At 37.6% G+C, this 72,089-nt stretch overlaps 1 protein-coding gene across 1 annotated transcript; it reads right to left on the minus strand.

Annotated features, from left to right (window-relative positions):
* Window positions 1-10,494: 10,494 nt before the first annotated feature.
* LOC137253276 (myrosinase 1) lies at window positions 10,495-58,435 on the minus strand. Its single transcript, XM_067789910.1, has 6 exons — window positions 57,883-58,435; window positions 29,020-29,218; window positions 18,343-19,227; window positions 11,366-11,513; window positions 11,189-11,279; window positions 10,495-10,928 (listed from the first exon to the last, which is right to left on the minus strand). Exons 1-6 carry the CDS (start codon window positions 57,948-57,950, stop codon window positions 10,640-10,642), a joined length of 1,680 nt encoding a protein of 559 aa, XP_067646011.1. The 5' UTR covers window positions 57,951-58,435; the 3' UTR covers window positions 10,495-10,639.
* Window positions 58,436-72,089: the final 13,654 nt, after the last annotated feature.

Below are 72,089 nucleotides of genomic sequence, written 5' to 3' on the forward strand. Positions count from 1 at the left end.
GACTTCTACATATATATCAAAATAATCTGGGCGAAAAAATAAATTCATTTAGCCATGTCCTTCCGTCTGTCCGTCCATCCGTCTGTCCGTAAACAACTTGAATAACTTTTGAGGAAATTTGGTATGTAAGTTCCTGAGCACTCATCTCAGATCGCTACTTAAATTGATCGAAATCGGACTATACTCACACCCACTTTTTCGATATCGGATATTTCGAAAAACCGAAAAAGTGCTATAATTCATTACCAAAGACTGATAAAGCGATGAAACTTGGTAAATGGATTGAACTTATGACGCAGAATAGAAAATTAGTAAAATTTTGAACAATGGGCGTGGCCCCGCCCACTATTAAAAAGAGATTAATTTAAAAGTTTTGCAAGCTGAGTGTGTAATGTTTGGTTACACCCGAACTTAGCCTTCCTTACTTGTTTTATATTTATCTTAAAAATCGCTTAGGTGTATTCACTATATATGTCATATCTTATACAACCGATTTTTAAGATATTATGAATGGGATAAGATTATTGTTCATCCCCATTCATGAAAGGTATGAACACTAGGGTGGAGTGAATTTATTTTTTTCGAAATCGGTTTTTGTTGACTTCCAGAAAGTTGCCTTTCTAGACCAGAAATAAGGTAGAAAATTTTTATTTCACTCATCGTATATTTTGAGGTGCCCCACCGCAACTAAACTTTGAAAAAGGCGGTAGGTACAAAATTTTTTTTTTTTTTTTTGTTATTGATTTACTTTCGCTTGTTGTTATTGTGCTCATTGATTTCAAAGCCTACTGATTTTCATGGCCTAGTATGTGTCAGTAAGGCTTTTACTTATACACTTGATTAGAAACATACTATTATCAACAAAAAACTGTAAAATACCATTTAAAATTTGTCGTTTTTAGTCATAATATGTAATTTTACTAAAGTTATGTATATTAAAAAAGAAATAAAATAAATATGTAAATAATGAGCTTTGTAAAATCGTGATTATTTTGCCTAACTTCTTGGAGCTGGGGGCACCTCAAAACGCCATCCTACGAAAACTATATTTGGTGGTTTTAGTTAACTCTTATTAAGACAACTTCATTGCTAGGCCATTACCAGGAAAGAAACAAAAAAAATCCATAGGGTTTCACTCCACCCTAATGAACACACAGCCGAAGACAGTCCCATCCTTACTTGTTATTTATTGTAATACGCAAAACATGCTGAGAAAATCGATTTATCAAACTTTTGGAACTATCACAAAATAAACAAGTAAGGAAGGCTAAGTTCGGGTGTAACCGAACATTACATACTCAGTTGAGAGCTATGGAGACAAAATAAGTGAAAATCACCATGTAGGAAAATGAGCCTTGGGTAACCCTGGAATGTGTTTGTATGACATGTGTATCAAATGAAAGGTGTTAATGAGTATTTTAAGAGGGAGTGGGTCATAGTTCTATAGGTGGACGCATTTTCGAGATATCGCCATAAAGGTGGAGCAGGGGTGACTGTAGAATGTGTTTGTACGATATGGGTATCAAATGAAAGGTGCAAATGAGTATTTTAAAAGGGAGTGGCCTTTAGTTCTATGGGTGGACGCCTTTTTGAGATATCGCCATAAAGGTGGAACAGGGGTGACTCTAGAATTTGTTTGTACGGTATGGGTATCAAATGAAAGGTGTTAATGAGTATTTTAAAATGGAGTGGGCCTTACTTCTATAGGTGGACGCCTTTTCGAGATATCGCCATAAAGCTGGACCAGAGGCGACTCTAGAATTTGTTTGTACGATATGGGTATTAAATGAAAGGTGTTAATGAGTATTTTAAAAGGGAGTGGGCCTTAGTTCTATAGGTGGACGCCTTTTCAAGATATCGCCATAAAGGTGGACCAGGGGTGACTCTATAATGTGTTTGTACGATATGGGTATCAAATTAAAGGTATTAATGAGGGTTTAAAAAAGGAGTGGTGGTAGTTTTATATGTGAAGACGTTTTCGAAATATTGACCAAAATGTGGACCAGGGTGACCCACACCATCATCTGCCGGGTACCGCTAATTTATTTATATATGTAATACCACGAACACTATTCCTGCCAAGATTCCAAGGGCTTTTGATTTCGCCATGCAGAACTTTTTCATTTTCTTCTACTTAATATGGTAGGTGTCACACCCATTTTCAAAGTTTTTTTCTAAAGTTATATTTTGCGTCAATAAACCAATCCAATTACCATGTTTCATCCCTTTTTTCGTATTTGGTATAGAATTATGGTTTATGTATTATTTATGTATTGCCAATAGATGCTACTTTGGACTAGGTAGGCAATTGAAAAGTAAAGTCCTCTCTCGGCGAACGAAAATCATACTCTACAAGTCACTAATCGTACCCGTCCTGCTATATGGGGCAGAAGCATGGACCATGACAACAGCAGATGAAGCGGATTTGGGAGTGTTCGAGAGAAAAGTTCTTCGAAAGATTTATGGACCTCTACGCGTTGGCGATGACGAATACCGAAGAAGATTTAATGGTGAGCTGTACGAGCTATACGCAGACATCAACATATTCCAGCGAATTAAAACGCAGCGGCTGCGCTGGCTAGGCCATGTTATGCGAATGAAAGATGATGCTCCGGCCAAGAAAGTGTTTCTATCGGAACCCGCCTATGGAAGCAGAGGTAGAGGGCGGCCCCCACTCCGTTGGAAGGACCAGGTGGAAAACGATTTAAGCTCCCTTGGTGTGACCAATTTGCGCCGGTTGACGGAGCGAAGGAGCGACTGGCGCGCCTTGTTGGACGGCCATAACCGTTTAGACGGTTAAGCGCCAATTAAGTAAGTAAGTAAGTATAGAATTATGACATTTTTTTAATTTTTCGTAATTTTCGATGTAGAAAAATTGGGCGTGGTCACAGTCGGATTTCGGCCATTTTTTATACCAATACAAATTGAGTCCAGATAAGAACGTGGACTGAGTTTAGTAAAGATATATCAATTTATGCTCAACTTATCGTGTTAACGGCCGAGCAGAAGGACAGACGGTCGACTGTGTATAAAAACTGAGCGTGGCTTCAACCTATTTCGCCCTTTTTCACAGAAAACCGTTATCGTCCTAGAATCTAAGCCCCTACAAAATTTCACAAGGATTGGTAAATTTTTTTTCGACTTATGGCATTAAAAGTATCCTAGACAAATTAAATGAAAAAGGCGGAGCCACACCAATTTTGAAATTTTCTTTTATTTTTGTATTTTGTTGCACCATATCATTACTGGAGTTGAGTGTTGAATAATTTACTTATATACTGTAAAGATATAAAATTTTTTGTTAAAATTTGACTTAAAAAACAAATTTTTTTTAAAAGTGGGCGTGGTCGTTCTCCGATTTTGCTAATTTTTATTAGGCATACATATAGTAACAGGAGTAACGTTCCTGCCAAATTTCATCATGATATCTTCAACGACTCCCAAATTACAGCTTGCAAAACTTCTAAATTACCTTCTTTTAAAAGTGGGCGGTGCCACACCCATTGTCCAAAATTTTACTAATTTTCTATTCTGCGTTATAAGTCCAAATTTTTTATTTTTATTCACTAAATGTTGTAATGGATGGAATCGTTCTTGCGAAATTTTACAGGCCGCTTAGTAATACGAAAATTATGACCCTGTAGGCAAAAGGACTGGTAAGTGATTGATCACATACTAATCACAAATTACCCCACCACCCACAGTACTCGTAGCGCTAGACGTATGTATCAAAAGCCTTTGGCACAGTCAATCACAGAACGTTACTGCAAGACTTAAAAGGGTTTAGTCTAGTCCAGTTCAGGAACGTTACATCAAAACGCAGAAGAGTTACACAAGTGGTGCCACGTGGTGTTGTCCTATTCCCACTTTTGGTAAATGTTTACAAATCGAAACTCCCTCTGCTACCAGAATGAGGCTCCTCAATTGATGAGCATTGCTATAAAATTAACGACTATATCTCTAGTTTTTCCAGTTTAATCACCTGCCGAAATTTGCACTGTAATCGACCAAATCCTCACCGACCTTATTTACAACATATACAAAGCAAATTTCGACCATATTATATTTCCACGTCGATGACTGTCTTACATCCAAAAATACTGTTTCTGACGTTCGATCAGGATCTATATTTTGGCGAACATGCAGCCGCAATTGTACCTAAAGTTCAAAGTCATAACAAAATCGTGGAAAACCTCGCTATAAAGCTTGAGCCAAATACAAAGAAACGCTTATAGCTACTTATAAAGCTTATGGCTACTTCAAAAGAAACATACAGGAGAAAACTGCAGGTCTGCCAAAACACCGCGCTCAAAACTGTCACGGGATGTCTTCTTCTGTCACCTGAGCTCCATCTACACTGTGAGACCGGGAATATTCCCCATAAGGGAGAGACATTAAATGCCAAACAAACAGTTTTTGTTAAATATCCAGATCCAGACATCTGGTTGAAGAGTCCCCCTCCTCACATGACCTTAGGGGTCATCGCCGTAAGCATTGTGAAAAAATCGACACAGAACAATTCTGCCGTTCGAGCAAACGAAGCATAACAATTCGCTAATTACTATGCCTATACATGACCGATGAGCCCCGTTCTCAATGACAATTACCTGAAACTCGCAGAAGTGGATAGCAATCCCCCCAGGGAGAGGCTCGTCACTCTGGCTCAACATCAACCTGCCTGCTTAAACTCTTACTCATCCAAAAACAACCCCGCCATACCCAATATAGGTTCCACATGAAACGTGCCCCCAAATGACATCCAACCATCGTTTCAATTGCAATGTGGAACCAACGCCTCTAACACCGATATCTCTTTGGTCCAACCCTGTTGGAATCGCAAGTTTTCTCGGACTCCTGTTAAAGGATATTGATAAGAATTTGTGAATGATCGCACCTTTTGGATTAGACGAAGCACTACTACAACAGCAAAAAATAAAAGATACCCATCACCAGTCCGGGTCTATGATATGAAAAAGACCGGCAAATTTATAGAATACGGTAGTAGACCTGTAACGGGTTGAATGAGTTAGTACCCTAACAAGACTATGACCATTTCGGAGTTGTTGTCGGCATAATTTTGTGATTCGGTCTGGACTGTTTAGGAACTATTTCCCCTAAAGTCAGAATCACTTCAGGACTATTTCAGGTAAATGTATAATTTATGAGGATTGGAAAATCCTGCCTCTTGCGTTTCTTACGTGGGGTATATGGATGTTGACCAATTATCTGCGTGGAATCCTTTTCCCAATACTAACTTTACTGATGCCTTGATTGCGCACGAGCCTGCACCCTTGCAGCATTTTGGACACCTGTAGTCCCTTGGGTTTGATGGTGAATGGGGCAAAACGAAGTACCTGCTGTCATCGAGCAAAGAGTCAGCGCATTTGGGCCTTGGCAGCTATAATTTGGAAATAGTTAAAGACTTCGTTTATTTTGGAGCCAGCATTGACACAAACAACAACATCAGCACTGAAAACCAGCGAAGAATCACTCTTGCCAATAAGTGCTACTTTGGATTAGGTAGGCAATTGAGAGGTAAAATCCTCTTCTCGGCAAACGAAAACCACTGCAAGCCACTTATCGCACCCGTCCTGCTATATGGAGCAGAAGCATGGACCACGACAACATCAGATGAACTGGCTCTGTGTGGGTTCAACAGAAAAGTTCTACGGAAGATTTATGGACCTCTACGCATTGGCGACGGTGAGTACCGAAGGAGATTTAATGGTGAGCTGTACGAGCTTTACGCAGACATAAACATTGTCCGGCGAATTAAAACGCAGCGACTACACTGGCTTGGCCATTTTATGCGAATGAAAGACGACGTTCCGGTTAAGAAAGTGTTTTTTATCGGAACCCACCCATAGAAGCAGAGGAGCAGAGCGACCCCTCTGTGGTAGAATTACCAGGAGGAAAACGATTTAAATTCAATCGGTGTGACCACTTGGCGACAGGTAACCCTGAGAAGGAGCGCAGAAGAAGCGACTGGCGCGCCTTGTGGGATGGCCATAACCGTTTAAACGGCTAAACGCCAATTAAGTATGTAAGTAAGCAGTTCCTCGGGGAAAATAATAATGCTTCGGACTATTACCTATTTTAAGCCCTACAAGTATCCAGGCCCGATGGCACAATCACAATAAAGAAGATGCTAAAAGTCGCCCTCATTCAATGGTATGCTCTCATGTATATACATGTATATTTCAAAGACTACACCAAAACCTCTTAACAAGTTTGAGTTCCTTATAGATTTATAAATACTTACATATAATTTCGCGTTTTTCTTCTTTACTAACGGCTGCTTAAAATCAGAGTTCGTATTTTGATATTTTATCATGAAAGTTTAGATCTCTTGATCTCCACCTCCTTATTGGTTCATAGATACCTACATACGATCCCTCGTTTATTTGCCAACGCTCCTATTCTATGGAGTTTGGTCAGGTAAAGACATAGGTTAGCAGTGATGTACTCCGTCACGAGCTTGGAGTCAACCAGAAATTTTGCGGCGGCGTACGCCACAGCTCTCAATGACGCTTGAAGTGTTGACGGACCACTACCTAGTCGTTTTTTGATATTTCATCATTATCTATGCCTGTATGTCCAGATATTTGCCTTTGTTACTCAATCATTTCAGGATGCTTGTTTGGCACACATATAGGGTTTATTTAAGGAATAATTTCGGTATCGTTTTCGGAATGATAAAGGAATTTTTTTTGAGACCGATTCGGGGTTCCAAATTATTTCGGGACTATTTCGTTATAATTTCGGAATTGTTTCCGAATCATTTCGAAACTGTTTTCAACAGGGATGGCAAATAAATATTATTATTTTTTACGGATTAGAAAAGTCTTGGTCAAAAAATTGTCCTAGGTGAAAATGTTTGAGTTCCCAGGTATCCCTATAGCAATATCATGTCGAATCATGCATCCTTTTTATTTTTCGAACTTTTTCCATAAAAGTCTACTTATAAAAGTTAAATGTGTATTTTTATTTTTTGAGTCCGATAGAACCAGTTAAACTCGGACTTTTAAAAATAAAATTCCGGAAATAAAAGTTAAATCCGGACTTTTATTTTTTAAGGTCAAAATAAAAGTCCGCCTTGATAACAAAGAAACGGCTTATCCGAATCAAACAAATTTGTTTAGTTCGTATAAGCCGTTTCCTTGTTATCAAGGCGGACTTTTATTTTGGCCTTAACAAATAAAAGTCTGGATTTAACTTTTATTTCCGGACTTTTATTTTTAAAAGTCCGAGTTTAACTAGTTCAATCGGACTCAAAAAATAAAAATCCGAAAATAATTTTTTTCTTGATCCAAATATATTAAAAGTCCAAAATTAATAGTTTTGCAAGGAATAATATTATAAAAGGAATAACAGTTTCCGCCCCTGGTTTTCAAGATCATTTTAGGACTATCTAAGGATCATTTAGAGACTGTTTTCGCGATAATTTCGAATCTATCTCAGGACAGTTTCGGGATGAACTCCGAAATTGTTGCGGAACTATTTCATGACCATTTCTATATAACTTCGGGACTGCCTCATGCCATTATTTCGAGAAAATTTTTTTTGTTTTTGCTCAAATCGTTGTGAGGGTTATTTCGAAATTATTTCATTTTGGGATTATTTCCAAACTCTTTTAAACAGGGACGGAAACTATTATTCCTTTTATAATATAATTCCTTGTAAAACTATTAATTTTGGACTTTTAATATATTTGGATCAAGATAAAAATTATTTTCCAATTTTTATTACCTGAGCCCGATAGAATTAATTACATCGGACTTTTAGATATAAAAGTCGGGAAATAAAAGTTAACTGCGGACTTTTATTTTTAAGGCCAAAATTTAAAAAAAAAATTATTTCGGATAAGCCGTTTCTTTGTTATCAAGCCGGACTTTTATTTTGGCCTTAAAAAATAAAAGTCCGGATTTAACTTTTATTTCCGGACTTTTATTTTTAAAAGTTCGAGTTTAACTAGTTTTATCGTACTCAGAAAATAAAAATACAGATTTTACTTTTATATGTGGACTTTTATGGAAAAAGTTGGAAATATAAGAAGGATGCATGATTCGACATGATATTGCTATAGGGATACCTGAGAACTCAAACATTTTTACCTAGGACAATTTTTTGACCCGGACTTTTTCAACTCCGAAAAAAAAAATAATTATTATTTTCCGTCGCTGGTTTTAAGGGATGATTATGGCATATTTAGAGATCGTTTTTGGAATAATTTGGAGCATGGAGTTGTTATAGAGTGAATTAGTTTCATGACTATTGCAAGGATCATAAAGGAAACATTTCGGAACCATTTGACATTGTTCGCAAATTTATTTAGGAACTCTTTTGCCGATCATTCAGGGTCATTTTGCGCCTGATGTCTGCCGAAAAAAGTTGTGGTGTTTTCTTTAGTATCTATTGCAGATCTTACTGGAAGTAAGTTCGGAGGTTTTCGATGAAGTTATTCATAGACCTCTCCACATATACAATAGATACTTCGTACTTACCTGATGTTTTTTTCCATTAGAAACATATAAGTACTTAACTCTTTCATCTAATTCCTGCACCCGGCCTGAGTCATCCAACTACATTTTTATGAGAACAGCAAACAATTCTTAAAAAATTATAACCCAACAAAATTTAAAACTTAATATACAAACTTTATTTATATTAATTAAATCATATAATACTTTAGTCCTCTGTTATTTAATTTAAATATTACATACAAAACATATTTACAAAACACATAAAGTGGCAAACACGAATAACAACAATGATAATAACTTAAATTCGTAATAAATAATTAACAAATAAAAACAATAATGTTGTTGTTAAGCAATGCCAACTGTGACTAGTCAATATGCTGTTTAAGGAATTCCCACTCGATTTAGAATTATCATCAAATTCGGGCAATTGTGCTAACGCTTTGATTTGAGTATCATCCAAAATTGGTCTATGACTCCAATCGATGGTATTTGTTTGGCAAATTTTCGCATAAACTCGAGCAGCAATTTTTGGTGTACGCGTGCGCTAATTTGTTTAGTTCGGATAAGCCGTTTCTTTGTTATCAAGGCGGACTTTTATTTTGGCCTTAAAAAGTAAAAGCCTGGATTTAACTTTTATTTCCGGACTTTTATTTTTAAAAGTCCGAGTTTAACTAGTTCTATCGGACTCAAAAAATAAAAATCCGAAAATAATTTTTATCTTGATTCAAATATATTAAAATTCCAAAATTAATAGTTTTGCAAGGAGTTATATTATAAAAGGAATAACAGTTTCCTCCCCTGGTCTTCAAGATCATTTTAGAACTATCTAAGGATCTCAGGACAGTTTCGGGATGAACTCCGAAATTGTTGCGGAACTATTTCATGACCATTTCTATATAACTTCGGGACTGCCTCATGCCATTATTTCGAGAATTTTTTTTTTGTTTCTGCTCAAATCGTTGTGAGGGTTATTTCGAAATTATTTCATTTCGGGATTATTTCCAAACTCTTTTAAGCAGGGACGGAAACTATTATTCCTTTTATAATATAATTCCTTGCAAAACTATTAATTGTGGACTTTTAATATATTTGGATCAAGATAAAAATTATTTTCCAATTTTTATTACCTGAGTCCGATATAATTAATTACATCGGACTTTTAGATATAAAAGTGCGGAAATAAAAGTTAAGTGCGGACTTTTATTTTTTAAGGCCAAAATTTAAAAAAAATTTTTATTTCTGATAAGCCATTTCTTTGTTATCAAGCCGGACTTTTATTTTGGCCTTAAAAAATAAAAGTCCGGATTTGACTTTTATTTCCGGACTTTTATTTTTAAAAGTCCGAGTTTAACTAGTTCTATCGGGCTCAAAAAATAAAAATACAAATTTTACTTTTATATGTGGACTTTTATGGAAAAAGTTGGAAATATAAGAAGGATGCATGACTCGACATGATATTACTATAGGGATACCTGAGAACTCAAACATTTTCACCTAGAACAATTTTTTGACCCGGACTTTTTCGACTCCAAAAAAAAAAATTATTACGTTCCGTCCCTGGTTTTAAGGGATGATTCTGGTATGATTTAGAGATTGTTTTTGGAATAATTTGGAGCATGGAGTTGTTATAGAGTGAATTAGTTTCAGGACTATTGCAAGGATCATAAAGGAAATATTTCGGAACCATTTGAAATTGTTCGCAAGTTTATTTAGGAACTCTTTTGCCGACCATTCAGGGTCATTTTGCGCTTGATGTCTGCCAAAAAAAGTGTGTGGCATTTTCCTTAGTATCTATTGCAGATCTTACTGGAAGCAAGTTCGGAGGATTTCGATGAAGTTATTCATAGACCTCTCCACATATACAACAGATACTTCGCACTTACCTGATATTTTTTTCCATTAGTGACAAATAAGTATCATCTAAATCATCCACCCGGCCAATTACATTTTTATGAGAACAGCAAACAATTCTTAAAAAATTAAAACCCAACAAAATTAAAACCCAACAAAATTTAAAACTTAATATACAAACTTTATTTATATTAATTAAATCATATAATACTTTAGTCCTCTGTTATTTAATTTAAATATTACATACAAAACATATTTACAAAACACATAAAGTGGCAAACACTAACAACTACAATGATAATAACTTAAATTCGTAATAAATAATTAACAAATAAAAACAATAATGTTGTTGTTAAGGAATGCCAACTGTGACTAGTCAATATGCTGTTTAAGGAATTCCCACTCGATTTAGAATTATCATCAAATTCGGGCAATTGTGCTAACGCTTTGATTTGACTATCATCCAAAATTGGTCTATGACTCCAATCGATGGTATTTGTTTGGCAAATTTTCGCATAAACTCGAGCAGCAATTTTTGGTGTACGCGTGCGATTCGGATGATTGAAATCGACGTGATATAGGCCGAATTTTTCACTATAAAATTGTAGAAAAAAAAAGAAGACGAAAATATTTAAATTAATTTCGAACTAATATTTAAAACAATTAGGCAATTCACAAAAATGTCGTATTCGTTTTAAAGTCTTATTGTTAAGTTGTTTCCATAAAATTTGATTAAAACATAGCACATAAGACGAATAGGAGACCTTGTGAAAATATCCTAAATATTTTTTCTTTAATAGTTAATGTAAATTTGTATTGATTATTATTTTTTTTTTTTTCAAATGAGAACTTACGCATAGCCAGCTTTCCATTCAAAGCTGTCCATCAAACTCCAATAAGTATACCCCTGTACATTGGCTCCATCTTCGATGGCGTCCAATACAGCTGCAAAAAAAAAGCAATGGACTTAAATTAAAAGTATGTTCCAATATGTGAGTCTAACTTTCGACATTTTCAAACTTTCTACTCACCAGATAAGTAGGAGTTGATATAGTCCACTCGTCCATAATCGGCAAGGCCGCCCTTATCACTCACGCCATTTTCTGTCACAATTATTGGCGGATTGTCATATTCTCTCATGATCCACATGAGTAAATTGTACATGCCTTTAGGAACGACCTGAAATTTGAGGAAAAATAAAAACATTTTATCTAAGTTTCACCAAATAACACTGACACACAGATAAATAAAGAATAGCCAAGGTCAGGTTAGATTGACAAGGCATGTATGGAACTTCCCACTCTCTCACTCGTAGACATTTTTATCCATTGTGGATGCCCTCGCTGATATAGAAATAGTGGAACATTCCTCTAGCCAAATACTTTTACTTGATTTTTTATATAAAATTAAGTATGAGTAAAAGATCCACATACCTTACCTATTCCAAACTTTTAAAAAACCATTCTTGTACTGTATATTTCTTTTCATTGGGAGAATGCATCTTGCTCTTTTCCTATACAGGGCCAGCATAAGTTCCTTAAAACCTTACCATAATCCCGGTTGGTCCACACAGCAAGCTCTTTGCCCTTACATTATATACTTCGATCCTTCCCAGATGATGACCCTTGGCTGGTCGGGCGCAGCTTTCCCCTACTTTTATATATATTTCGCTATCTGCCCGGACTTTCTAACCACCAAATTTAGTCTTTTCAATATTGCTGCTCACGGAGACTTGGAAAAGGGAGACATTCGGATGTCTGGTTTCCAACAACTATTAAATGGCTCTTTAAGATTTCTGTAGCGAAATATTTCAGCTGCTCTCACTTTAGCATAGCATAGACCTCCGGCAGTCCCTGTTTCCATTTAAAGTCTGTAAGACTAGAATTCTCTACCACTGTCTAAGTTCTCCTTTCGGTCCTTTCTCGCTGTATACCTAATATTCTGCATCATGAAGTCACAAACTTTTTATTCATGTACTACGTCCAGTATAATGTTTTACGAAGTTGAGACAAACGCCTAAAGTCCTCCTTGCCCTTCCCACTCCTTTGCTAATTTTCCTTTTTCATCTTCTGTCCTTTTTTTCTCTACCTCTTTTTGTTTTATCTTCTAGTTCTCCGTGAAGAACTCCCCTTCTTATTCTTATACCTGGACTTTTCCGTCTCGTCATCCTCCTCCTCTCCTTCACGGTTTTGTTCACTGTATCCTTCTGTTACTCTTTGTTTCTCGTATTACTGTTCTGTTTCTTACTTTTCAAGTTATTATTACTCTTCTCGCCTTTATTCTTTTTACTATTTTTGTTCTCCTACTTCTCATACTCATATAATTCTCCTGCTTATACTCCTATCCTCGTTCTTGCTCTCTTTCTTCCCCTACCTTTAAATTCTCTCCTACTACGTATTTTTGCGCATCCTGTTTTTCTTATTTTATTCTCAATTCGCTCCTCATTTCTCATCTTCTTCTTCATCTCATTATTCTTCTTCTTGTAGCGGTGCTTCTTCTTCTACTTGTAGAATTGCTTCTTCTGCTCCCCTTCCTTCTAAGTATCCTTCTTTTACTCCTTATAATTATCGTTCTTGTTCTAGTTCCCTATTATCCCCTCCTTACGTTTATACTTCTCCTACTCCTTATACTGCTGCGCCTGTCCCGTCTCACTTGCCTCACGTGCATTTATAACTTTCAGGCTTTGCAAACGCGGTCTTCCTCCACAATTTTGGGTTTATAATAAGTAGTTACTACCAGACCGGATAGAAACTTTTCAGCCCAAACATTGGCTTGATTCTATACCAAGAAGTCTCCTTTCTCCGTCTTTCTAGCAATTTCACTACCTTCATTTCTTCCACTACTTTTTTCCTTTTCTTTATTCCATTCCTCTCATAGTTCTTGCTACTTAACTATTAAACGTGGTCTTTTTTGACATCTTCAGATGGTCGCTCGTTTTTAATTTCCTACAAATCGGCCATTTCACTTGATAGTAGATCTACTGCCATTTTCCGAGATGAAACAAGGATCGCGTCGTCGGAAACCGTCCACTAAGCACTTTGCTATATGTTAGCAGGTAGGCTGCTAGTATATCTTTTTCGTCGGTCAGTTTCGATCGGTGGCACGCTGATGCTGCGTATAATATTATCGAGCTTTTTACATTGGCTTACGGGTAGCTTCGCTTGGATGGCCGACGTTAGACATTATTCGCATAAGGGTTCCGCTAATGTCAGAAATTTTCCTTCCCACCGCCCTGAAGTGCTCTTTAAAAGCCAGTTTTGGGTCAATATTTACTCCTAAATATTTCAAATAAGGCTTTGAATTTATTTGATAATATCGGCTGGTTAGAAAAACTCAACCAAAGGCTGCTTTGAGCTCACCAACACGACTATTTTCTTATTGCGAGCCATCTTCAGCCTTATATTCGTAAGCCATTCCTTTTTTTTAGGCGGCATTGCATAATACTTGGAGCAAATTAAATATCTTGACAAATGCTACGACGACATTATCATCCACGTAGCCGACAAATTTGCGTGCCTCCGAAATGTAGCACACCGTCATACATCGCACTATACAGCGTTGGTCCTAGAACAGGTCCCCGAGCGACGTCGCCAGTGATAATATGCTTTCTTTGTCCCTCATTCTTATGAAACAGGAGTACTATGTCGCTAAAGCAGCTACCAATCAGGTAGGTAAAGCTACCTCTACTTCTCTAGCACAACTTATTTTACTCCTACCTCTTCCTCAACTCTACTTCTTCGTCTATCTCTACCTCTATCTCTTCCTCTACCTCTGCCTCTACCTCTATATCTATCTCTACTTCCAAATTTACATCTACTTATACTTCTCTATAACCCTCTTCAATCCAACCCGTCATTCTTTCTCTTGAGCAGCTTCAAACCTACTTTACTCAAAGTTCGTTAACCTCTCGAAAGCATCCCTGTTTGCTTTTTATCTTTTATGCAAAAAATACTTTGGCCAAACAAAGAAAATAAACTGCCTGCATAAGGAGCTCCCTTTGGAGAGTTTCCACATTATACCACATACCAGTCAACTTTCCATTAATCAAAATAAGGAAGCAAATGATTATCAACAAACAACCCTGCGCCCTGCGCTGTGTAGCAAATATTTGAAGGCAATAAAAAAAGCACTAAATTTATACCCCAAGGTGTGTTGTAACACAAATTGAATGACTTGTTTGCCTTTTTACATACATATAAATGCATTTATTTTTATTCCTCTTTTGTCCGCCCATTCTCGACCGAATCGGTACGAATTTAGAAAACAAGTTCTGGTACGCATAAAATCTGCAAAAAAAAAAAAAAAACGGACAAGAATGTTACACCTTTTTGGGTGAAAACTGTGATTAGCTGGTATTTCACTCCTTAAGTGGCTTTAATTGCTAACGGTAAATACTAAACGTGCGCACTTCACGTTGAGACTTAGCCATACTTAGTGCTACCACAAGAACTTTTCCGTTTTTGATTAATTTGGTGTTAACCTTGAACATTAACACATTGCCCGCCATTGTGTTATACAAGATTCTCCCAGAAATGGCTAATACTGTTAGCTCAATTGAATTTATAAAGATTGGCTTGCTCAGTTGTACATTTTTATTGGAAAAACTCATTTTGGTTTGGCGCCTGACGGATTGGCCAGTTTTGGCCAAGCTCCAAAAAGTGCGTCATTGATTTTCCGTTCTTGTTGTAAGATAGATAGTCAAGAGCAATGAAGGGTGTGTTCAAGGCGCCAAATAATAACAGCAGTATTGCTAAAGTGCTATTTAATAGATAGATACTCAAGCTAATAACGTGATGCAATAGCGCAGTGAACATTTTTTGTTGCGTTTGATTTGCTAGAGATGATCAATAGATTGTCAAAATTTTGTGCAACGACCGCGTGACGTTGAAATAGCTGATTAAACTTTGCCGAAGAACGTTATGCTCTGTCATAAAAAGTAACACTGCTGCAACAACTGCAGATCGAACACACCCAAATTCTTATATGAACTTTGATAATAGACACCCCGTTTTAAGAAGTTGCCGCCAACAGAAGAAAACATTACTATGCGCTCAAACTTCCAGAAAGAGTTAGGTTTAAATTTTCGGAGAACATTCTTTAATCCATTTTGAAAAGCGGACGGAACAACTTACTTCAAATAGATTTTGTGGCTTTGCAAACCCTTCGATTGTGTTTCTGCCACGAAATGGATACAATTAGTCTCTACATAGGACATGCTCAAACAAAAAGGAACAGTTCAACTCATACAAAGAGCTCAGAATTGGCATTGGTCGCATACTCCTTTGCCACTAGACTATCCTAGACTAATCGCATTTTTTGCAGGCTATCTCACACACCCACACATGTAGTCAGCAGCCGAAGTAGTTACTCACACATAAACGCATATGGCTATGAACTGCAAATATACACGTAAATAGCTGGTAACCAAGCATGAGCTACAACTGTTCGTGAAATTACAATAACATAGGACAAATGGGTGAACCAGGAAACCGAGAGTATAAAAGCAGCGCAAGCTGAGTAATAACTAATTATCCCAAAGTAATCTAAATAAAGACCAGTTTGCAATACTGAATATTGGAGTGATTTATTTAACAATTTAACGATTCGAAAGTTAGCAGAAGGTGCAAAAAAATCAGAAATCCCCAGAATTCGTTACAGTATTTAATAACGCCTGGGTAAGTTGTTGTGGGATTCCTCCAACCCTAATGCAATAGTAACCCAAGATTCCCAAACAAAATTTTTTTGACATTTCGTCTAGTCCGTTAGTAGGATGTTGGTCTAAGAGTGATGGCCTCGGAACTTAATGTGATATAAAGCACATTAATTGATGTTGGCACAATATATGTATATATGTAAGATAATTGCCTCTATTGGCTATTTGGAAACTACTTTGAAGTATGTAACCTAAAAGGGACCCGCCTGCATCCAAGAGAGCCTTGGATTCTGGAGCTCGATTCCACCGTGTTAAAAGTTTTATTTGTAGGACCAGCAGCATCATTGAGCTTTTTGTCCTCCTGCAACACCTTCTTAGTTCTCCTCTTGCCCCCTCCCCCCCTTGATTTAAGGCATTCGTGGTCCCTATCTACGTCGCACACTTCTATGGTTTTATAACTGTTGTCCTTGGAATTTATATTTCTCGCTATGACCCTGGACAGTTTCCAAAGTAAATTGTAAAATAAGGGATAAGAGGGAAAATAACGTAAAATTAAAGACAAATGATTAAAAAAAGAAGAATAGAAAGCGTATCTAAAGGAAATTGTGAGGGTGAAAATCAAAAATAAAGAGAGTAATGTAAAGGATTGGTGGTATTGGAAGAGGAAGATAAGAAGACCGAAAGCAAAATGAGGTAAAGGAAGACGGAGATGGAATGAGCAGAAGGGCAATAAAAAATTATGGTGGAAGTTAAAGAGATAGGGAAAGGAGAAAGAGAGGGAATGAAAGAAAATGGATGGCGAATAAGCAGAAGACCGAAAGGGAGAAATACTGAATATTTATAAAAAAATATGAAGACAAGTTTAGGCGATCCCGCTGCGTAATATTGTTTCTAAATTGACAAAAAAAACACGTTTTCTAAATATTTTAATGTTGTTTTTCCTGGGCCTTCAACGCGGGACCTTCGGTTTGGTAGGCGTGGTACGTTTCCACCACATCACAGCGGCTGCCCGGAACTGCTTTATTCGTTATCACAATCTCACTACAAAGTGGAGTTGGCGACTATTCATAAACCAGTTTTTTATGAGTCGTAGCGACAGCTTCAAAGAAATCGCCATGACGGACTGACTACGTCTCGTTCGCTATCATGCTGACGAGCATGATTGAGTTTGTAATTGCTATTTTCGAAGAGGGTGAGTGAGAACTACGATTTGAGCCTTATTTCTATGACTGTTCAGTCATGAGAGGCGCTCTCACTGAGACGAAGCCTGTCGCTGCTCACGTTGTTCCTTAGAAATATCTGGAGTGAACGGTTATTTCAAACTTCGGAAAAGTTATGCCGCACTGACATATGATAAAACTGGCCTAAGTGTTCTTGCATTGAGCGTATCATCAAGCTGTCCGATACTTGAAGAAGTTCAGTTCAGCCGCTAGTTTGACGTACATGTGCCTCGTAATTCAGTGGAATGGAATATGCCTTTCACCTTTTAACATCACATGTTAACACAATTTTTATACCACAAGTACTATGATGAAACTCTAAAAGAAATCAGGTTTTCTTTAACCAGTTTCGAAAGCATCGGGCAGGGCAGTAAAGCTGAAAGGTATTAGCTAGTCGAATCCAGCATTTGCATGCAAACACATAATTGGGATGGTGCTAAAAAAACTCCGCATAATTTGCTTCCATTCATAATTTATTCAAAATAGAAAAATTCGATTAAAAAACCTTTACTTTTAGGTAATTAACTAAATCGGCGTAAAAAACGAGTTTTGAAAAATGTGGCATAATCTAGAAATGATCAGTCATTCCTTTTTCGAACAAGCTAATTAAGTGATATTTTTAGCCAGCAAACTTCAATACTGGTGCGCTTTTATTATTTTTTCTGTATGCCTTTAATTTTTGCATATTTTAAATTAAATTTGTTGTATATTAAATTAAGATAAGAAAAAAAAATGCAAACAAATTTTTATTAATTCCAGCACCCACCGCCCAGCCCCAATATTGTCACGTTCGTTTAATACACGAGCCGCAACGTAAACACATTTGCATGCCGTCATAAAACGCAATACCAATCTGTTATTTAAATTCTATTAATAAATTTTAGTTTAGTAAAAAAATTTAACGTGTGTTACTTCGGAGCGAATAAACCCATTAACTCTTTTTAATGTTGAGGACCTATGATCTTTTAAGTGTCCCTGCTCGGGCGCTACTTGAAGGCTACTACATCTGTTAACAAATGAGTTGATGTTGCAAACATGGAAAGGGTTTGACAGAACCCTGGCTGAATTTGAAGTTTGTGTTATAAATGTATCGTTTAAATATTAAAAATTTATTTCAAAAATTTTTTTCACTCACCTTTAACCACACGGAACCCGATCCCGTCCAGTTAGGATCCATATCCTCAATAACGCCCATATCGTGACTAAACGATGGTACCGGGAAATTACCACTATTATTATGATCATTACGTGTTACACGCTTCGTAGTATACGAGTTAATACCAAAGAAATCGGACGAACCGCGTATCATACGAATTTCCTCCGGTGTAAACTCCGGCAAGCGTGTACGCGTAAAACCTTGCTCTTTACTCAAATTACGTATGCGATCAATCATAATTGGTGGATAATTGCCACTTTTCGAGAAAATCGGATGGGCATACCAACCCAAATAGAATTGCATAGCACGTTCTGATGCAGCACGATCTTCTTCCGAATCGGTTTTAGGTTCCATCCATGACGAATCCATTGTAATACCAATTTTACCACCTTGCAATGATTGATATTTTTCACGATACAATTGCACAGCTTCAGCATGAGCTTTCAACAAATTATGAGCACACATATAACTAGGAATACCAGGATAAGCGTAAGCGGGTGCCATATAATCAACACCATAACCAAATTCGCATATATGCCACGGTTCATTGATGGTAGTCCAAATTTTGACACGATCACCATATAAATCGAAGAGTAATTTAGCATAATCGAGGAATATGGGTATAATTTCTGGATTTGTCCAACCGCCTAATTCTTGTATGCGTTGTGGTAAATCCCAATGATAGATGGTGACCATTGGTGTTATATTATAGTGTAACAATTCGTTGATGATGTCGCTGTAATGACGTATACCTTCGCTATTCACCTCATTCATATGGCCGCTGGGCATGATGCGCGTCCAGGAGATCGAGAAGCGATAGACGTGTACGTTTAGATCGCGCACCATTTGTATGTCACGACGCCACTGTAAAGGTGGAGAAAAAAAGAGGGAGAGTGAAATAATGGCATTAGATACATATTCATTAAAAACTTTGTATATCAGTAGAAAAATCTAATAATTAAAAATAGTAGAAAGAAAATGCAACCGTGCTCTAAATTCGCATAAACAAAATCTTCTTAATTTATTATACTTAGGGCTTAATTCTGTATTGCGAACTATAGCTCAGACCATTGTGAATTCACACAAGTGGCGAATGTTTGAAAAAAACGTTCACAATAGTAAACAGCCCCGATCACCTGTTCAATCTCTGTTCGATTACTTACATTATTTTCCAAAAGTGTTTTTCAAACATTTTTGTAAACGACTGGTATATTACATTATTTACATATTTTAAAATTCTTGCTGCTCATATCTTATTTAATAGCTAGATTTTAGAAATTAAAGTCAATAATTAGTCTGACTTTCTGTATACAGAATTAAAAGAAAAGCTGATTTGAAACACAAATGGGCGATGCATGGCACTTCAATTTAATAACGGCGAGCAAAAAACAAACCTTACTTCCATTCTCTGACCATTCGCGACAACCATTCTCCCTGTCAGCTATTATTTGACAGGTAGGTATGGCAATGGAGGAATAGAGATTTTTCACTTGTTCACTCACGATTCGCCTCCAAAGGATTTCGTCTAGCAATGGTATTCTCGTTCGTCCTTTACGTTTCTTACTTTATTTCAAGGCGAATCCATACCAACTAACAGAATTCAACCAATTCGCCGTGCAGAAGAGTGTTAAGTCAAAAGAAAATTTGCATTGATTTCGATTAACTGACATATTAAAGTACAAGGCGCTGTATGGAAAATAATCAAGAAGAAGCAATCAGCTATTGGTATTATTACAACACCTGGTACTGAATTCGCCTTGCTTTATTTCAAACAGGAAGGCGAAAGTAATTGTAAAATGAAATGTTGGCATCGCTTAACATAGTGCCAAGGCGAATTCATTACAGGTGGTGTTATTCCATCAGCTGATTGCTTCTTCTTGATAATTTTCCGTACAACGCCTTGTACTGCAACATGTCAGTTAATCGAAATCAATGAAAATTTTCTTTGGACTTGACATTCTACTTTACGGCGAATTGATTGAATTCGCTTTGCCACCACCTAGTATAGATTCGCCTTGCATAGTGCAATAACACTAGCTTGTCATCTCTGAGGCGACACGAACGTTCGTTTCGTAATAGAGAATGAGGCCCTTAGAACCGATCTTTCAGTGCGAGTTTAAACTCCATTTAAAGTTGACAAGAGTATAACTTTGAAACTTTGTTCGATTACATAAAATTTTACTGCCCATTTCAGCTTAAGCGGTCGAAGTGGCAGGGTTAAACTCTAGTCAACTTTGAGATAATGGCGCATAGTCATAGTCAAAATAAAATAGGTTTTAAATTTATTTGCAGCTTTTTGACATAATTTTCCCCCCAAGGCCTTCGGGGAGTGTCTTTATCGCTACAACAAGAAGAACAAGGGAGCCTAAAGCTGCAGACATTGGTGCTTTATCGGTAACAGTATCGGTAACCTTATAACAGCTGATTCGACCAACCTTATGGAAATCAATGCAATCGATTATTGGTGCCGCTAAGGTCGTAACCGTATCGTAGCCAACCAATTGGTTTTTGGTTAACCGTCGTAACGATAAACAGCTGATTACGTTACCAATGACTCCCGCTTAATTATGGTTTTATAAGTGCTGCCAAGTGTTTTTCGTATTTAAATTAAGATAATGAACAATGTAGAAGAATATTAAGTAGCATTCAAATATTCCGTGTCCTCTGCTCGCCAGGTCAAGGCTCCAGCTATTATGGGCAGCGGAATTGCCAAATCTCGAGGCAGTAATTAAGCTATGCCCTAGAAAACTTCTGGTATTTTCCAAGTGGACGGAGCTATTCTATAACATTAGTCCTGGCACCTGATTCGGGTTATTCCGTTTGGTTGTCAAAAAAAATCTGGTAACACTATGGCCACATTTAGTCTATATGAGGACTTTATTGACTGGCCAGTTCAACCTAATCTAAATAACAATCCCCAAATAAAGTTAAGTTACATTCAACCTTTTCTTCTGAAAACGGCCCCTAGAATATACTAGTTTTAAGATGCGTAAATGTCATAGTTCCATAACCGCACGCACCTATTAATATCGAAGTATAATGTAACTCAAAAACTGCAAAGCAGAAAAATTTGAGAAATAGTGGAAGGGAACATAGACGAAGTTGTTGTTCTAAATCAGCTTAAAGCTGCAGACATTGGTGCGTTGTCGGTAACCGAATCGGTAACCTTATAACAGCTGATTCGTTCAACCTTATGGAAATCAATGTATTCGGTTATTGGTGCCATATCGTAACGTTAAGGTCGTAACCGTATCGTAGCCAACCAATTGGTTTTTGTTTTTTCGCCATATCCATAACCTAAAAATATTTGAGTTGGTGAATTTAATAATTTTTGTAGATTTTATTCATTGTTTTGGATACGTTATGACTAGACTTATTTTTTGTGGAATATGTTTGTAATTTTTCGCGTTTTCTTAATTTTTACGAAATTTTCACGATTTTTAGGTTAAAGCACCATTAATCGATAACAATGTATCGTATAGGGTTACGTTAGGATTACGACTACAGCGATGCGACAAACGGCACCAATGACTCCGCTTCAACGCTCCATTTACATATCTCCGAAAAGATGAACGATGAAGCAGTTGTTGACTGTGTAAAAAACCCCGGGACAACAAAATAAACCGAAGTCCAAGAATTTTAAGATAGAAAATTTGGGCAATTTAAAGAGGGTGCCACTGTTGAATGTTGTTAATCCTTTAAAATTTTAAGAACTAGACCGTAAAATTCAGACTAAGGGCCGTTTTTGCCATCTTCTACTTCACTTATCTACAAGTTATCGAAACTCCCGTTTCTCCATGTCTACTTAAATATCGAATGTCAATTAAATGCAAAAATTTTAAACAAAAGCCTGCTGTTTTGCTGGTTTGCTATTTGTTCCACAAAATTTTCAGAATTATTGATTTACTTGGAATATATTAAATAAAGCTATCTGAAATATCCTTCAGTTAACTGATAAAAAAGGAGAAGGGAAAGTGGTCAAGTAAAGGTGACGAGTGCTTCAAGGTATTTCTGTAGCTAGGAGACAATAACTACATTGCGAATACGGAACGAAAAGTTTCGGGATTGGTGACCATCACTAAAGTTTTATGGGCGCTAAAATCCGTTTAAAAGTTTGTAGCGCCAAGTCCAGCTGGATTATATCCTACCATGCTGCTGGTAAATCGATCGAAAAATGCTTGAATTCAATATTTGATGGGCGCATAAGACTGAACTACATACGTACTCCCGGCATTTTCCTATAAAAAATGGTAAACATCAGCCATATATTCCCCAAAGACTACAGGCCGTCGGCTTTAGATCTTTCCTTCCCAAAACCCCTGAGTGCCGTATAGAAGTATATTTAAAAAAGATGGACAACAGCACACATACACCAAAGACAGGTACGTGGACACTGCTAAAATGGTTATGAATATAGAAAATATATCGGAATACAAGGAGTACGCCTTGGGCTCAATTAAAAGCGTCATACCTCACAGTTTGTATTAAAAGCGTGCTACCTCAGAATTTTCCAGCTGAAAAAGTATTGCATTTATGATCAGGTACTGCTTTTTGAATGCAATTCTTAGACAGAGCGCTCTTCAACCGATTTCAAAAAAGGGCTAATTCCGAAAAAAAAAATCGGAAAAATCCTTAAAACCATTTTTAAAATATTGCTGCGATAGTGCATAGTTAAACCGATAACTTAGCTGGGGTGATGTTCCACTTAAGTGATTAACATATGTACATACATTGCAAAATAAAAAGTTGTCTGTCATTGATAAATGTGCATCCACCAGTAGCTATTTAATCTGTATAAACCTTAACACCTACATTCACAATCTAATTATTTGTTGATAATTAAATATTCTAATTGATACACATCAAATACTCATTAATGTTGACATATATTTTCATATGAAACAAATAAGGCAATCTAAGTTGAGGTGTACGTGAACACTATATATACTCAGCTGTGAGCTGCGAGCAGTTAATTTAGATTCAGTTTTTTCACATCAACTTCTCCCAAAAGCGGGCGTGGTTATTAACTGATTTTGCTCAGTGTTATTCGAACCATTTCAGAAATTAAGAATCTCAAAATGCCAAAAGTTAATTGGTAGAAAAATTTCAAAAATAACATTTCATGTGGTTTATTTTATGCGCCTACGATCCTTTTCCAAACCGTTATATAAAAGTGGGTGTGGTCTTTATACAATTTCTTCCATTCTTCACAGACATATAGCCCATAACGAGTAACCTTGTGCTGGTATGACACCTTAGAGGTATTTCATTTATGACCAATATTATTTTTAAAATTTATTTAATCAGAAGCAGACGCTGCCACGCCCATTATTAAAAATTTCTACGGGTTTCAATTAAAATAAATAAATGTAAGGCGCGATAACCTCCAAAGAGATTTTAGGCCGAGCTTCTCTTCCAATTTGCGTCGTGCGCCTTTTAATTTTTCCTACAAATTGGCGGGAGGGGACCTACTTGTTTTATGACGACTCCGAACGGTATCTGCAGCGTAGATGAGTTTTCACTGAGAGCTTTTCACAGCGGAAATACATTCGGAGTGCTTGCCAAACACTGCCGAGGGGCGACCCCGCTTAGGAAAATTTTCTTCTAATTGATAAAACTTGTTCCTCAAAGTTTGATGTTGCTTTGACCGTGGCGTGAACGCAGGATCTTCGCTGTGATAGGCGCAGAACGCTACCATCACACCACGGCGGCCGCCGTTTCAATTCACACATCAATCTGAATTAGTGAAGGTGAAATATTAGGGGACTCATTAAAGCAAATAAATTTATAAGGTGTTAAATTATATCCATTTACACACACCTAGTAATATTTTTGATAAACTTAATTGTCGATCAGCTGTATTATTGCAACAAAAAATGTTTGATTGTTACCTATACAAATTAAAAAATTCCAAGATTAAGTGAAAAATCAAAACTAAAAAGTTTTTACTAAGATATTCTTGTAAGTGAGATGTTGGAGATGTTTTTGATGAAAATGCAAGGTTGCATTCTTTTCAGTTTACCGCGTTTACCGAGATGTGCGCGTAAATTTATACAAATTATGCAAATGATTTTTCATACAAAATTTGACAGTTCGTTTACGGACTACAAAAATTTATACGTTTACACAGTTTATACGTCATTTTTTATAAGGTTAAATAAGTCCCCCTATTAACTGAATAAAAACCCGTTTTATGATTTCAATATACTTCGTTTAAAAATTGCCCCTTATACTTAAGAACAACCCTAATGTATGAAATATTAGACTTTAAGAAAATATTTGAACACCTGTTGAAAGACAATCGAATTGATATTTGAATATTTCACACTTAATAATTGTGCATATGTATAAACTTAAGCGTCCGTTACTCATACTTAGCATAGACTTGACTTAACCTCAGTACTGTCGCTAACGGTCCTGTTTAATGACCTTTGTATGTAACTGAGACCCCACACTTAGAAAAACTAAACTGGGCTGGCTTCTAGCCTGTTAATTTTCTACGTAAACTCTTAGTGGCGTCGGCACTTTTGGATGCCATTTATGCTTTTGAACTTTATTTTGATGTGTATTTGAAAATGTAGGCATTTATTTGAGAGCAAATATGTACGTTTTTTTTTTTCGTTTTTCTTTAAATTTTGTAAAAACTCAGGTGCAATACAGGTCGCATGTGCTACGTGAAGTATTCTTGGCTATACTAAGTTGCTACTTGGCTAAGTTGCTAAGTCAAGCCAAGTCAAATCAAGTCTATGCTAAGTATGAGTAATGGAAGCTTTAAGCTATCCACCTATAGTTGTTTTATTTACGAATAAAGCAATTATTGATACATGCTTTGTAGAAATATATGTACATAGCCTAATTTGACAGCATGTTTCTTAATAATTTGAATATCAAAAAAAAATGTGTTTCTAAGCACTTTGACGTTTCTATTCTAGACCTTTAGCAACTAAATTTGAGAAACGGGCAAATGTTGTTGAAAAATGGGCAAATGTATTTCAGAACAAATTGAAAGAAAAACGTTTTCTCAATTTCATTTGCCCTTTTCTGAATTTCACATGTCCATTTCTCAAATACATTTGCCTTTTTCTCAAATTAATTTGCTCGTTTCCCAAGTTCATTTGCCCCTTTTCTAATCCCTTTTAAATAATGTTGGAAAAAATTTAAAGCGTCGAATTATTTAAATCAATTTTGAGTCTAAATTTTAAACCCCCCCATCGGTTTACATAGTTAATTATTTTATAGCAAACTAGCTAACCCGGCAGACATTGTCCTGCCCTTTATTTGGAAAGTGGACTTCCCCTCCCTCTATCACTCTTTCCATCTTCTTTCTTTCTGTCCTTTCCTTATGACCTTTATCTCCACCCCTTCACATTCTAATTCTCCCTCTCTCTTCCAAGCTCATTCCCACTTGCACTCTTAATCCCTATTCCACTCTCGATCTGATAAAAGGCATTGAAAGTTGCCTTAAACTTTTAGCTTTTTTTCTTAGAATTAAAAACTTTTATTGAGCCTTTTTTATACTCAGTTGAGCAGAGCTCACAGAGTGTATTAACTTTGATTGGATAACGGTTGGTTTACAGGTATAAAGGAATCGAGATAGCCATGTCCGTCCGTCCGTCTGTCCGTTAACACGATAACTTGAGTAAATTTTGAGGTATCTTGATGAAATTTGGTATGTAGGTTCCTGGGCACTCGTCTCAGATCGCTATTTAAAATGAACGATATCGGACTATAACCACGCCCACTTTTTCGATATCGAAAATTTCGAAAAACCGAAAAAGTGCGATAATTCATTACCAAAGACGGATAAAGCGATGAAACTTGGTAGGTGAGTTGAACTTATGACGCAGAATAGAAAATTAGTCAAATTTGGGACAACGGGCGTGGCACCGCCCACTTTTAAAAGAAAGTAATTTAAAAGTTTTGCAAGCTGTAATTTGGCAGCCGTTGAAGATATCATTATGAAATTTGGCAGGAATGTTACTCCTATTACTATATGTATGCTTAATAAAGATTAGCAAAATCGGAGAACGACCACGCCTACTTTAAAAAAAAAATTTTAAGTCAAATTTTAACAAAAAATTTAATAGCTTTACAGTATATAAGTAAATTATGTCAACATTCGACTCCAGTAATGATATAGTGCAATAAAATACAAAAATAAAGGAAAATTTTAAAATGGGCGTCGCCCTTTTTCATTTAATTTGTCTAGGGTACTTTTAATGCCATAAGTCGAACAAAAATTTATCAAACCTTGTGAAATTTGGTAGGGGTTTAGATTATAGAACGATAACTGTTTTCTGTGAAAAAGGGCGAAATCGGTTGAAGCCACGCCCAGTTTTTATACACAGTCGACCGTCTGTCCTTCCGCTAGGCCGTTAACACGATAACTTGAGCAACAATCGATATATCTCTATTAAACTCAGTTTACGTACTTATCTGAACTCACTTTGCATTGGTGTAAAAATGGCCGAAATCCGACTACGACCACGCCCACTTTTTCGATATTGAAAATTACAAAAAATGTTTCCTGAAGATGATCTCAGAATGAGATCGAAATATCGACCAAATAAAATTAGAAATACAAACATTTAAACTGTGTTTCAATTTTTTAAACTGACTCGAGCTCATCAAAATTTAATAAATTATAATATTTGAAGGCAAATAAAAATATTTTTAAAATGTTACAAAAAATTAAAAAAAAATGCCATAATTCTATACCAAATACGAAAAAAGGGATGAAATATGGTGATTGGATTGGTTTATTGACGCAAAATATAACTTTAGAAAAAACTTTGCAAAATGGGTGTGACAGCTACCATATTAAGTAGAAGAAAATGAAAAAGTTCTGCAAGGCGAAATCAAAAGTCCTTGGAATCATGGAAGGAATACTGCTCGTGGTATTACATATGTAAATAAATTAGCGGTACCCGACAGATGATGTTCTGGGTCACCCTGGTCCACATTTTGGTCAATATCTCGAAAACTCCTTCACATATACAACTACCACCACTCCCTTTCAAAGTACTCATTAACACCTTTTATTTGATACCCATATCGTACAAACAAATTCTAGAGTCACCCCTGGTCCACCTTTATGGCGATATCTCAAAAAGGTGTCCACCTATACAACTAAGGCCACGCGCTTTTCGTACAGACAAATTCTAGAGTCAGCCCTGGTCCACCTTTATGGCGATATCCCTAAATGGCGTCCACCCATAGAACTATGGCCTACACCCTCTTAAAATACTCTTTAATACCTTCCATTTGATACACATGTCATACAAACACATTCCAGGGTTACCCTAGGTTCATTTTCCTACATGGTGATTTTCCCTTATTTTGTCTCCATAGCTCTCAGATGAGTATGTAATGTTCGGTTACACCCGAACTTAGCCTTCCTTACTTGTTAGCTTTTTATTTTTGTTAATCTAGCCTTGATTATCGCTAAGTTGCCTTATCCGATGTGAGTATCATGCATGTTTTTTGAGCATTTAGCAAGGCTCGAGCGATAAGAGCCGTAACAGAGCTGGATTCTTCTTTGGCAACACACCTGTATAGAACGGGAAAATCTCGCATAGATTCCCTAAGTCTTAGCAATAAATCTCCATCTTGATTCGGCCCAAAGTCAAAGGTACCCCAGTTAACTGTATATACATATATATGAAGAAATGTGAATATATTTAAAGCATATAAAGAAAACGCATGTTTTCAATCAAATATACAAATATAGTTTTAAGTATTCTTCCCATTCCGAAAAGCTTAGATGAAATGCTGAGATATAGATGTATTGAACTCCACCTAATCCAACCCATTTTATGCGAACTCCAACTCGAATTTCAAGTTCATCTCATTTTTTCTGAAAAATATCACACCAGCGTCAATTTATGAGGTATTTAAATGTAAAGTCACATATAATTAAAATAAATAAATACAGGGCGCGATGTTCCTCCAAGGAGATTTATGCCAAGATTCTCCGCCATTTGGGTCATGCAGCATTTAAATTTTTCTACAAATTGGTGGGACGGGACCTACAAGTTTTATTCTGATCCTGATTCGCTGAAAAGCTTTTCATGGTAGAAAAAAACTTAATTTTTTGCCAAACTACTGTCGAACCGCGACTCTGCTTAGAACAACTTTTTCTTGATTCTTTCGATCTTGCTTTTCCCGGAAAAGACAAATATTTTATTCAATTCCGACGTCGGCTACGAAGAGTGGTATATGATATTTACGACTGGCATAACATATTTTTTTTTTTTGTTTTTGTTAAATTATGTTTGGGGAAATTGGTGAACGGGATTTTTTTAATTTTATAAAAAAAATTTATTTTCTTTTCTTTTTTTAGAGAAGTTACCTTTTTCTCAAACAAATCGTTCAATCAATTGGTCTCATTCAGCTAAAATTGATTGCAAACTTAATGAACGTCAACACCTCATAAAACTAATAGTCTTAAATGTGTAGAACAGTAATTTCCTGTTTTTGCTGCCATAAATGTGCGTATCGCATAATAAGAAAAAATAAAGTATATGCCATAACATGTTTCTTTGGACCCTAAATCCAAATTTTGAAAGTTTATTCGGAATTATAAGTACGCAGTTTTTGTGATCTCGCCTAGATTTACAACTTGGGATATGTCGCGCAAAAAGTGTTCACATTTACCTGATGATAACTGTCTGAAGAAACATCACCATTTGACTGATCATCAATTTTTTCGGGATAATTGTGCGTTAAATGGTCCCATATCGATTCACCTTTGCCGGATGCATTCCAAGCACCTTCAATTTGATATGCAGATGTACCAACGCCCCAAATGAAGTCGTGCGGAAATTTGCGTCCTGTTGATTCAAGTGGTTCGCGCCTGTGGTTAAAAAAAAAGGTATTAAAATTTAACAAGCCGGCATAATTTATTTATAGTAATTAACTGCACATAGTTCATTACAAGCTCTAAATTGAGGTAAAATTAATAAACTAAAATATTTTCAAGAGGCCTAGATTTGATGAGGTAGTGCATCTCGAATACATGCAATCACATATTTCAGCGAAAAAAGTATTGTCAACGCATGAATACATTTTTATTGTTCTGAAGCAGAGGGAATTTTTAAATGTTATAACCAAATTTAAAAAATTACATTCAATGTTCTCATCAAATGCGAACCTACATTTTCTCTTTCCTCACTATATATTTCTCCATATTGTGGCGAACATTAGCATCGCTGTGCTGTTAGTAAATAATCACAAGAAAAATAGCGAGCAGCCACACTTATGTACATGTACACATTAAAGCAAGCAGTCGCACTGATGACTTATATACAAGGCAACGAAGAATATTCCATACACATAACCAGCAGCTTGAAGCAGAGAGATTATGTGTCCGGGAGCTAAGAGCAGACGTTTTTACTCACACATACACACGCATATGGTTAGAAGAAAAGCATAAACTACAGATATACATGTATATAGAATAACCAAGCATGAGATACAACTGTTCTACAAGGCATGTGCGTGAAACGTCTAGACCTAAGGATAAATATGCGAACGAGGTAACAGAGAGTATAAAAGCAGCGCAAGCTGGGGAAAAACTAATCAGTTTGATCTTAAAAACGCTAGTAGTGAAGTATAGTTGTGAAGTACTTACTCCCAAACTCTAAATAAAAAAAAAAATGTTTCAATACTGAATATTGGAGTTATTTATTCGACAGTTCAGAGATTCGAACGTTAGCAGAAGGTGTATAATTATCACGAATTTCCCAGAATTCGTTACAATATTATTAACAATGTTTTTTTTATGTTTGCCATATAAGAGATTTTAGCATCGTTTGAACTTGAAAATTATAACAAAACAGCATTGGTACCACTGCTCAATAGGACACGGTTATGGACACGATATTGAATGCAAAGTATCCATAATGTACTCATATCAAGCATCGCTCCACAAATATGAGGCTCTCGATAGTATCAATTTGGAAATACTCGATACGCAAAGCATCGATACTAAATTGACAAGACAAGTATGCGGATCAATAATGCATTTTTAAATAAGGCCGGATTTACAAGAAACACTCAACTTTGTCAGACGTATCGTTATCGGATGTCAAAAGTATCGATATGGTAAATGTAAAGTATCGTAATGGCGGTATCAGTTTTGGGTGTGAAAAATTTGGCATGCGTACTTTCTAAAAAGCCGTAAGTAAAAAAAAAGTGCTTTCAATTCATAAAACAGTCACGTGGCACATTCGTCTTACCTCCGTGTCACTAGAAGCTTGGCCTAAAACTAGCGTAACTTATTTAACACATTATTTTCTTTTGTGTTTTATTGCTAATGCACTCAATCAAACTGTCAAATTAATTATATGCTATGGGAAAAAATATAGAATATTTGCAATTTATTATTAAAATACCATTGTTTTATTTACAAAAGAATAAAATTGATTAGTTATCGCTTTCAAAGGAATTTCAACACTATAAAACTTCAATTTCAATATTAATCATCTTTTAGAAAAAATAAATAAATTTGATCGTCAGCGCCAATAGGCAAAATGTGTTAAACTGCAACAATTTAGTTAAGATCCTGTATGTATGAATGAAATAATATGGGATACCAATATTGGAGATTTGTAGGCACTGTTAATTTTTGGGGGGTCTGAAATTTTAATGAAGAATTTTTTTTATATAAAAATATGATCAAATAGTAATAATTAATGAAAAAGTTTAATGAAATATACGGGCACCCTGTTTTATGATAGTTTTTCACACAATGCATAAAAAAAATTTTATTTTAAACTAAGGCCAAGGATTTCTGCTCGCTAGTTCTTGAGTACATCGAGGCAAGAGAAATCGGAAAACTTAATTCAATTCGGAGTTTCGTCGGTCTCGCAGGCTAGACCAAAATATCCGAATCCGGCGCACAGACTTTTCGTAAGAAATTCGAAAGTCATACAATTATACTTAACGAATTTGGTTATAAATTTTACGGCGAGAAAAAGGGACTGGATAAAACCAAACGGACCCTGTTCTCAGCAATCATTGAATTCAAGTTCACTTAAAAGTATGTACTTATGAGCAATATTTTAATAGGCTTAACTAAAACGACTTTAAATGTTATAATAATGATGAAGCAACTGTTAGCCTATATTATATTCAATTAGGGAAGACTACTCATCTGGGGCAGGAGACCGGTTAACTTGTTCAGGGATGGGTCGAAGTTGGACGGAAAGGTTTGTGGGGGGTCTTATATCAAGAACTAAATGTAAGCCGCAAGTTTAAGTTGGCTTATCACTGCAGCGTCTTCTAAGCAGAAGTTGCTGCGATTAAGGATGCGGTGGATGAAATGATATCCAGTGCTACTACGGTTAGGGAATTTAACATCTACTCTGAGAGCCAAACGGCTATCAAGGCCTTGAGTTCAACTACAGTGCGATCGAGGGTGGTTTGGGAGTGCCTGACTTCGCTTGTGATTGCATCGAACTATTTTATAATTAAGATTATCTAGGTCATAGTGATATCACGGGAAACTGTCAAGCGGATCTCTTAGCCCGCATCGGTACAACTGAACCAGATGAAGATGGCTGTAGGGATTTCGGGATTCCGCTGGCTATCTGTGGTTTGCTCCTCCATAGATGGGTCTCGAGTCAGCTCAGCAAACGTTGGGCGGACAGCATCTCTTGTAGGGTAGTAAGAGCTTTCTGACCGGAAGTGGAGATCTGCCAAAATAACAGCGACAGGGCACTGCTCCACGGGAATCCATGCGGTAGGTCTCAATATACTGGAAATTCCATCCTGCTGTAGCTGTATGGAGGATGATGAGGTCAAATCATCGAATCACTTTATGCTTGATTGCCCAGCTTTTGCCAGATCTAGGTGAAAGAATTTCGGTTGCGGCTCACTTGGATCTCCGCAGGATTTATCCAAAGTTGAGATCGATATCATTCGGAACTGTATGCAACGGTTCTCTTAGTAGCTATAGCTACGTCACCGTTATTGAAGTGTATGTGGTATCACAACGGACCTTCACGTAGTCCAAGTGAGCTTCCACCTAACCTAACCTACATTAATTGAGTATAATCCTCGAGGATAAGCATCTTCGTAGACTTTCTTTACCGCTAGCTTATATCTCATGGATTTCTGCTTAAAAAAGCTGAGGTGGCATCCCATTGGTATCGATTTTTGCAGTTCGGCCAATTGGTGTCAGCTATCGTTTTTCCGTCATCTCTTCTCTTAAAAGTCATGCATATAGAGCGAAGTTAGGGCAGAGCAACGCGTGTCAGGTCTGGTAGCACAAACATATATCAAATGGACAATTTTATTCCGTTAGACTGCAGAAATTTCGGAAAACCCCCAGCTATTTAGTATATCTCTTTAGGCCCTTGTGAGTTTGAATGAGTTGCCATCTTAAACATAATTCGTCGCAAATTGACTACTTCAAATGATGGTTTTCAACGAGATCTTCTATAGGGGATATCTCAGCTGGAAGAATCCGGCTTTTGGGTATTAAAAAAAGCACGTATGCTTTACTAGCTTATTTTAACACGGTTAACCACGGATTAAAAACAAAAAACACCCGTGCATCTATGCAGTAATGGTTGCGGTCCAATGAAGCGTGATCCAGATACGGATAGAAATTTAACATGCAAAAGCAACAACAACGCTGTGATCCTGATATCTACATATCTAGATCAGTTTCGGATAGATAGATATAGACTTCTATTTATCAAAATGGTCTGGGCGAAAAAAGAAATTCATTTAGCCATGTCCGTCCGTCCGTCCGTAAACACGATAACTTGAGTAACTTGAGTAAAACGAACGAAATCGGACTATAACCACGCCCACTTTTTCGATATCGAAAATTTCGAAAAACCGAAAAAAGTGCGATAACTCATTACCATAGACGGATAAAGCGATGAAACTTGGTAGGTGGGTTGATCTTATGACGCAGAATATAAAATTAGTAAAAGTTTGGACAATGGGCGTGACACCACCCACTTTTAAAAGAACGTAATTTAAAAGTTTTTCAAGTTGTAATTTGGTAGTCGTTGAAGATATCATAATGAAATTTCGCAAGAATGTTACTCCTATTACTATATATGTATGTATGTGCTGAATAAAAATCAGCAAAATCGGATGACGAATACGCCCACTTTAAAAAAAATTTTATATCTTTGCAGTATATAAGTAAATTATGTCAACATTCAACTCCAGTAATGATATGGTGCAACAAAATACCAAAATAAAAGAAAATTTCAAAATGGGCGTGGCTCTGCCCTTTTTCATTTAATTTGTCTAGAATACTTTTAATGCCACAGGTCGAACAAAAATGTACCAATCCTTGTGAAATTTGGGAAGGGCATAGCTTCTATGGCGGTAACTGTTTTCTGTGAAAATGGGCGAAATCGGTTGAAGCCACGCCCAGTTTTTATACACAGTCGACCGTCTGTCCTTCCGCTCGGCTGCTAACACGATAACTTGAGGAAAGATCGATATATATTTACTAAACTTAGTTCACGTACTTATCTGAACTCACTTTACTTACTTACTTACTTAATTGGCGCTTAACCGTCTAAACGGTTATGGCCGTCCAACAAGGCGCGCCAGTCGCTCCTTCGCTCCGCCAACCGGCGCCAATTGGTCACACCAAGGGAGTTTAAATCGTTTTCCACCTGGTCCTTCCAACGGAGTGGGGGCCGCCCTCTACCTCTGCTTCCATAGGCGGGTTCCGATAGAAACACTTTCTTGGCCGGAGCATCATCTTTCATTCGCATAACATGGCCTAGCCAGCGCAGCCGCTGCGTTTTAATTCGCTGGACTATGTTGATGTCTGCGTATAGCTCGTACAGCTCATCATTAAATCTTCTTCGGTACTCGCCATCGCCAACGCGTAGAGGTCCATAAATCTTTCGAAGAACTTTTCTCTCGAACACTCCCAAAGCCGCTTCATCTGCTGTTGTCATGGTCCATGCTTCTGCCCCATATAGCAGGACGGGTACGATAAGTGACTTGTAGAGTATGATTTTCGTTCGCCGAGAGAGGACTTTACTTTTCAATTGCCTACCTAGTCCAAAGTAGCATTTATTGGCAAGATTGATTCTTCGCTGGATTTCAGTGCTGATGTTGTTGCTAATGTTGATGCTGGTTCCCAAATAAACGAAGTCTTTTACTATTTCGAAATTATGGCTGCCAACAGTAGCGTGGTTGCCAAGGCGCATATGCGCTGACTCTTTGCTCGATGACAGCAGGTACTTCGTTTTGTCCTCATTCACCATCAAACCCATCTTTACCGCTTCTTTTTCCAGCTTGGAGTAAGCAGAACTAACAGCGCGGGTGTTTAGGCCGATGATATCAATGTCATCAGCATATGCCAGTAATTGCACGCTTTTATAGTATATTGTTCCAGTGCGGTTAAGTTCTGCAGCTAGTATAATTTTCTCCAGCATCAAATTAAAGAAATCGCACGATAGGGGGTCACCCTGTCTGAAACCTCGTTTAGTTTCGAACGGCTCGGAGAGGTCCTTCCCAATTCTGACTGAGCTGATGGTGTTGCTCAACGTCGTTTTGCACAGCCGTATAAGTTTTGCGGGGAAACCAAATTCAGACATAGCGGCATATAGGCAGCTCCTTTTCGTGCTGTCGAAGGCGGCTTTAAAGTCGACGAAGAGGTGATGTGTGTCGATTCTCTTTTCACGGGTTTTTTCCAAGATTTGGCGCATTGTGAAAATCTGATCGATGGTAGATTTACCAGGTCTGAAGCCGCACTGATAAGGTCCAATCAGCCGGTTCACGGTGGGCTTCAATCTTTCGCACAATACACTTGAAAGGACCTTATATGCGATATTAAGAAGGCTGATTCCACGATAGTTGGTGCATTTTGCAGTATCCCCCTTCTTGTGGACTGGGCAAAGAACACTTAGATTCCAACCGTCGGGCATGCTTTCGTCCGCCCATATTTTGCTAAGAAGCTGCTGCATGCGCCTTACCAACTCCTCGCCGCCGAACTTGAATAGCTCCGCAGGCAATCCATCAGCGCCCACGGCCTTGTTGTTTTTCAATCTGGTTATTGCTATTCTAACTTCGTCATAATCGGGCGGGGGGACATATATTCCATCATCATCGATTGCGGGATCGGGTTCTTCATCTCTGCGCGGTGAATTGCTGCCTCCATTTAGGAGAGCAGAGAAGTGTTCCCTCCATAATCTAAGCACTCTCTGGACATCAGTTACAAGGTCGCCGTTTTCATTCCTACAGGAGTTTGCCCCGGTCTTAAAACCTTCCGTCTGTCGCCGTATTTTTTGGTAGAATTTTCGGGCGTTATTCCTGGTGGCTAGCAGCTCAAGCTCCTCGCACTCACGCCTTTCTGCTTCTGCTTTTTTCTTCCTGAAAAGGCGTCTCGCTTCCATTTTCAACTCACGATAGCGTTCACACACTCCTCTTGTCGCGCTCGCTTTTAACGTAGCCCTGTAGGCAGCTTCTTTTCTTTCGGTTGCAACGCGGCATTCTTCATCATACCAGTTGTTTTTTCGTGGCCGCCGGTAACCAATTTTTTCCTCGGCGGCAGTATGAAGTGCTTTGGAGATATGCTCCCACTGCTCCTGTATTCCTTCAGGATGAGTTGTGCCCTCAGAGAGCAGGTGTGAGAGTCGAGTTGCGAAATCATTGGCAGTCTGTTGTGATTGAAGCTTTTCGACGTCTAGCTTTCCTTGTGTTTTTTGTTCCTTGTTTTTAGCCGCGTTGAGGCGGGTGCGTATTTTGGCTGCAACGAGATAATGGTCCGAATCGATGTTAGGTCCTCGGATCGTTCGCACATCTAAAACACTGGAGGCATGCCGTCCGTCTATCACAACGTGATCGATCTGATTGCGAGTATTTCGATCAGGAGACAGCCATGTAGCTTGATGTATCTTTTTATGCATGAACCTTGTGCTTGATATGACCATGTTTCGAGCACCGGCAAAGTCAATCAGCCTCAGTCCGTTAGGAGAAGTTTCATTGTGTAGGCTGAACTTTCCGACTGTAGGGCCAAAAACACCTTCTTTGCCCACCCTGGCGTTAAAGTCGCCAAGAACGACTTTTATATCATGACGGGGGCAGCGCTCGTATGTGCGTTCTAATTGTTCATAAAAAGTGTCTTTTACCTCATCGTCTTTCTCCTCTGTCGGCGCATGGGCGCAGATGAATGATATATTAAAAAATTTTGCTTTTATTCGAATAGCGGCGAGACGCTCGTCCACAGGCGTGAACGCCAGCACTTGGCGACAAAGTCTCTCTCCCACCACGAACCCGACGCCGAAACTGCGCTTATTCGCATGGCCACTCCAATATATGTCACAATTTTTGATCTTCTTTCTTCCTCGCTTCGTCCAACGCATTTCTTGGATGGCGGTGATGTCAGATTTTGCTTTGACGAGGACATCAACCAGCCGGGCATCTGCACCAATCCCATTCAGGGAGCGGACGTTCCAGGTGCATGCCCTCAATTCATTGTCCTTCAAACGTTTGCCATGGTCGTCATCAATAGAGAGTGTATTTATCCGAGGCTTGTTGTTATATTTCATTGGAGTATGGTTTTACGTGGCGGGTCCCAAGCCCAGCGCACAACCCGCTCAGCGGGGGTGAAAATATTACTTGGCACGTTTATATAGCGAGCCGCTTGCTCCAAGACAGACGCCCGCTTGCAGCCGCACCTAGAGGTGTACAGACGCTGCCGATGAAATCTCCCCCGGCTAGCCCTTAAACCGATTATGTCAGAGTGGCCTAGCCAGGTTGTCGCCTTCTCACATTAGCTCACCGCTAAACGGGTGTTTAGCGGCTACCCAGAGGATACTTGGCCGCAAGCGACCGGCAGTAGTGAGCTGCTTGAACCGCATGCAAAAGAATCGCTCTGGCCATTCCCAGGTGAATGGCGGTCAGAAGCTTTCCCCACTTTCGTGGACTTCTACACACGGCCCCACCCTCCCTCACTTTATCTGGGTATTAAAAATGGGCGAAATCCGACCACTTTTTCGATATCGAAAATTTCGAAAAATTAAAAAAATGCCATAATTCTATACCAAATACGAAAAAAGGGATGAAATATGTTGATTGGATTGGTTTTTTGATGCAAAATATATCTTTGGAAAAAACTTTGTAAAACGGGTGTGACACCCACCATATTAAGTAGAAAAAAATGAAAAAGTTCTGCAGGGCGAAATCAAAAGTCTTTGGAATCATGGAAGGAATACTGCTCGTGGTATAACATATGTAAATAAATTAGCGGTACCCAAGAGATGATGTTCTGGGTCACGCTGGTCCATATTTAGGTCGATATCTTGAAAACGCCTTAACATATACAAGTAAGGGCCACTCCCTCTTAAAACCCTCATTAATACTTTTAATCTGATACCCATATCGTACAAACACATTCTAGAGTAACCCCTGGTCCACCCTTATTGCGATATCTCGAACGAAGGCCCACTCTCTTTTAAAATACTCATTAACACCTTTCATTTGATACCCATGTCATACAAACACATGCCAGGGTTACCCAAGGTTAATTTTCCTACATGGTGATTTTACCTTATTTTGTCTCAAAAGATCTCAGCTGAGTATGTAATGTTCGTTTCCACCCGAACTGAGCCTTCCTTACTTTTTTCATTGTTGTAATTCTTTAGTTAGTTTCGAAGGCGTAACATATCATAGTATTTATTTAAACTAAAAGTTAATAACCTGCATGTTTGACATTGTCCATAAACTTGTTTTTATTCCACAACAACTGCATGTATGTCAGTGGCGGGCAAACCCCTTACAGTGTTACGATATTCGTGCGCCCCTATCACGGTCAAGTAACATTGAAACGGTCGACGCGCATGCGCTACGAAAATTAATTGTATACCAAATGTGCTAGTAATAGCAGTAATGTGGTGTTGAGAACGCAAGCGAAATCTATTCATGCTTGTATAAGACAACATTATTTGCACACCACTGATGTAGGTATGTATGTATGTACATATGTTTGAAAGTTTGTTTGAGCATATATCAAGTTGTAATAGGTACTTCAGATTTCATTCTTTATTGGATCATTTGCCTATAACTTTGCACAAATCGGCAGTTACTTACATACCTACGTACATATATATGTAAATAAGTGGAAAATGCCTATGCATACTACAATTATGGCACAAATTTACCTTGAGTTATTTGTTTAGATTCTAAATCCATATCGGCATTTGCACTGATTGCACGAGATGTACTTGTTATTGACTGATAATGGTTTGATGTTACGACACATCAAAATTCACTGTCACATAAAATTTGGTAGTTCAACTAAATAATTAGACGACCGATTGGTCAATGGCGTTACAAATTGTTTTATTTTATGGAGTTTTTTTTTTTTTTTTTGATTTAGTTTATATGCGAGTTGTTTTTCTTTTGTTGTGTTTGAAATTATTTCGAAAATATTTGTTAGCATTTAGAATTCCCAATTTGTTAAATTTAATTAACACTGCATATTTTTTTCTTAAATAAAATTTACATATTACTTCAGGTTAAAGGCAAAAAGCCGCATGACATGATAGACATTCTTCTACATCTATTCTTGTTAAGCCTTGATGTACTGTCAGCTTATGTTAGGTCCTACTGAGATTGATCATTCAGCGTAATACTATCCAATAGTATCCACGTCCAGTGGTATTTAGATACCTCCTTGCTTAAATGGGTTAAGTGGTATCTGTTGTGCCAGAGCAACGCATTCGCTAAGAAAGTAAACCGGGGTTTCATCGTGCAGTGCTACTTAGGTGATATCGTATACTACAATGCCCAATGAGATTTCCTGGATACTCTCTATTAAAATCAATGAGTTTTTGAGGCATATTTTTTGATGGAGATATAAACAATTTGGGCTGTATTTGCAATTAGCAGCCAATCCAGTGCTGCATAAACTCATTCCCTGTTTCTCAGTTGCTCATGATTACCCTTATTTTGTACTTTTATGGTCCCTGAAACAGTCTGAGTAGTAGAGTAATGGTGTAGAATCATGTTCTAGATATGCCTGCGTAAAAGATAGTGGAATAGCATCCTAATGGTATCGATTTTTTAAGTTCAGCCCATAGATAACAATTCCAGTTTAACAGCATATGGATTTCCTGTACCGCAAATCAGTCTGTCCTTATTGGACACCTTATAGTTCGGCAAGATGCTGAGTGTATTGGCGGTTCCAACTGCAGTTGCAAGATAGGATTATCTATTTGGTACGTCCATATTCAAAAACAAGAATATACCTGAAGTTAGTTACAACTTTTTGACATAACTTCCTATGGACTTTCTGCCAAAAAAGTTGCAACTAACTTGAGGTACTTATTAAATACTGACTATGAATATGCCCCTTTGAATTCTTTTACTATCTTCATATGTTTTGTCGAAACTTTAACGCATAGATATTTTAAAGTCCTAATGCGCGAAATGCGCTCTCGTTCTTTAACAAAAACTTATAATCTTGTTAATATCATTCATGGGAAACTGCTTGAGTCGGAGTTATTCTCTCAGTTTTTCTATATTGAGTTAGTTACCTTTCCTCTGTAACCCTGCTGTACTACCAGGCGCAGCGCGTGAGCTTGGGTAGCACCCCCACTGCTATCGTTGGACACGGGAGCGCAGGCTAAACTTTGGAGTTTTGTGAGTGGCGTCTGCACTGTAACTAAAATTAGGCGAGATGTTCAGGCAACAGCTTCATTGAGCACGTGCGGCCCTGCCAAGCTTTGAAGTTTGATAAATGAGTTTTGCATGGTAACTAAAGTTACTCGAGAGGTGAGCGAAATTTGCAGGCTACATCCCTAGGACTTGCCAACGGTGCGTCTGCACGCTATTATTTCTTCAAAGTTCAAATGACGCATTCCTTGTGTAAAGTAACGCATATTGCTAAGTATTTCAACATGTGGCAACCTGCGAGTAGCAAGAAAATAATGATAAATAAAAGAGAGCTGGCAATCCAGTTCAGTTTGGAATGAGCAGAGGCAGAAGACTGGATTTTTAATTGAGGTTGTGGGATTTGGGGGTTTTTCCTGGGTGTTCTCGTGTTTTCGTTTCTTTACAGAGTTGTACAAATAAACACATATAACTATACTTTGATAAGAGGCTAGAGCTCACTACACTCCAGTGATACACAGTAGTTTGAGAAGAATTGTCAAAGGGCGTTTATATTCCCTGAAGGCACAAGGTACAAGGCACCACTGTTCTGTACTCTAACATACTGTGGCTTTCAGTGATCAGCTTGTCCAATGCAAAATTCATCTGTCTTTTAGGCATGATGACCGTAAAGTATATATACTGAACTCCATCTTATCTCATTGGCTTAGATTTTATCCGTTGCTTTCAGAGCAATGATGTTAGACTGTAGCTCATTGTAACAAATTACGTACAGGCAGTATACGCAGCAACACACATGGATAGCAAAAAGGGATGAGAGACGCCTTTCGAGAGAAGAAAAATAAGGCAAAGGATTTGGCAGATCACAGAAGTTTTCAAGTCCTTGCAAGTTGCTAACTATGATAGTAAAGAAATAGCCATATACTCGCCGACTACCGTGGAATCAGCCGGCTTAATATCGCATATAAGATTCTACTCAGCATAGTGTGTCAACGACCTGATTGGACCTTACCAGTGCGGCAGATCCTGCAAGAGATTCACGTTAAAGGATTCGACACCCTCCATTTTTTTTCGTCTTCAAATCAGCTTTTGACAGCGCGAAAAGAAGTTGCTTGCATGCTGCTTTGTATGAATTTAAGTTCTCTGCAAAGTTAATAAGGATCTGCCAAATGACGTTGAGCAATACCATCAGCTTTGTTAGATAATTCTAGCAGCAGAACTAAACCGTGATGGCAAAATCTGTAATAAGATCATAAAATTACTGACGTATGCGGGTGATATTTATATTATTGGCGTAAGCAAACAAAAAGGTTTTGACTTCTCTGGTTTATATGAAGAGGCAAAAAACATAACGAAAAACTTGCTATCATCCAAGAGAAAATCGGCGCATTCGCGCCTTTTCAGCCACGTCACTATTGACGGATATAACCTCGAGACTTTGCAGGCCTTCGTCTATCTAGAAACCAGCGCTAAAAGCGAAAACAATGTCAGCTTAGAAAAATAACTATTGCCAACAAGTACTCTTTTGGACTCGACGAACAAAAACCACGCTACACAAGTCCCTCATCATACCTGCCCTGATGTATGGAGTCATGGACGGATGAGAGGGCTCATAGAGTGTTTGAGGGTAAAGTTGTTCGGAAGATGTATGGTCCTGTCCATGATGGATACGGCGAGCATTGAAGTGGGTGTAATGATAAGCGGTATGAGCTTTACGCAGATATGAAGATAGTGCATCGAATAAAATTCGAATAAAAAGGTTTGGCTAGCTAAGTAATATTTTGCGAATGGACGAAGACGCTACAGCCAAGAAAATATTTCAGTCGACACCGCAGTTTGGAAGCAGAGGAAGGCAGAGACCTCCACTGAGTTGGGAGAGGCAGGTAGAGGAAGATTTTATTTTCCTTGTTGCTTCCGATTGGCGTCAGTTATCGAAAACTGGGATAGCTGACGTCACTTGTTACGAAACAGCCAAAATCGCTTAGGCGGTAAAGCGCCAATTAAAAAAAATAAATGCAAGGCGCGAATAACCTCCGAAGAGATTTTAGGCCGAGCAATTTGCGTCGTGCTCCTTTTTGAATTTTTCCTACAAACTCGCGGGACATATGAGTTTTCACTGAGAAGCTTTTCATGCTATCTTAGTAACAATATCTCGACTGAGAAACAAATTTAATGCCGAGACAACGAGAGAAAACAATCGACACCCCTCCTACCAGAATTCATACTTTGTGGCCTTACGACGCGCCACGGTTACAAAATTTTGGTATAAATCTTAACCTTTTTGGTCTACATGTATGACCAAACTTTTTTTGGTTTTAAATGCAAACCTTGCAAAATTTAAAACGAAACGAGTTCATATGACTGGTTTTGAATTGAAATATTTTGGTTTAAATTTTAGTCAAAAAAATTTCCATTTTGCAAACTTCTGGACTAAAATTAAAACACACATAGTATATTAATAAATAATAGTTTAAATAAACTAAAAAAAACACGCTTTTATAGCTAACCGAACTAAACAATTTAAAATAATTTTCAATTAAAAAGATTTATATAACAATAGTAGAAGGTCAAACAATCATTTATAGTTAATCACCTCAAAATAAAATTATAATAAAATTTAAGTTATTAATAGAATAATTTAATTCAGATTAAAAAGCGTGGGGTGCATTTGACTACATTTCATATCATTCCTCTCAGATAGTTGCCAATAGAATGATTGTAGCATTCAATATCAAGCACCCCACGCTTTTTACTGTGAATTAAATTATTCTATTAATAACTTAAATTTTATTATAATTTTATTTTGAGGTGATTAACTATAAATGATTGTTTGACCTTCTACTACTGTTATATAAAATCTTTTTAATTGAAAATTATTTTCAATTTTTTAGTTCGGTTAGCTATAAAAGCATTTTTTTTTTAGTTTTTTTAAACTATTATTTATTTTTAATTTTTTAGTTCTAGTAATTTTAAAAGTTTTAGTCGAGAGTGATGAAACCTCGAAAAGCCAGCGGTCCATGGATGAATCGAACCCCAAGGCACCGAATAGGGCCAAGACGCAGGGAGGTTGGACGCGGTCTTTCACCGAAATTGCCAAGGGTCGGCAGATCATTGGCATTATAGACGAGAGCAGCGAAGATGGCAGGATACCGAAACAACAGTGGAAGTGGATCGAGGCCGCGCTCGCCTCGGTGGCCGTTAAAGTTAAGAAAGACAACCCTGGTCCACCGCCATCTTAAACCGATGCAGGGTGCTTCCAGGGCAATGTCAAGCTAATTGCATGTGACGACGCCAGGTCAGTAAACCTCTATAGGGCCGCCGTCACGCTGTAGGGGTGGTATATCCGGGCGCGCGCCTCAAGGTGGTGGAGGCGCGTGATATCCCCTCACGACCAAGGGCTAGAGCCTGGGTTCCAGTGACGCCAACGGAACCAGCTGACATCCTGGAGCTGCTCCAGGATTACGTCCAAAAGCCGGATGGGCACTGGACGGTATCCAGCGCTGAAACCATAAAATTGCTTATGGATACACACTTCCCAGGAAGCGCGGGCGTGTCTTCAAATATTGTTAGCGGAGGGTCACCTAATGATCAGCTAATAAGCGAAATCACAGATGATAAAATGATGGATTGGGCTTTACAGACCTTCAAGCCCTATAAATCGCCGGGGCCGGATGGAATTTTCCGGCTCAGCTACAGTATACTGCCGAACTTATAAGGCCCTGGATAAAAGGGATGTTTATATGTTGTCTTAGGCTCAATTACGTACCAGCATCTTGGAGAGAAGTCAACGTGGTCTTTATCCCCAAGGCAGGGAAAACCTCCCACTCTAAACCAAATGATTATGCCTATAAACGTATTTTCTTTTCTGCTAAAAGCACTCGAAAGACTCCTAGAGGACTACATCAGGAGGAGGATTGAGCCATCGCTTCTTTCGCAAGCTCAACATGCCTATACTAAGGGTAGGTCAACTGGCACGGCATTGCACTCACTGGCATGCGTTATCAAAAGGTCACTTGACCTCAAGGAATACACACTGGTGGCATTTCTATATGCAGGTGCCTTCAACAACGTTCTCCCTGAGGCCATTACCTCGGCGCTGGCCGATCTGAGGGTTGACGCGTGCCTAGTGGAGTTTATATACAATCTGCTTATGCGTAGGTATATTAAAACTGAGGTAGGTGGATGCGCGATCCGCAGACCGGTCGGCAGAGGTACTCCGCAGGGCGGCGTTCTCTCTCCGCTACTTTGGGTGGTTACCGTCAACCAACTACTACGCCTCATGGAGGCAGAAGGTCACCAAGTGATGGCGTATGCAGATGACATCTGCGTCACCATGCGGGGGAAATTTCCGCAAACTCTTTGCAACCTAATGGAAGAAGCACTATCCAAAATTTCCCACTGGCTACAGCCACAGGTTTGGAAGTCAACCAGGATAAAACCGAGCTTGTCCTCTTCACGAGGAGATACAAAGTACCAAATCGTACACAGCCAAGAATTGGGGGTACGTTCTTAGCGTTTAGCGATCAAGTCAAATATTTCGGAGTCATTCTGGATAGGAAGTTATTATGGAGTGACCATATAGTGGAGCGATCCAAGAAGACAGCAGCAGAGCTGTTCACCTGCAAGAGAGCGATTGGCACCTCCTGGGGATTCCCTCCTAAGGTGACCTACTGGATTTACACAACCATTGTGCGCACGATTCTTCTTTATGGTGCCTTGGTCTGGTGGCCTGCACTAGCTAAAAGTACCTATCTAAAAATGCTTCAATAGGTGCAACGGAGTTCGGAGCTCTGCATTACCGGGGCTCTCGGCTCCAATCCAGATTCCGTTACATACATACATGGATACATAGATACATACATGGATACATAGATACATAGATAAATACAAGCCAATCTAATAAAAGCGTGTTAAAAAGGGTCCCAGTATGCTCTTTCATAGATGTGCCATGCATCCACTTCTATCATTAATAAAGGAATGCGTTTTTCGCATTATGTGCAAGCTTTCAAATCTATGACCATTTGGGGTGGTCATAAGTTCAATTGGCCTTATGTCCGGTAACCTTATGTCACCCCACCACCACATTATTGCATTGTTATCGAACCTTGATACGTGTGCAAAGTTTCAATCAAACCTATGGCCATACAAAGTGGTAATAAGGCCAATTGATCTTATGGCCGTTGACCTTATGTCACCACACCATCACATTAATGCATTGCCATCGAGCCTTGTGCGTACAAGTTTCAATCAAACTTATGGACATTCAAAGTGGTAATAAGGCCAACTGACCTTATGACCGTTGGCCTTATGTCACCACGCCATCACATTAATGAATTGTCATCGAGCGCTGATACGTGTGCAAAGTTTCAATCAAACTTATGGCCATTCAAAGTGGTAATAAGGCCAATTGACCTTATAACCGTTGACCTTATGTCACCACACCATAACATTAATGCATTGTCATCAAGCCTTAATACGTGTGCAAAGTTTCAATCAAACTTATGGCCATTCAAAGTGGTAATAAGACCAATTGACCTTATGGACGTTGACCTTATGTCACCACACCATCACATTAATGCATTGTCATCGAGCCTTGATATGTGTGCAAAGTTGCAATCAAACTTATGGCCATTCAAAGTGGTAATAAGGCCAATTGACCTTATGGCCGTTGACCTTATGTCACCACACCATCACATTAATGCATTGTCATCGGTCCTTGATACGTATGCAAAGTTTCAAATTAATCAGACTTCTAGAAACCGGTGAAAATTAAGCTCAAAGATTCCGTTACATACAGGCCAAGCTAATAAAAGCGTGTTAAAAATTGGGTTTATCCTCTCATATTTTATAATATAGACCAGAAAAGTTTAAAAACGCGGTACGGGTAAAACTTTATGGTTTTAATTTTAAACTATTCATTGAAAATTTTATTTTTCAAGTGGCTGAACTAAAATATAATCCAAGACATGTTACAGATTGCTCAAAACTATTTAACCTTCCTATACTCGCGCCAATTGCGTCGGTCTTACGGACCGATTGGCGCCAAATGCTACAACACCCACGCTTCGCACGAACGCACAGCGCGCACTAAAACGAAGTAAGCCACAAATCCGAAAGCTAGCATAGAGCTCGGCTTCTCCAGATTTTCGTGCATAAGAGAAATTATGAAAATGTGTTTCGTCGGTCTCAGAGACCAATGCGCGAGTAGAGGAAGGTTAATGGTTTCAAAAGTAGTATAAAAACGATTAAAATCAGCAGAAAACTTTGCTGGTTATCTGTGCAAATATTTTTACAGAACAATCGTCTACTGTTTGTGTATTTAAAACAGTAATATGGACATAAGTAAGTCTTATGCAATGTTACCATAGTAATTTAATGATATCGTTAACGTCGTATGTCAATGTTTAATGCAATTTAATGAGATAAGGTGTAAAAGTTTTCAATTTTTAAAAAGAATAGACTTAATGCAATCTAATCTAGACTCCAATAAAAACAACTTGAGGCATTATCCAGCGTTGATTGCATTATAATTAAGCTGTAACGGAGTCTGTAGTAGCATAACAAGATGGATATTGATATTAAAAAAAAAATCACACAATTTAGTTGTATACCCAGCTGTGCTTGCTACTGTATTAGCTACTTTTTCTTTGTTTTTGCTATAACGTGAAAAAATGATTTTATTATTGTTTGCTGCTGCATAAATTAGAAATTTATAATACCAATTTGATGTTTGTATGAATGATAATGAAACGAAAAAAAATGCAATTTAACTGCACCTTCAAACATGCAAAATCGAAAAACAATAGAATATTTACTAGATATGGCAATCAAAGTTAGCATAAAAAATAGTTTTATAATAGAACCATGAGTTAATACCACATTATGACCATGAAAATTATAGATTGCATGTAATTAGGTAAACACAAAATTGGTTTGGAGGAGAGACAGGAAAATATTTTGTTTTTGTTTATTTACCTTTACTGATTGTTTACATACATACATATGTATGTCATTTATTATCATTTTATATAGAAGATATTTTATTTTTAAATAGATAATTAATGCATTGATAACATTAAACTATTATGACATTCAGCGCTTAAGAAATATTTCACAGTACTTGCGTAGAGTCATGGTTCAATTATATGATTGGTTCATCTCTACAGCAACAACATACCTTTGTTCAGATTGTCAAAATCTGCGTGTTGCTGTTAGGCGAATGGAATTGAGGGAAAACATCAATGTTGCCAGAACTTTTTCAGAAAAAAGACTAGATCGACAAAAATAAAAAGCTAAAAAAGCTAGCTAAAAATTTTTAAGTCTGTATTTAGTAAGCGAGACATGCTCAAATTGCTTTATACAATTGTTTTGTTATTGATATTAGAGATAAAATGTTTAAGGCTAGGAAAAAAGCTGAAAGTTTAAGGCGTGTTAAGTCAATGCGTGTTATTAATTTTTTTTCATATAATGTATTCATATATATTATACTCCAATTTCATAAAAAATAAAAAAAAAGTTAGGAGATGCTATCTGTGTTTTAATTTAAAAGGGATACATGATAAATAAAACTCCACAGTACACCAATCATTATTCAACCTGGTTATTTTAACAACTTATGTAAGCCTGATTTTTGTTGGTTCATAAGCCTTATAATAAAGTTGTTATATTCTACCTTATGGTTATTGTCATAAGTACAGAAAAACAAGGAGTTATCCCATTCGTGTGGATGCGATTTGCAACGGGTCGTTTTAAGCAGCATATATGTATCATTGCATAGCTCTTTTGTCTACATGTGGACTTAGAGACCTAGTTAAATATTTCTGAAATCAAATATCAAATTCGCTCGGAAGCGGTTTCGAAGCAGATGAAACAGTCATAAAATCAAGTGGCAAACACATGGAAGCTAAATCGGAGCTTTTCAAGCTAAACGGAGAAAAAAAGCTAAACCTAGCTTGCAAAAAGCTAAAATGGCAACACTGGAAAACATAAAACTTTGCAATTCTTGTGTGATGTAGGAAAATAATGCGCTAAATAAGATGCATTTACTAAACGAATAACTTAAAGTGATGTGAAACTATTTTTTTATAAAAAATTTACCACCACGCCAGTAAATAATTATCAATGTGTTGGTTACATTTTGCGTTTGCCATCTCCTTTTGACAATCCCTATACCAGTGAAAGGAAAAAAATAAAATCAGCTGATGAGAGTTATAGTAATTGTCATTGTTCGAAGTATCGTAATCTTAAAGCCCAAACACACTTGTGTTGCGTCAATAGCTGACTATCTAAAACTGTTAACCTAGGCTTTTCCACTGAAAATGTCTTTATAAGAGTGCCACCTATTTGAACTTTTTTTTCGTATGAGTATCCAACGAAAGACACTTTAAGCCACAAGCCAGCTGTCCCGAAGACTTCTTTTCTTTCTTGAATGTAGCTGAACAATAATGTGATGAAATTTAAAAAATTCTCAAAATCTGAACAATGGATTGTATGGAATATATAACGTACATATATATGACCCGTATTGACAATTTTTTTAGTAACAATGTACGTCATATATGTATGTAAACATCTGGAAGAACTTGACGAAAAACCTATTATATTAACAACCAGTTGTAAGGAAGATACATGCTATAGTAGTCCGATCCGGTCGGTTCCGACACATGTTTAATCGGATACCAAAATATACCCGCTCACCAAATTTCATCAATATATCTAGTTTGTGTTCAAACAGACAGACAGCCAGAGCGACATGTCTATACATGTCAACTCAGCTCGTCCTCCTGATTATTCCGGTAGACTTGTTGATGGGTCTATCTCATCTCCTTTAAGGACTTACTGTTTTCACAAAAGTATAAATATTTCAAATTAGGGTTGCCACCTTATCCCTTTACATACTCATTCCTTTTAATATCCTCTCATGGGATTAAAGGTTTTGATAAGCGCTATTAACAGCTTCATTAACCTATGTAATTGTCAACCCCACTTACGCAAGGCGAATCCTGTTACAAATATGCATGTATCGTACATATATTTAGCAGGCAGGGCTCTGGCGACACCAAGTTCCTCATAGACCTAAGGAATGCGGTTGGGAGTTTCGTTACGCGACGACAACAGCAACATCAACAGTTCCTCACTTGCGCTTAATGTGTCAAAGGCCCAGATTAATTGCTGCCTTGAGGTCTCACCACCATTAGCCGGAGCTTTTCTAGCTAGGGAAAGGAACGAACACAAAACACGCGCAACCACTTTTCCTTCAACCTGCACCTACTCCGTCTGCTGGCGCTAAAGGGGCGTAATTTATTAGCATTAGATGTCAGAAAGACAGTGAAATGTAAATAACCTCATCATGAGCGTCTCAAGTGTATCACTACTACGGTGGTCATATGTAACTCATGTCGTCTTATTTGTTCTCCCAACGAAAGGACGTCTACCGTGTATGCATAGAAATTTGCGCCCCCTTTGTCAACTCATCGACCTTTTCATTTACATTTTTTTTCACTTATGACTGCAAACCCAGAACAGAAGAACGCTCAATAGAAAGCTGCTGATCCTCTATAATGCTGGTACGCACTTCAGGCACCCTTTTCACAAAAATACAAACCTTATAACACAAGTCAACTTATTTTGAAACATTTTCTTTCTCAGAAGATATACAGAAGACTTCTATTTCTTTAAAACGGACCCCTGTTTTGTATTATGAGTGATAAATGACGCCTTGGGCGATAACCCCCACGTGCCACACATACGCTTTCATGCCGTGAAGGTTTCCATCACTATCGTCTACACTTGAAGTTTCAACAGCAATTTACTGTCTAGCATAATTCATAAATATTTTATAATATATTATAATTAGCAAGACTAGATCCATAGTTTGATGGCCAGGCTTGACATCCCGAAGCGCCTGATATATAATAAAGAAGGCATCTGAACTACAATTTCCACAGCAGTGGTGATGATTTCGTGGCCTTATAAAACCGCCATTCCGAAATAGTATTACTGCAGCGTAGCATGTACTCGCTCGAATTTGAGCACGATAAATTATGTTTACCTGTTTATACCTGAACTGATGCTGTCGGAAAGAGGACCCTCTTTCTACTTTTTTTTTGTTACCTTATAGGTACTACCGAACGGGCTTCCTTGCGCACCTATCGTGCCCGCTCTCTTTAGGGCTCAGTCACATGATTTTTTTCCAAGACAGTCAATAGAAATTATCATATTTCCTTAAAATTGTCAAATATTCCTTATAGTATTTTAATAAAATTTCAAGCGCAGTATCCAGATCATGAGAGAACGCTCAAGAATTTTTTTTATTTTCTTCTTGTAAGCCAAGCTTGACGTTTTTTATTTGAAAATGTGTATTGTATGTATTCTTTTTTCATTTTTTTTACAAAATTCCGTATGAGATGTGGTCTGCATGCATCAATTGAACCGTGGAAAGATTTCTTAAGCATTTCTTTAGGGGACAAGGAATACCCACGAAGAACTTGCAGGCTTAAATTTGTGGTTAGAATACTCATCTCGGAAGAAATTTTGGGTACAAATAATTAAAAGGGAAAATTGGTAGTTATTTTAAAATAAAAAATTTTCAAGTGTGACTAACAAGAGGAATATAACCAAATGTCTTAAATGTTTCCTTGTGATTTGTATACATACCGCGCTTTACCCAGTTCCATGCACGTTTGCTGAATACCCTTAATCAATTATTTGTGCGAAACATATTGTAATATTTTGTACTCGACGCGATTTTTGTTGTTGTATGTGCGAATAAATTTACTAATCTAAACATATGAATTTGTCCGTGCGTTTCTTTTCATAAATCATTAAATACTTGATTAATATATAATCAAGAGACAGTAGAATGTACAACTTTGACTTAAGTTATTCAGAATATTACATATTACTTAGTTACATACATACAAATGTGGGTACATAAACTGGTATTTTCATATTTACCTATGAACATTACTTCGCACTAATGTGAAAATGACTGCTTTTGAGATATGAACAAATACCCGAACATATGACAACCTTGACAGTTGGTTGCGTAGGTCAAGAAAATTCTATGTCATGTACGTAATTTGCCGGTAGAAATCTCAAACGAAACACGAACTGCATATGATTTGGTTTGTAATAAAAAATTGAGACTGTGTGTCCCTATTAGAAATATGCCGATATATCATCCTGGCTTTAATGCTTTCATCGGAAAACAAACGAAAACCCCTTAGTAAAATCAGGGTACAAGAGACCCATTTCCTAGTCAAATGTAAGGAGGATGCTGAATAAAAGAGTACAATTAAATATATGTACATATTTAATCATTTCTTAGGGTTAATACCAGCGGTACAAATGAATAAGGAAACCAAATACGTCCCCAAACAACCAAAAAAAAAACAAATAATTTACTCATTCATATTCCAGGCATAGTATTAAAATTTAAGTTAGTTTCCCTCAAAATATCCCTGTTTCTCTAGCAGTAGCAAGATACCCATTTCAACAAGCACTTTGTCATGGCCAAGTTACCTTGTCCATTATCTTTCCTCTTCAGTGGATATTTTTTTTTAGTATACATGTGGACGATGTTGAGAAAAAGTAAACCCCAAAATCTGCAGTCTGTGTCTGGTCACCCTTGCTGTAAGGGCAAGGATGTGACATACCTCAAAGTATTTAGTTTATTACGTGGGGTAAGACGACTCCTCCAATGATATGCCAACGTTAAAAGGACATATGATGTGTATATACGGGGGTTGTTCCTGCTACAAAGGGTATAAGAATTATTAAACTCAGTACAAGACTGGAAAACTACGGGAATACGGATCTCTTAACCCGCATATGTACAACTGAACCGGATGAAGATGGCTATAGGGATTTCGGGATTTCGCTGGCCACCTGTGGTTGGGCAGACACCACGTCTTGCAGGGTAGCAAGATCTTTCTGGCCGAAAGTGGATGGCAAGAGGTCTGCTGAAATCATTGGGCTCACTAAGGCTCACCTGTCAATGGTCATTGGGGTTTTGATAGGGCACTGTCCCATGGGTATCCAGGCGGTACGTCTCAATTATCTGGAAACTCCATTCTGCTGCAGCTGTTTGGAGGGTGATGAAGTGGAAACACCAAATTATTTTATGCTTTATTACCCAACTTATACCAGAACTAGGCGAAAGTACTTCGGTCGCGACTCACTTGGATCTCCCAAGGATTTATCCAAAGTTGAGATCGGTATCATTCGGAAATTTATCGTTGCTACCAAACGATTCTCTAAGTAGCTATAGGTACGTAACCGTTATTTTATTGTATGTGGTATCACAACGGACCTTCATGTTGTCCAAGTGAGCTTCCCTTATAAGGGCAGCTACCACTTAACCTAACCTACCCTAACCTAACTTAACCTAACAAGGATATTAAACAAAGTTAAAGTGAACTTGACAGTTCTCTCTTTTCTATAGGAATTCTTGCGTCAATGAATAAAATGTTTAACCCGTAGAATTTAATCTTTTTGGGAAATTAAAACAAATTTAAATACAACAAAAAATAAAAACCTATTTATGAGTCACTCAAGGAGCGCGGAATGAATTGATGAAAGATAATTAGCTTGACTGCTGCGGGCCCCTGAAACTTTTGAGCCTGTGGATTTTAGTCGCCTCATACGACCACGATGCTAAGGATCTTCCATACGATGGAGGAAATTTAAATTTGCTCAACGAAGCCAAGATATGCAGTATGGAAGTTTCCATTTGTATGGAAGTTACCACGCCCTTTGGAAGGTTTTCAGTGACTGTTTTAAAATTGATTATGATCGGTCAATAAACTTAAGGCGCAACCCGATCTATACATAAAAACATAATTTGAATTTTATACACAACATATTGGAAAAAAAATTTGAGCACTTTACACTTTAATTTTTGAGGTTGTATTCAAATTTTAAGGTTCAAAATATACTGTTATTGTCACCTATAACTTTGGTAAAGCACTCATATTCGTTTTTTTTTTAGCAATCATGATTCAGCTAAAACAGAGCTGCCCAACCCCTATACACTTGTAGCACTTTTGTTTTTGTTTTGCCCTGAATCATAGGCACAGATTCAAATTCACACTTTGAATATAAAAAAAAATTTTCATAGCACTCCCATATGCCCTCACATATAATTTCGAATCATATGAAAATGCTTGAATTTCTTATGAAAGTGCCAAGAAAAAGCACTCCCGTATGAAGCTCAGGAACTTGTGTTTGATAAAAAAATGTACACTAACAATTTAATAATTAAAAATTATTCAGAAACATTATAGCACTGAAAAAAAATTTCTAATCAAAATTGATTCATAAATAAAATTAAAATAAATAATTTTCTTGCCGGCTTGAGGTCCAATTTTGTAAATAAAATTTTCAAAAATTTTTGAGTTTTTTCAATATATATCGGTTACCTACTGTAACCGTTGAGCAGTGAAGACGCGTAAAATAATTTAATCCTGAAGACGGGTACAGTAGGTAACCGAAATATATTGAAAAAACTCAACAATTTTTGAAAATTTTATTTACAAAATTGGACCTCAAGCCGGCAAGAAAATTATTTATTTAAAAAAGAAAGGTCGCTTAAAACTTATAATGTAAAATTAAAATAGATAATTGTACGCGGAGCTGAAATATATATGGCATATGACTAAAGAATGTAAGGAAAACTGTACCAAGACAAGAGGAGCCTATTCTAACTTCATATGATATTAGTTAATTACCCTCAAGGGAAGTCAGTAACTAGGGATAGAAAAATCTGGTTCAGAACTAGACCTACATAGAGTGCCAAATAAGTATTAATTCGTTAATAGCTAGATTTTCAGTTATAAAATATACAAAAAAAAACAGCTACCAGCTTTAACGAGCTGCGGCTACATATGAGTATGCCTCTTTCTCAACAATATTCCACCAGTACGTAACTATCGAAAAAGTACCAAAAAGAAATTTGTATATAGTTAGGAACTAGTGAAAAGTTAAAGCAGCGGGGACAATGTATACCGCCTAGGACATCGCCATGTTAAATTCGCCAGTTGAAAAGATGTAAAAGAGATAGATGGCGAACTATTAGTGGTTCAAAATGCAGTAGAAATACACTCATTTTCAACTAGAGACTCTCCTTACGGGGTAGTTTCTGTGAATTTTTGTTTCAATTCGGTATATTATTTGTCTTGGTTATGAAACATTTTTTAACTGGAAGTGGGGGGAACCGTAAAGTAACCATACCTATCATTTACTTTTTAAACATTTTATTAAATTCAAATGGTATTTCAGCACCTCAGTAATCTCTGTTGCTAATATTTATTTATTTATTTATTTATTTATTTATTTATTAGTCTATAAATTTTACAATTAATCAGACTAAATATGAATGAATGAATGAATGAATATAAATGGGGATTACAGTGTAAAATTAACAAGCATACATAGTGAGCAAAATTATATTATAAAATATGTATATACATATATTATTGAATCAGCTGTGGGAATGGACGTCATTTCGAGCAGCTGATGTATATTTAACACACAATAGTAGGGCTGCGATGTGTGGGAGGTTGGAAAGGACGTGATTCCAAGCCACCCGCCCAAAGTAACTATTGATTATTAGTGCCGTCGGAATGGACGTGATTTCCAGCAGCTGATGTATATTTAACACACAATGAGTAGGGCTGTGATGTGTGGGAGGTTGGAAAGGACGTGATTCCAAGCCACCCGCCCAAAGTAACTATTGATTATTAGTGCTGTCGGAATGGACGTGATTTCGAGCAGCTGATGTATATTTAACACACAATGAGTAGGGCTGTGATGTGTGGGAGGTTGGAAAGGACGTGATTCCAAGCCACCCGCCCAAAGTAACTGTTGATTATTAGTGCTGTCGGAATGGACGTGATTTCGAGCATCTGATGTATATTTAACACACAATGAGTAGGGCTGCAATGTGTGGGAGGTTGGAAAGGACGTGATTCCAAGCCACCCGTCCAAAGTAACTGGAGCAGGTAACAGATTTAGTTTAACATGCGATTTTGAAACAGTTATGAGTTCAAGGCAGTGAGTATATATTTTTTTATACTGTAAAGTGTGTCGCAAGTATCAATATTATTATAGTGATTATTGAAATCTTGACACAGACAACGAAGAGGTTCATGCATTTGAAAATTCGATCTACATGTATTTAAATATAGCGGTTGGAAATACCGAGAGGGCCTAAAAGGGACATTAAACATCACCTCGCCAAGCAGAAATGGACTGTTTATCATCCCCCTTAATAGTTTTACCATAAATAAAACGCCAAGCATCTCCCTACGGCTCTGTAGTGAAGGCAGCTGTAAAAGTTTTAACCGGCTGCAATAGGGCGGTAGGTTCCTTGATGGATCCCAGGGCAAATGATTTAAAGCAAAGAGCAAAAATTGCTTCTGGATCGATTCCAATTTTTCGTTATGAACCTGATAACGCGGGTTCCAGATAATGGAAGCATATTCCAATATAGGTCTTACTAACGATAAAAAAAGAGTTTTAGTGACATAGGGGTCATTGAATTCCTTTGACCACCTTTTTACGAAAGCGAAAGTGCCTCTAGCCCTATTCACACACGATTCGATATGTAATTTGAAGTCCAGTTTAGGGTACATTATAACGCCAAGATCAGTAAAGTTTGTGACTTGCTTAATGATATAATCGCCTATCATGTACTGATAGGTTTTAAAAGATTTCCTCGTAAAACACATAAACTTGCACTTCGGTAAATTTAGTGACATGACGTTCACGTCACACCACTCAACAAGGTTATTCAGATCCGATTGAAGAAGTGCCCTATCTTCAGGTGAGCGAATGGGCATAACCAGTTTGACATCATCAGCGTACATCAGCGGTATGCAGCGCTTCAAAACATTTGGGAGGTCATTAATGAAGAGCAGAAACAACACTGGACCAAGGTGACTGCCCTGTGGAACTCCAGAAGATACATTGATGAATTCAGACAAGCAATTGTTAAATATATATATACCACGCGGAGCCCTCTAATTAAGCAAAGTTTTAAAATTCAATTTCCAATGCAACATTCGCGGAAATCTCTACATTCACTTTTAGTATGATTATTGAAACCCAAATTCCGACGATATATGTATATAGAATATGTTCCCACAAAACTTGAGTCTAGAGGTCAATGTAATTTTTCGCTACTTTCAGAACTAAATTTATTGGTTCTTGTGTTTTGGTTAAGCAAATATTTTGTAACTTGAAACCAAATATTCAACTTTTTCCGACCTCAAACAATTAAAATTTTTTAAAAATATTTTTTTTAAATACAAAAAAAGTTTCAGTGCACATACAATTTTGTACATGTATTGTGATTCGCACTTCCATATAAAAAATTTTTGAGCAGCACTGAGCTAAAAAAACCAAATGCAATTTTTTTGTTTCATACAAAATTAAATTTATATTTATGAATCGCATTTTGGCGTCATTGGAAGTTCAGTGTTCTTGTGGTGAACATACATACCCCTCTGAAGAGGTGTATATTAACGTGGGTCGATTTTTATGGACGAAATTTAACCGATATCGTACAATAGATTTTTCCATAGGATTTGGGCTCAGGAAAAAAAGTTCCACTACGCATACCCAAAAAAATAATTTTCGAGCCTGCGAAATTTAATTTTTTTTTACTTTTTTTCGACTTTGATTTTAAAAGTTTTTTTCATGACCTACTAAAGCAATGTTCATATGTATACCCCGTCCGACACAAGAATGTCCACTAAAAACGTTGTCGATAACAGTTTTTTGAAAAAAAAAATGAAAATTTTACAATCAAATGAAAATTTTTTTAGTAGGTCATGAAAAAAACCTTTAAAATCAAAGTCGATAAAAAGTCAAAAAAATTAAATTTCGCAGGCTAGAAAATTATTTTTTTGGGTATGCGTAGTGGAACTTTTTTTTCCTGAGACCAAATCCTATCGAAAAATCGATGGCGCGATATCGGTTAATAAATCGGCCCAGTCTAGTATATATTATACTTTTTTTTTCTGCATTCAATTAACACAAATTCTAAATTTAATCAAGTAATATGTGTTCTTATAACACAAAACAATGCGTAAATAATAAATTTTTAGCGTTCTTAAGGTTTTTTAATATACTTAGTACAATCACATGCAGCATACAAATAGATACACTGCCGTTCAACTGAATAGGCTCGTAATTGAAATTTAGAAATATGTATCAATGTTTGAAAAGGTTGATCTGACCGCTCTTGTGGGGACATCAAGACAGTTTGAGAACTTTTATAAAAGCCTTCACTAAACATTTTTAGAAAATTTTTGAGCTTGAAGTTTTGTAGGTTATTCAATTTTATAAACTGAAATCCAAGTTGGTAGTAACGCAAAAACTCTACTGTATTTCTCGAACTGTTTTTGTCGAAGCTGCTAAGTATATTGGAAATGCATAAAGAATAATGCTAAACAGAATCTACAAAAATTCTTAAAATTTAGAGAAACTTTTTCAATATTTCTAACTTGCGCATAGTTACACAAAATTTGAATGGGTGCAGAACTATGTACATACCCGATAGTTTTCTAGAAAATCTGGCTAAAATTTTTTACATGAAATTAATAAAATGACAATTTTCCAAATTGTAATTCACTTTTCTGAGCTTTATGTAGGTTTTGAAATTACATATTATGTATACCGTTTTTGCTGTAAACTAAATTCTTTTTAAGACTAAAATTATTAAAAAAAAAAATAAAACCATTTTCAATTTTATACCTATTCAGGTGATCGGCAGTGTATTTATTAGTATTTGCATAATTAACCGTTGAAAAAATTTCAACACGAAAAAATGTGGTTCACCTTAAAATCTTAAATAATTATGAGCTGAATTTATTTATTGTTTTTTTTTTCACTTAATATACAAAAACTTACGCTGGCATACAAACACCCAGTGCAAAACTACACGAAAATATCAGCCAATAAAAATGCGCCTTTTCCATTATGTCTGCTTGCAGGTACCCACAGTTACGAATTCACTTAGTTTTACAAGTTTTATGCGATATTTGATATGACAATAACTGTAACTTTTAATCTAAATTTTTTTCGTTTAAGTTTTGTATTATCTAAGGCTTAAAACACGCACTTTTTATAAATTTTCTTAAAAAAAAACAAACACAGTTAAAATTTTTTCAAAATAATATAACAGCACCAATTAAAAATTATTTTTTAAAAATAAACAATTTTTTTTTATAAAAACAATTGCTATTTTTCCTTTCTTTGGCCGCACAATTTTTTTCGAAAAATTTTTATTTCGCAAATTTTCGCCACGGACTTTTTTTAATTTTTATTAAAACCAAACGAATTGCATTTACTGCCTTCACTCGTTATTGTTATAATTGTTAAGAACCGCTGCTGCCGATTTCAAAGCGTTTCTTCAAGCCCGACTGCAGGCGGCTAAATGACATTAACGCTTTTAAGATCTCACGTTTTAAACTAACTAACCCAACCAAGCTGCAGCAGCAGTAAAAGCAATCAGAAGGCAGTAGCAGTAGTAACAAAACAACAATAAATAACAAAAGTCAACGATATTACAACAATCGCAATTGCTGCTATACAAATGACCCAGACGTGCAAATAGAGAGAGAGAAAAAAAAACAGTCAACAAACCTGTCGAACAGCGATCGTGTCAAATCTTCGTTGTGTTGTGTTATTAACTACATTTTAAGAATAACTAGACCTTAGTTAGAAAGGCGGTAAGAACCATACAGCGGCATGTGTGTACATGGCAGAGAACTGCGCAAGTGTCTATTTTGTATGAGCCTTAAGCTTTAAACACAATGCCGAGCGACGAGGATATAAGGGCCAGTTAATGGTGACTTAACCATAATCAGATAAAACAGCTGATCGCACCAACCTTATGGAAATCAATGTAATCGATTAATGGTGCCATACCATAACGCTAAAGCCATAACCATACCGTAGCCAACCAATTGGTTTTTGGTTTGACGCCATATCCATAACCTAAAAATATTTGATTTGGAGAATTTATTAACTTTTTGTAGATTTTATTTATTGTTTCGGATCATTTTTGATTAAGGGACTTATTTTTTGTGGTATATGTTTGTAATTTTTTGCGTTTTCTTAATTTTTATGAAATTTTCACAATTTTTAGGTTAAGGCACCAATAACTGATGCCAATTTGATATGGATAATTAAAAATATGGTTATTGACTTGCTTACTTACTTACTTAATTGGCGCTTAACCGTCTAAACGGTTATGGCCGTCCAACAAGGCGCGCCAGTCGCTCCTTCGCTCCGCCAACTGCCGCCAATTGGTCACACCAAGGGAGTTTAAATCGTTTTCGACCTGGTCCTTCCAACGGAGTGGGGGCCGCCCTCTACCTCTGCTTCCATAGGCAGGTTCCGATAGAAACACTTTCTTGGCCGGAGCATCATCTTTCATCCGCATAACATGGCATAACCAGCGCAGCCGCTGCGTTTTAATTCGCTGGACTATGTTGATGTCTGCGTATAGCTCGTACAGCTCATCATTAAATCTTCTTCGGTACTCGCCATCGCCAACGCGTAGAGGTCCATAAATCTTTCGAAGAACTTTTCTCTCGAACACTCCCAAAGCCGCTTCATCTACTGTTGTCGTGGTCCATGCTTCTGCCCCATATAGCAGGACGGGTACGATAAGTGACTTGTAGAGTATGATTTTCGTTCGCCGAGAGAAGACTTTACTTTTCAATTGCCTACCTAGTCCAAAATAGCATTTATTGGCAAGATTGATTCTTCGCTGGATTTCAGTGCTGATATTGTTGGTAGTGTTGATGCTGGTTCCCAAATAAACGAAGTCTTTTACTAATTCGAAATTATGGCTGCCAACAGTAGCGTGGTTGCCAAGGCGCATTGACGTTATTGACTATGTCAACTTTAACTCGGGCGATACGCCGCGTCGGGCGCTGACATTTCTTAACTTACGCGCAGATATTTCGTCTACTCAAAAGAGTGGCAATTTACAGAAATAAAGATGAAAACAAATAAAACTATTTTAATTCTTTGCTTTAGCATTTGACTGCTTAAACACGGCCAAAATGTTAAGAGCTGTATCGGAATACATTCTCAGGAATCTTAATCCGGAGATCGAACATTACAAATACAGTTTACATATATACGGCGCACGTTACGTACGTTTGCATAGGTTTGCATGAGCTTAGAGATGGGATTGTACCCGATATTTACCATTTTTATGGGTACCAGGAAAATACCCAGAATATTTCTTTTTGTATCTTTTTTTGGATATTTAAAAATCATTTGAGGCTGCTTGGAATTACAATTCAGCAATTAAATTTATACGTCATTTGGAATTAAAAAAATTTCGTTTTGATTTTAAACAAACAACGCAAACACTCGGAGTCAACAGTTAGTCTGAAAGGAGTTGAAACTTTGGATCGTTTGCACTTGTTATGATATATCATTTAGGATCCTAAAGTGAATGCTATATGAATTCTAGCACGCTCATATTTTGCCTCTAACATAAGTCTTATACGGGCCTCCTGCCGATATCATATATGAGCCTCATTGGCCTCATATACTGGTAATTTTGTGTTCTTTAATGACACTATGTACTTCAGCGCTTTCAGGCAGAATTTTTTACACATGTCCGAACCGGAAAACATAGGGGAGAAAATTGTTGTGATAAATCTCTCTTGAGGATAAGATAGAAATTAAATTAGTATTAGTTGAAATAAATTTTTATTTAGAATAAATTGTCGCAGAAAAATGTCTGAGTTTTTATTCCAGAACTTCCTAGTTTACTAATTTTAATATTTTTCGTTTGTTCATAATTTTATCAATTGGCGTCATGAAAGACTCTTAGGTGATAGTATTTTTGAGGCTAATATTTTTCACATATGTCGGATCCATATTGAACTCCAGAATTGTAAGCGTTTCGAGAGTGTTTATAGGGTACACATATTTACGCAAACAAAGCTACCACTCAAATATGGTCACGACGCTCATAATTTAAGAATCCGAAACGAGTCAAAAATAAGTGGGAATGTATGAATCAGAAAAGCGCCGAAGCGCGTAGGAGGGTAAAAGGAAATTAAATTTTTGGCTTTTATTTAACGGCCTAAGAGCTCCTAACGTAGCATGCAAAAATTATCATTTTTCAAATATTTATGTTCAAAAAAAGCGAGTTTGGAACAAATACTGATACTTTGTTTCGACAATTTTACATTTGTACATTATTGTTATACTTGCTATTTTTTTTTTTTTTTTTGCATAAGCATCGACGTTTTTCCGCTCATGGACGCCTCTCGACATTTTTAATATGACCGCAAAGCTACCACGCTCTGTCCTGGTGTGTCGAACTATGTATGCCCCTATAAGTGCTGACGATGCCTAATAAATAGGCCAAATAGGTGTCATATAATAAGAGTAAGGCGACAACCTGGCTAGGCCACTCTGACATAATGGGCTTAAGGGCTAGCCGGGGGAGATTTCATCGGCAGCGTCTGTACACCTCTAGGTGCGGCTGCAAGCGGGCGTCTGTCTTGGAGCAAGCGGCTCGCTATATAAACGTGCCAAGTAATATTTTCACCCCCGCTGAGCGGGTTGTGCGCTGGGCTTAGGACCCGCCACGTAAAACCATACTCCAATGAAATATAACAACAAGCCTCGGATAAATACACTCTCTATTGATGACGACCATGGCAAACGTTTGAAGGACAATGAATTGAGGGCATGCACCTGGAACGTCCGCTCCCTGAATGGGATTGGTGCAGATGCCCGGCTGGTTGATGTCCTCGTCAAAGCAAAATCTGACATCACCGCCATCCAAGAAATGCGTTGGACGAAGCAAGGAAGAAAGAAGATCAAAAATTGTGACATATATTGGAGTGGCCATGCGAATAAGCGCAGTTTCGGCGTCGGATTCGTGGTGGGAGAGAGACTTTGTCGCCAAGTGCTGGCGTTCACGCCTATGGACGAGCATCTCGCCGCTATTCGAATAAAAGCAAAATTTTTTAATATATCATTCATCTGCGCCCATGCGCCGACAGAGGAGAAAGACGATGAGGTGAAAGACACTTTTTATGAACAATTAGAACGCACATACGAGCGCTGCCCCCGTCATGATATAAAAGTCGTGCTTGGCGACTTTAACGCCAGGATGGGCAAAGAAGGTGTTTTTGGCCCTACAGTCGGAAAGTTCAGCCTACACAATGAAACTTCTCCTAACGGACTGAGGCTGATTGACTTTGCCGGTGCTCGAAACATGGTCATATCAAGCACGAGGTTCATGCATAAAAAGATACATCAAGCTACATGGCTGTCTCCTGATCGAAATACTCGCAATCAGATCGATCACGTTGTGATAGACGGACGGCATGCCTCCAGTGTTTTAGATGTGCGAACGATCCGAGGACCTAACATCGATTCGGACCATTATCTCGTTGCAGCCAAAATACGCACCCGCCTCAACGCGGCTAAAAACAAGGAACAAAAAACACAAGGAAAGCTAGACGTCGAAAAGCTTCAATCACAACAGACTGCCAATGATTTCGCAACTCGACTCTCACACCTGCTCTCTGAGGGCACAACTCATCCTGAAGGAATACAGGAGCAGTGGGAGCATATCTCCAAAGCACTTCATACTGCCGCCGAGGAAAAAATTGGTTACCGGCGGCCACGAAAAAACAGCTGGTATGATGAAGAATGCCGCGTTGCAACCGAAAGAAAAGACGCTGCCTACAGGGCTAAGTTAAAAGCGAGCGCGACAAGAGGAGTGTGTGAACGCTATCGTGAGTTGAAAAGGGAAGCGAGACGCCTTTTCGGGAAGAAAAAAGCAGAAGCAGAAAGGCGTGAGTGCGAGGAGCTTGAGCTGCTAGCCACCAGGAATAACGCCCGAAAATTCTACCAAAAAATACGGCGACAGACGGAAGGTTTTAAGACCGGGGCAAACTCCTGTAGGAATGAAAACGGCGACCTTGTAACTGATGTCCAGAGAGTGCTTAGATTATGGAGGGAACACTTCTCTGCTCTCCTAAATGGAGGCAGCAATTCACCGCGCAGAGATGAAGAACCCGATCCCGCAATCGATGATGATGGAATATATGTCCCCCCGCCCGATTATGACGAAGTTAGAATAGCAATAACCAGATTGAAAAACAACAAGGCCGTGGGCGCTGATGGATTGCCTGCGGAGCTATTCAAGTTCGGCGGCGAGGAGTTGGTAAGGCGCATGCAGCAGCTTCTTAGCAAAATATGAGCGGACGAAAGCATGCCCGACGGTTGGAATCTAAGTGTTCTTTGCCCAGTCCACAAGAAGGGGGATACTGCAAAATGCACCAACTATCGTGGAATCAGACTTCTTAATATCGCATATAAGGTCCTTTCAAGTGTATTGTGCGAAAGATTGAAGCCCACCGTGAACCGGCTGATTGGACCTTATCAGTGCGGCTTCAGACCTGGTAAATCTACCATCGACCAGATTTTCACAATGCGCCAAGTCTTGGAAAAAACCCGTGAAAAGAGAATCGACACACATCACCTCTTCGTCGACTTTAAAGCCGCCTTCGACAGCACGAAAAGGAGCTGCCTATATGCCGCTATGTCTGAATTTGGTTTCCCCGCAAAACTTATACGGCTGTGCAAAATGACGTTGAGCAACACCATCAGCTCAGTCAGAATTGGGAAGGACCTCTCCGAGCCGTTCGAAACTAAACGAGGTTTCAGACAGGGTGACCCCCTATCGTGCGATTTCTTTAATTTGATGCTGGAGAAAATTATACTAGCTGCAGAACTTAACCGCACTGGAACAATATACTATAAAAGCGTGCAATTACTGGCATATGCTGATGACATTGATATCATCGGCCTAAACACCCGCGCTGTTAGTTCTGCTTACTCCAAGCTGGAAAAAGAAGCGGTAAAGATGGGTTTGATGGTGAATGAGGACAAAACGAAGTACCTGCTGTCATCGAGCAAAGAGTCAGCGCATATGCGCCTTGGCAACCACGCTACTGTTGGCAGCCATAATTTCGAAATAGTAAAAGGCTTCGTTTATTTGGGAACCAGCATCAACATTAGCAACAACATCAGCACTGAAATCCAGCGAAGAATCAATCTTGCCAATAAATGCTACTTTGGACTAGGTAGGCAATTGAAAAGTAAAGTCCTCTCTCGGCGAACGAAAATCATACTCTACAAGTCACTTATCGTACCCGTCCTGCTATATGGGGCAGAAGCATGGACCATGACAACAGCAGATGAAGCGGCTTTGGGAGTGTTCGAGAGAAAAGTTCTTCGAAAGATTTATGGACCTCTACGCGTTGGCGATGGCGAGTACCGAAGAAGATTTAATGGTGAGCTGTACGAGCTATACGCAGACATCAACATATTCCAGCGAATTAAAACGCAGCGGCTGCGCTGGCTAGGCCATGTTATGCGAATGAAAGATGATGCTCCGGCCAAGAAAGTGTTTCTATCGGAACCCGCCTATGGAAGCAGAGGTAGAGGGCGGCCCCCACTCCGTTGGAAGGACCAGGTGGAAAACGATTTAAACTCCCTTGGTGTGACCAATTGGCGCCGGTTGGCGGAGCGAAGGAGCGACTGGCGCGCCTTGTTGGACGGCCATAACCGTTTAGACGGTTAAGCGCCAATTAAGTAAGTAAGTAAGTAAGTATAATGACGCCGGAAAGAGTTCCAATAGATTATAATGTGAGCTGTTTAAAAGCCTTTTAAAACTCATGTCTCTTATTTAGGCTCAAATGATGTACGTTAATAGGCTCATATAGGAGGCCCATTGCAAGAATGGAAATACATTAATACATTGATTTCAGCCTCCAAAATGAGCTCATAGCGACTGTAAACGCTCCAATTTTGATATTTTTTCTGACTCTTTTTTTTTACTTACAATTTTTGCTGGGTTAACTAAAATTTGGGCAATGGTATGCATAATCGGGTAAAGATTTATTAAAAACGCTGGATTACAGATTAAAACTAATTCAACCGATAGAGCAATGGATAACTACCCACCAATACATTACAAATCGGGTACATTTTGAATTGAATTTGTGTGTTTGTTTCCCATATTCTCCAAAAGATTATTTTTACCCTTCTTTTGTGTAAATATTTGGGTATTTCCTCATTTTTACCATACATATATAACCAATTTACCGGATATTTACATTTGGGTATTTACCCCTTTCCCATCTCTACATGAGCTTAAATTTTTGACAGTGCAACACGTCTTTCGATATTCTTCCTATTTTTTTTTTAACGTACATATGTATTTTGGCAGTAAGATTAATTTTATATAAAACAAAAAATTTTTTTTTTGGATATTATGTTTTTTTTTTATGCTTAAAAAAATTGAACAGCAGAAACCCTGGGATGTTTATTGTCATCGCCCGATAGAAATAAATCTATCATCGCAAAATGCCGTCGCGTACATTTCGCTCTTCGCTTTCATTGTTCGCTTTCATGATTCAATTACTAGAGGTTTGTTCTTCATTGATGACAGATCTTTGACACTCCCAAATTGAAAAATCTGCACGGGTTGCTTTTACGAAGTAAGGAAAACGGGAAATAATTCAATCCCCTTCAGTGAAATTGTAGTAGACAAGTATCTTTAGTAGTATATTAGTAGTGATAATAAATTTGTAAATGCCAACAGTTTTTGGGGAAATAATTCATTTTCTACTAAATATTTCGTAAATTGATAAAATTATGTTGGTTTGGTCATTTTTTCAGAAATTGTACGTTAGAATTTTATTCAAAAATGCATTATCTCAAAATTTGTTTCCAAAACTCCCTTCATGAGCATAACTTCAATGCATTTTTTCATAAGAGGGAGTTAATGAAAAGCATTCTGAGATGAAGCGTTCTTCAATCCAACTCTAATATAGCGCGGTTTTGTGACAAATCCTGAATTGGGAAATTAAAAAATTTTTTTTTGAGATAGCATGATTTTGAACAGGCAGCCGACATGTGGTGATACGCTACTCAGCATCCGCAATTAACTGACAAAAACAAAAATAAAATAAAATGGGTTATTGTCTTAGAACTTTATATTCCTACCTTGACTTTGACAGAAGAGTTAAGCTTTCTGCGGTCCTGCTACACAGTGAGTATTCACCTTTTTATTCTGAAATTTCGGAAAGCTCTTTTCCGTTAACTATTCATGGAAGCATTCCGGATAAACAGTTAATTTGGAATATTCGGAATGCGTTCGTTTGATACTACCTCACGAGGTCCGAATATGCATAATATTCCAAATATAAACCGATTCTATAAATTCTTAAATGGAGACGAATATTCCGAACATACGGAATTAATAGAACAGAAGGTCGACTTTTAACACGCACCCAAAAATATCGAGAGAAGTGTCAAAATACGCGTATTGACCTCGATAACAATAATTCGAAGGCGGAAATAAAAATTTTAGCTCATTCAAAAGATATTGACGAAAAACCGAAAAATTACCCCACGTTGCGTTGGCGGCCTCCAGCCGAGCTTATAAAAAATTACCCTGGCTGGTCCACCAATGAGGTGGGATCAAAATTAAATGCGTGCAAAATCCCTTTGTACACAAAATCTTTTTCAGTGCACAAAAACATTACAAGAACCACATGAAAATTGCCAACTTCAACTGCAAATATCTCCGGACAGAGATAAAATTTTTCTTTTCCGTCTTAGGATTATTGCTGTCGAGGTCACCTCTCTCGACATGTCCAATGAGTACATTTTGTTATGGCATCTCCATTATTCACTAATGACATTTTTACGTGAACCGATTTAATAGTCGAGGCTTTACGTTGAACGATGAATTTTAAATTGGTTTAGGTTTCGTATGTTCATAGGTTTACGATTCCTTGGTGTCCGTACTTTTCATAAAACCAATGTTCAGCCACACTAATAGATCATGGCATAGTTAATAAATTCATCATAAAATTAAAATAAATGTTCTAAGGAATTATGCAGTTAAGTACTTATCGGGTATTTGTAAACTGATTGCTTCCTAGTTCTATTACTAATATTTTTCGAAAATTCGCAAAGAAACAACGCAGTTAACGGATGTCAATTCGATTTGGGAGCAAAATGGCTGCAATTGTCAAAAAATGTGTCTGTCGAGCAAACCTCTTGTGATTGAATCATGATCATGATTCAATTACTACAGGTTTGTTCTCCAAATATGACAGAACTATGACACTCCCAAGTTTAAAAATCTGGGCGGTTTGCTTTTACGAAGTAAGGAAAAAGGGGAATAATTCAATCCCCATCAGCGAAAATTTTATTTGAAAAGTACCTTTATTAGTATATTACTATTGATACAGCAGGGTACAGCAAAAAAGTAGTCACCGACTCACTCTCTATAGTCGTTCATTACCAAAATGTTTGTGGTTTACGATCTAAATTAAATACATTTTTTCTTAACAGTTTCGCTTTTACAGCGCAGGTTGTTGCTTTCACCGAGACCTGGTTAAAACCTGACAATTTTAACGCTGAGCTTTTTTCAAGTAACTACGTCGTTTACCGGCGTGATCGTATATCTAGAGCAGGCGGTGTTCTTATTGCTGTGGACTCAAGTCTTTCATCCGAGTTGCTGTTGTCGGACAACGCATTTGATATTGAGTTTATAGCAGTAAAGATTTCAATGCGATGTTTTAACTTATATATTTGTTGCTCATATATTCCGCCCCGGTCGGATATGTATGTTTACAATTGCCATAATTTAGCTATTCGAAACTTGTACTCTCAGTTGCGAGACAAAGATCGCTTAGTCGTTCTTGGTGATTTCAACTTACCCTCGGTAAATTGGATTAGCTTGAGCGACTCAAACACTTTGACTCCCACCTGTCAGCATGATTTCGTTAAGAATATTTTAGATACATCTCTCGTACAGATCAACAATGTTTTAAATTGTAAAAACAAGATTCTTGACCTGGTATTTGTGGATGAATCAGTGGGTATTGCTCTCAATCGTATTTCTCCTTTATCTTTTCCAGAAGATCCCTTACATCCTACGCTTGAAATAGCAATAGATATTATTCAGCCTCCTATGGAGCTGTGCTTTACAAAATTAAAATCTCGATCCCGCTCAAGATGTTTTTATAAGGCAGACTTCATAAAACTCAACGAATTGATTGCTACTCATGACTGGTCAGATCTTTATTCGAGTAAGGACGTCGTGTAGCTCCATATTATCGCCCTACCAGCATGGGTTTGTGCCGCGTAGATCAACTACTACCAACTTGCTAGAGTTTACTTCTTTTGTAATGGATGGATTTTTAAACAACAGGCAAACGGATGTGATCTATACCGACTTCAGTAAAGCGTTTGACTCTGTCAATCATGAGCTTTTAGTTTATAAACTTGATTTACTTGGATTTCCAAAGTATTTGCTTGCATGGCTCGAAAGCTATCTCGCGAATCGGACTCAACAAGTTTTGTTTAAAAACAGCTTTTCTAGGTTGTTTGATGTAACGTCTGGTGTGCCTCAGGGTAGTCATTTGGGTCCGTTACTTTTTACCTTGTTTATAAATGACTTACCACAAACGCTCATACATTCCCGAACTCTTATGTATGCAGATGATGTTAAACTTTGTTACTCATACTTCCCTTCGGAGTCTTCCCGTGTGGAGTTTCTTCAGGCAGACTTGGACTCATTTCAATGTTGGTGTACTGCAAATTTACTAGTTTTGAATTGCTTGAAGTGTAAACTAATGACATTTCACTGAGTGAAGCCAAGTTTGACATCGTATACGTTAAACAGCACGGCTTTGGAGCGTATATCTGTCGTAAGTGATCTAGGCGTTCTTTTTGATCCTAAACTGACTTTTAATACGCATATCTCATCAATGGTAAGCAAAGCAACGGGTATACTCGGTTTTGTGAAGCGATGGGCTAAGGAGTTTAACGATCCGTATCTGACTAAGACCCTCTACACATCGTTGGTACGACCAATCTTAGAGTATTGTTCGTGTGTCTGGTGCCCAGGGTATCAAAACTTTATAAAGCGTATTGAGTCAGTACAGAAGCAATTCATTATATTTGCACTACGTGGTCTTAACTGGGATTCTAGTGTGCATTTGCCACCATATAGAAATAGGCTTCTCCTTATAAATCTGCCAACTTTAGAAAATCGAAGAACTTTACTCGGGGTAATGTTCATTCACAAGCTCATTATGGGCGAGATCGACTCATCTGATCTTGTTAGTCGACTAAATTTTGCTGTTCCTGGTAGAACGTCCAGGCACTTTGTGCCTTTTTATTTACCACTTTGCCGGCAAAATTTTGCCAAAATAATCCAATGCGTAACTGGTGTTCGCACTACAACAACTTGTATAACTGCATCAGTTTTGAATGTTCGTTTTCCGAGTTGCATAATTCAATACTGTCACGTCTGGCCTGATATTTTGTAATTTCTTTCCTATGTATGGTTGAATTTAAATATTTTTAATTCTAACATTAATTTTATGTTTTATATATCTTAGTAGTCGACCGCATTGTGTCTGTGTCGACTTTAATCCAAATAAATTAAATTAATAAATTTGTAAACGCCAACAGGTTTTTGGGGAAATAATTCATTTTCTAGAATTGATAGAGTTATGTCGGCTTGTTCATTCTTCCAAAATTTGTTTGAAGAATGCCATGCGTCAACATATTATTAAAAAATACACTATTTCAAAATTTGGTTAAACAACTCCCTATCTGAGCATAAGTTCAATGCATTTTGAAATAAGAGCATTTTGAGATAAGGCGTTCTTCAACCTTATTCTGGTATATGGCGTTTTTGTAACAAATGCTGAAATGGTAAATTTTTGAAAAATATTTTGAGATAGGACTATTTCGAACTGGCAGCCGACATGGGGTGATACTCTACTCAGCAGCTGCAATGAACTGACAAACAAATAAAAGAAATTGACTTATTGTCTTGGAACTTTATATTCCTGCCTTGACTTTGACAGAAAAGTTAAGCTTTTGTGCGGTCTTGCTTTTTATTCTGAAATTTCCGAAAGCTCTTTTTCCATTTAGCTGGAAGCGTTCCGGATAAAACGTTAATTTAGAATATTCGAAACACGTTCGTTTGATACTACCTCACGAGGCCCGAATATTCCAAATAAGTATATACATAATATTCCAAATGTAAAATGAGTCGATTTACTAGTCGAGTTTTTAACGTTCAACGATGAATTTTAAATTGGTTCAGGTTCCGTATGTTCATAGGTTTACGAAATTGCACGATTCCTTAGTGTGTGATAAATTCATCATAAAATTTAAAAATTTCTGAGGAATTATGCAGTTCAGTACTTATCGGATATTTGTAAACTAATTGTTTCCTATTTCTACTACTAATATTTTTCGAAAAATGGCAAAGAAACAATACAGTTAACGGATGTCAACTCGATTTGGGAGCAAAATGGCTGCAATTATCAAAAAATGTGTCATCCGGACAAACCTCTTGTGATAGAATCGTGGTACGCTTTCATGTAATTACAGGGATTATATTTTTGACAAAGCGAAGTTCGTCGCTTTTATTTCGCGGTGGCAGAGGATTGTGGTTCAAGCTTTAGTACCCAAAGCGTTCTTAGATTGTGCAGAGAAGATGACGAGCTAGATACCTCAATCCTTGACGATCAAATATACGTTGGTAAAGAGCATGTCTCAACTCCCATGCAAAATATAATCGAAACAGTGCATGCCGCCATATTGGAATTAGAGCCTGTTCTTCTCAATCCACAAGACGATTCTGCAAACCGCTTTAAGTGCCGCGGAACTAACTTGCCTTATATTGTTTATAAGGTTCTCTCTAGATAATTGTAGGTAGTGCGTCTTCAGAGCTGTTAAATCTCGCATCTTCATGATGCTACAAATCCTGGAGAAGACGCACATTCAGAGAGTTCACACTCGCCATTTTTTGCGACTTCAAAGCTGTTATTGACGGCGCGAACTGCTTGTATGCTGCTACGTCTGAATTTAGGTCTCCTACAAAGCTAAAAGGCCTTTGCCATACGAAGTTGAGCAACACAGAATGGCTCAGAGCGATTATGGTAAGAGCAATCTGTTGAGCAAGATAGTCTGCCTATTTGCCACTTTCTGCTCGGGAGTTCCCTCCAACAAAACCTTATTTTAGGCTCCCAGATCATTAAGGACCCTTATGCAAGGAACGCTTGGCTGACTGCCTGCCAGACGTATTCCAGATGCGTCTCGAAGCATTCTTTACAACAAACTGTTTCCGCTCGAAAGATTACGGGGTCGCCTCGTATTGGTAGCGATTTCTTGAAGTGCGGTTCATAGCTATAGGCTTCCGTTTTGTTGTCATTTAATTTTGATTCAACCTTGTACCAAAAATTTTAATCAAGTTCGGCCTGTGGAGTATAAGGCCGCTTTCTCTATTAAATTGAGTTCACGCCTGAGTGCATTCTATCTAAGTTAAGTATGTATCTCAGCAGTGGTTAAATTTTATCAAAAAATATTTAATAAAGGAGGTATGACTAAAAACAAAATAAAAACAAGTAAGGAAGGTTAAGTTCGGGTGTAACCGAACATTACATACTCAGTTAAGAACTATGGTGACAACAGCCGTGTTTTTTAACACGCGTATATCCGTTTACGCTTAAACTTTATATTGACTGCTAAGAGACAAACTATAAATACACCTCTGAAATTGCTGCGCATAAATTTTGTCCTACTAAATTTCAATACGCATTATACTCAGATGTAACTGAAATATGTGTCTTTGTTTCACCCTGTACACTAATTCTATGTATTATATGTGTGTCCACAATTCATCGCAACTGATTCAGCTATATGTTATACCCTATGGCCATCAGAGCGTTGCGTCTCCGCTTTTCGGTACACCCTGTTGCTGTAGCTAGTTGTTTTACCACAGCCGCTAGATGGGTCTCCTAAGCATTATCTAAGCGAAGATAGGCGTTTTTTAACAGGCGCAAACGAAACGTATACGCGCGTGTTAAAAAACACGGCTAACATAAGGGAAAATAACCATGTAGGAAAATGAACCGACGGAAACCGTGGAATGTGTTTGTATGACATGTCTATCAAATGAAAGGCACTAAAGAGTATCTTATGAGGGAGTGGGCCATAGTTCTATAGGTGGTCGCCAT

Source organism: Eurosta solidaginis, chromosome 5 (genome assembly GCF_040869045.1).
Source record: "Eurosta solidaginis isolate ZX-2024a chromosome 5, ASM4086904v1, whole genome shotgun sequence".
In the NCBI taxonomy this organism is placed as follows: domain Eukaryota; kingdom Metazoa; phylum Arthropoda; class Insecta; order Diptera; family Tephritidae; genus Eurosta; species Eurosta solidaginis.

Coding starts and splice junctions, on each gene's coding strand:
- LOC137253276 (XM_067789910.1), bottom strand. CDS start 57,950: ATGGAAAAGGCGCATTTTTATTGGCTGATATTTTCGTGTAGTTTTGCA. Junction 29,219..57,882: donor CTGGGTGTTTGTATGCCAGC/GTAAGTTTTTGT, acceptor TTTTAACCACAG/GCGCGAACCACTTGAATCAA. Junction 11,280..11,365: donor TATCAACTCCTACTTATCTG/GTGAGTAGAAAG, acceptor TTTTTTTTGCAG/CTGTATTGGACGCCATCGAA.